General features: G+C 40.8%; 2 protein-coding genes across 6 annotated transcripts in view; one reads left to right on the top strand and one right to left on the bottom strand.

The window, feature by feature from the left end:
• Positions 1-24843, top strand: part of gtdc1 (glycosyltransferase-like domain containing 1) — a 41120-nt gene extending 16277 nt beyond the window's left edge. For 4 of the 5 annotated variants that reach the window (XM_060875717.1, XM_060875716.1, XM_060875718.1 and 1 more), the window contains exons 3-11: positions 3727-3894; positions 4580-4753; positions 13818-13916; positions 14085-14225; positions 18973-19082; positions 19820-19964; positions 22348-22418; positions 23458-23549; positions 23692-24843. In XM_060875717.1, coding sequence (XP_060731700.1) covers positions 3727-3894; positions 4580-4753; positions 13818-13916; positions 14085-14225; positions 18973-19082; positions 19820-19964; positions 22348-22418; positions 23458-23549; positions 23692-23775 — 1084 coding nt within the window. In that variant the 3' untranslated portion in view covers positions 23776-24843. The remainder of the gene's footprint in view (positions 1-3726; positions 3895-4579; positions 4754-13817; positions 13917-14084; positions 14226-18972; positions 19083-19819; positions 19965-22347; positions 22419-23457; positions 23550-23691) is intronic. The other variant, XM_060875720.1, reaches the window with a different exon arrangement.
• Positions 24844-29986: 5143 nt separating this feature from the next.
• On the bottom strand, positions 29987-69647 carry arhgap15 (Rho GTPase activating protein 15). The gene is made up of 14 exons (XM_060875715.1): positions 69506-69647; positions 63781-63940; positions 61450-61506; positions 60673-60740; positions 59277-59364; positions 58356-58445; positions 45798-45896; positions 44626-44764; positions 44113-44235; positions 42695-42793; positions 42515-42592; positions 42059-42193; positions 35534-35639; positions 29987-30191 (listed from the first exon to the last, which is right to left on the bottom strand). Exons 2-14 carry the CDS (start codon positions 63928-63930, stop codon positions 30008-30010), a joined length of 1416 nt encoding a protein of 471 aa, XP_060731698.1. The 5' UTR covers positions 63931-63940; positions 69506-69647; the 3' UTR covers positions 29987-30007.
• Positions 69648-72089: the final 2442 nt, after the last annotated feature.

Raw genomic sequence — 72089 nt, 5'->3', positions numbered from 1 at the left:
CTGAGTTTGGCTTAAATGAATTCTGCTGTGTTTCCAGTTTTTTTTTTTTTTTTTTTTTTTTTTTTTTTTAATATTTGGTCTGCTCACACACATTCTTGTATGCAATCATATTTGTTTTTTACATTTGCATTCGTTATGATGTCAGATCCTTCACTCTCATTTTCATTTAAGTTTAGCAGACGTCCTTGCGTCCATCCAGAGAGCCTTACATGCGTTACATTTATACAGCTGAGCAGTCGAGGGTTAAGGGCCTTGCTCAGGGGGCCAGAAGCAGACCTTCTGATCTGTAGTTCAACATATTAACCACTGAGCTCCCACTTCCCTAGGAAGCAGTCCTTGTTCTCAATAAAGAAATAATCGTTTGTCCGTTGCCTATTAAAAGTCCTGCATGCTTTATCGCTATGCAAAACTTGGCTAGTTCAAAACACACTTTTAGGTGGTAACATTTAGCTGACTGAGGACAAGCATGTGTGTTGTAATATGCTAAAGATTTTCGTGGATGACTGTGAGGATCGTGTCGTGTCAAGGGGTTAAGCCCATTAGAGCATCATCATGGGTCACGTAGCTCCCAATAATTGACAATTGCATTATCCTCATGCTTTTGTGTAACTGTAAAGCAGGACAAATGAAATATTGACTACATTTTGCAAAGTAAGTGGGACTACACAATACAGTACAGTGGTACATAGGCACATATTTATATATATTGCGGTCACAGAGTATGAGCAGGTCCTAGGCCATAATTTGAGTGAAAAGTTCATGATAAGTTCGCACATTGCCACCGTGATCTTTTTTTTTCGAAAAGGTCGCGGGACTAGACGAACGTGAAGACAGCAAGTGGCATGTTACGTCTCGCACATTTGCGAAGAGCTTGCACGAAGCGAATTTGATGCAGCTTGGTCCTACAGAAAACTCTACATTTTCACAAACAGCAGCATCTCTTTCTCCACCTTTCCTCTCAAACGGTGGGTGGGGAAACCCCCGGAGCAAACCTTCAAATGTGTCATTTTTTCTCTAATGCTTGTGGAGAACAAATATCTAAAAGGAAAAAAACTGTGAAATCTTTGAAATAAAGATCGCTCGTAAGACTTTACCCGATAAGATCGCTTCAGACGACGTTCTCTCGTATCGATATTTTGGCCGTTTAAAACACAGAGCGAACAAAATGTTTGCGCATAACCGAGCTTAATAAAGAGCGCCAGGCCAAAATGATTAATTCATGAGCTGAACTCCCGCGACCCGTGTTAATTATAGGAGGGGGAATTTTCTACAGCCGTATTATGCCAGGAGCAAAAGCCGAAAAAGTCTTTCCAAAACGGCACCTTTCACTCAAACACTCTTATGCAATTAGGAATATGACTAAGCAAACGCAGTAACAGAGCCACCCACCATGTCTGCTGTCCTACAGGTCCCTTTTGGACCTAAAACATCTGCTCTGGTTTCAGTTAGCAGCCGTCGCTTTGGAAACAAACGGTGGGCGACAATTATGGTCTTGTGACGAGAGAGAAAACCCTGCGTCTGCCAATAACAAATTAGCTTCTAAGGATGGCATTTTAAGGGCTCGCACTCATCGCTGGTGAAAGACTTCTCAGTAAATTGTGTACTGAAAAAAACTCGGGTTGGTGTACTGTATAAGAGAATGTGTTTTGAGTAGGAGTAAAAGGAAATACACAGTTATGAGTAAAAAGTGACGCTCGGGTTTAAAACACACCCGTATTACGTTACAGCTCTGACGCGTTTGTTGTGATTTTTTTCCATATTTGATCGACGGACCAATAGCGTGCGCTAGTTAAAAGTCTAACACACGAGAGCGCTTTCATTGTGCCGCGAAGTGATGATTGATTTATGGAACGCTACAGAATTACTGGTCGTGGCTTTTAAAGTGTTTTTCCGCTGGTGAAAGGATTCTTTCCAACAAATAACAAATCCAGTGTATGAATACAGAGTGGCGGTAAAGCAGCGTTAGCAGGGGGCCAAGCACCGTGACCCAGCAATACCGATAATTCACCAGATCGTGTGTTTACGGAACACAAGGTATTATGGGATTTTAAATTTGCTCTGACTGTATACACCCAGAAATCTCACACGACTTGCCACAGCGTGTCCTGACAACCTTGCGGCAGGCCGAGACGTGCGCTATAACGGGTTACGAACGTCCGTCCACCGGACTACAGACAGGCAGAGTCATTGCACCGGAGGCCACAGATTCCATCTAGTTGACTCTGTAGTGGAATCAGAGGAGGGGAGGATGAGGGGCATGTTCACGTCGGTCATTTTGTTTCTCTCGTGGGATTTTGGCTTCCTCTAGAGTCCGAATTCCTCAGGAGCAGTCCACTCTCTGGGCTTATGGGTGGAGCGGTATGAAAAATTTACGGAATGATAATCGCCCAACCTAATTTCAGTATGTCACGGTGTCCGCTTACAACAAGCTCTTTTTAAAAAAAGAGCGACATGAAATGGCGCATAACGCCAGAGCATCAGTGCGGCATCGGTGATAAATGATTCGGTTATGAGAAAGGAGAGAATATTTTAAAAAAAAAACAACTTCATACAGTATGTTAACACACATTATTCATCCCAGTGTGCTGCCATGCTTGCATGTTGTTACACCACTTCTATGGACCGTTATAGAACTGTTATTTTACACAAGCGCCACAAAATGACTCCCCATTGTTTGAGAGACGGAGTTTTATTCCTGTAAAGCTAACTGGAGATTGTTCATCATCTGTTTAGGGGTGTCTCAGAACCTCTGTGGACCTTTTGTTCCATGTTCAGGATTAAAAAGCTTCCAACCCAAAGATCCATCCTGTCTTAAGCAAGTCAAGTCAATGCACAATGTCTGTTTTTTATGAATTTGGCTTACGTACAGTACTAATATATTTAATGCTTAGCTGATTTGGGCGCAAATGTGCACACACACACACACACACACACGCACATGCACATGTGTGATTTGAACCAAATTGAAAAGATGCATCCAATTTCACTCATCACCTCCAGTTCAAAGGCAGCAAGAGCAAGTCCCCGTTTTTTATTAATACCGTACCCGAATGTGTTGCCTGGACCCTTTCCAGAAGGAATACAGACCAAAAATAGCGTTCCGTCATCTGCTTTGGTTCTGTATCTTCTGCTTTTTCGTTGCGGTAACCGTGTCTCGTACTGATGAGCACATGATAACATAACAAAAAACTTTTTTCCTCCAGTTTGAGAACACTCGCATGACTCGTGACGTGATGATCGAGCTCAGGGTTCTTGTAAGAGAAATCGCTCCTACAGCAGCGCTAGAACGCGAGTTAAACCCAGAACTCGTCGTGGTCTCGAGGCCACAGCCTCGCCACATCAAAGAAGCTGAGCTCGAAGCACGGCAAATAGGGGGTTGGGTTCATTTAGGGAGATGAATGACACAGCTTCAAAGCTCGCTCGCTCTCTCTCTCTATCCCAAAGCTTTTAATGCAGACAGGGACACAGCCTCGAGTAGCACCCTTCACTTCTCTTCTCTTCACTTCGCTTCTCTTCACTTCACTTCACTGCGTGACCCAGCACACTGATTACTGCCCCTCAGTAATGCACCTAACGCATATGAGACGATCCCTTTTATTTATTTAGGGCTATGACACACTACCGGATATGTCCGAAGTATCCTATCATTATTTGTTTTTGTATGTTTTTTCACGCTTGAATCGATAGCGATGTTACTTTTAATAATAGCTTTCTTTTTCTTTTCAGGGTTTTATTAACGAGCTCCGTGCTAAACCTCGCCGAATTGGTGGCCCTGCGGCCGGACCTCGCCGCTCTGAAGAAGATCCTCTACTTTCACGAAAACCAGTTGATTTATCCGGTCCGTAAAAGCCAAGAGAGAGACTTCCAATATGGCTACAACCAGATCCTGTCATGGTAATCCGTCTGGCGGAAAATGGACTTCGGCTGAATTCCGCTTCAGTCGTATCCTTTTTGTTTGTTTGTTTATTTATTTACTTTTCCGAACTGCTGCGTTTCGTGTAAACCACGACCTCGGATGTACGCGTAATAGTGAAGCAGAAGTTCCACGGAAGGCTTTAATAGTGTAGCAGGCAGATAGACCGCGATTCTTCAGGCGTACTTTGCCGTTAAAAGCGTTCGCTCTCTCACAACACTCGCTTAATTAGAGCATCTCATACTGTAATGCAGCTCTTGCTACGAATCGTGTATTGCTGAATATATTCATTAATCTCCATGCTACATTTTTTTTAAGGCTACGGTGTAATTGTTCTGCTTTATGCTTATAGTCTGCCTACTTTGCTTGTTCAGTTAACTTCTCTGTTTGTTTATAATTACAACAGCGCAGTGATATTTAAAAGGCAGCTTAGGCGCCGCTAATTCGAATGCTAATCGCGCGCCTTGGCACGAGCCATTCTTTAATTTGTACAACAATTAAAGCTCAGCTCGTTGCTCCTCGGTTTCGTGTTTTATTGGACATAATTAAATCACTATTACTAGTCCTCGTGAATGTCTAATCCATGCTTCTGTGCTGTTTCATGATTGTGTTTTCATTACCTGTTATCACATTCATCTTACATAATGCTTGTGTCTCTACACCCAGCTTGGTGGCAGACGCGGTCCTGTTTAACTCGGCGTTCAACATGGACTCGTTCCTGTCCTCCATCTCCAGCTTCCTGAAGATGATGCCCGATCACCGACCCAAGGGCTTGGAGCAGCTCATCCGGCCCAAATGCAGCGTCCTTTACTTCCCCATCCGCTTCCCTGAAGTCGCGAGGTCCGTCCCGTCATCACAGCCTTTACCTTCATCATCATGTAGTCTGCAGTTTGTCTGTTAAAAACTTTTAAAATCCACTCCTGGACAAGGTTGTGTAAGAAGGTGATTTTCAGCAGGAGTACAGGATATTAAAGTTCACCCCACACACACACACACACACACACACACACACACACACACACACACACACTATTATAAATATACCTAAAAATACAGTCTGTTTAATGTGATGCAGGTAATTCAATTGATGTCTTTAACATCGCAACCTTTTCTCTATCTTCTATTTAAGACCTCTTCAATTAGCAGGACTTTTTCTTTAAGAAACAAACTCCTCCGCTTTTACGTTGACTTAACATATAAAGCATCCTCTCGTCTTCTCACATCAGTAATTTCTTTATTTTGAAAACTATATGCGACGAATTCAAAAGGTTGCGTTCTTAAACCACGATGTAACGTCACACGATCTGAAAGGCGTCACATACAAGGAATGATGCACCTAAAAAATTAGCTGCACAGATTACAACTTTTATTTATGTTGCCATGCATCATAACCGGGGCGTTTACAATTTTACAACACACAGTTTCATAACTCGCGCACAAATTTGCAAAGTTGCAATGGAATTTTGACGTTTGAGTCATGACCCAAATTCATTACAAAATCCAGGAGGTTTGTTTGGAGATGCAGGTCTAAACTTTTCCTGTGCAGCATTAGTTGCTTAAATGTAGCTCTCTGTGTGTGTGTGTGTGTGTGTGTGTGTGTGTGTGTGTGTGTGTCACAGCTAAGAGGCACTGTAAGTGAACTGACAGTGATGACGCAAGGTTTTCGCCTACAGAGTTTCTCAGCTCATTTTCAGATGCTAATTTGCCCCATCCACAGGAAAATCACAGAGTGTAAGGAAGTGATTATACGCGCGGCCGGTCATCCGTCAACACGCCCGAGGAATCCGACCAACATTGTTTAAGGATTTTGTATTAAATATCTAAAGTAAAATACGCCCACAGACAAGAGACAAACCCACTCTGAATTTAAATTCCTTTTCATTCGCAGGTACTTTTTGTTAAGACCTTTTTTAATGACGTAATAATTAACAACCCAAATTTAATACTAGTGACGTATTATAACCTTTACATTTCTACAGTAAGGCTTTTATTCAGGAATGGAGAGAGAGGGTATTTAAGGTGTGGAGAAGCTCCAGTGTTGGGATTCTGATTCTGGTTAAACTTTTTTTTTTGTAAAAAAAACAAAAAAAAAAGTTCAAGGGAGGGCACGGTGGCTTAGTGGTTAGCACGTTCGCCTCACACCTCCAGGGTTGGGGGTTCGATTCCCGCCTCCGCCTTGTGTGTGGAGTTTGCATGTTCTCCCCGTGCCTCGGGGGTTTCCTCCGGGTACTCCGGTTTCCTCCCCCGGTCCAAAGACATGCATGGTAGGTTGATTGGCATCTCTGGAAAATTGTCCGTAGTGTGTGAGTGCGTGAGTGAATGAGAGTGTGTGTGTGTGCCCTGCGATGGGTTGGCACTCCGTCCAGGGTGTATCCTGCCTTGATGCCCGATGACGCCTGAGATAGGCACAGGCTCCCCGTGACCCGAGGTAGTTCGGATAAGCGGTAGAAAAAGAATGAATAAATGAATGAAAAACCAGTTCAAGCCCCAGCAGCTGTATAAGTGGACTAATCTATAGCACTGGACCCGGTTACGGTACATTTCCAATTGTTTTCTTCTTTATGTCGTCATTAGATTTACTCCTTAAGCTGCAAATGCTATTTCCACTTAAGTGGCATTAAATGTTTCCTGGAGTGACCGTTCCATTTGTCTCCGAGGCATAAACGGTATCGTATTGATCCTAAAGACCGCAATTTAACAACGACACGTCGTCCCATGTGACCGAAATCTCAGTACAATTAGCCTCCTCGAGAGGAAACAATATCTCGATGATCTCCTAGCAGGATTCCATTGTCTGGAAGGACAGGTTTTTATTAGCCCATTTAACTCGATGCAGATAACCGAAGCTACTTTTTTTTTTTTTTTTTTAAAGTTGAGGGGGAAAAGAGGGCTCTTTGGCTGCTTTTAAAAAGCGCTTCAAAGCCATTGATGTGTGACTCTCCGAGGAGTGGCCTGCCTCCAATGACTGACTCGTGGAATGATTGTGTTGCCGAAGCAGATGGCAGGATATCCTGCTGCAGAGATTCCTTCAACGAGGTTCAAAAGGAAACGGCTCCATATCAAAGTTTCACAATGGCAACGCTGGAAAGTTAGATCAAAGCCACTTGGACGCGGAGTAAGCCTTGTTACTCCGTTAATGAAAAAACCTTTCTTGTTTAAGACTACGTCAACGTCGCGTTTTGGGATGTAGATATCTCGCAGTTCCGTGGACATTCATTTGATTTGCGGCGATCGCAAAATATCAACAAAAACATCAAGAGCCGCCATGATTTTGCCGATGGCTCAGAAGGCCGGACGAAGACGTCCTTATTTAAACGTAGAGCTGACCGTATCGTGGCCCGATAGAGGTCAAGAATACTTATCAACTTGGCCCTGGAACTCCAAATCCTTATACACCACATCACTCATCCTTACAGCAGTTATTTTTTTTCTCTCCCCCGATTGCTCTGAAGCGGTAATGCGGTCAGAGTGAGGAGATGAAGAGTCCGGGGCTTTCTTAATCAAACCGTCAAGCGTTTAATCTTGTCGGTGGAACATCTGGCAGGCACCTTTTCTCATTTGTTTCATTCAAGTTAGATTGTACCTTCGTGTTCTTATAGGATCGGTCTTAAAAAAAAATAAATAAAAAAATCTCTCGGCTCAGAGTCACTACGACTCCTCAGCATGTCCCCTGTGAAAATAATCCAACGGTAAAACCCAAAGGTACAGCATGCCTCTGATCTACAGATTGCATGTGCCAGGACCGAGCCACAATCGAGTCCATATGGTGCTTTGAAGTGCTCAGAGCAAACCGTGATAAATAGGAATGCAGCGAGGACGAGGATGGGGAAAAAAAAATAATACAACATGGGATATTTGTCCTAAGTATTTGGTGACTAGCTATGAAAAAAAAACCAACAACCTACAATAGATGATTTGTTTGTTTTTTGTTTGTTTGTTTTTAGCCTTGATGAGTTACTCAGTGGGGGGGGCACGGTGGCTTAGTGGTTAGCACGTTGGCATCACACCTCCAGGGTTGGGGGTTCGATTCGCGCCTCCGCCTTGTGTGTGTGGAGTTTGCATGTTCTCCCCGTGCCTCGGGGGTTTCCTCCGGGTACTCCGGTTTCCTCCCTCGGTCCAAAGACATGCATGGTAGGTTGATTGGCATCTCTGGAAAATTGTCCTTAGTGTGTGATTGCGTGAGTGAATGAGTGTGTGTGTGTGTGCCCTGTGATGGGTTGGCACTCCGTCCAGGGTGTATCCTGCCTTGATGCCCGATGACGCCTGAGATAGGCACAGGCTCCCCGTGACCCGAGGTAGTTCGGATAAGCGGTAGAAAATGAATGAATGAATGAGTTACTCAGTATTCAGTAGTAATGCGGAATACCGAAAACCGCTGAAAGGCTTTTCTCTGGGATTTTCCACATGTGCTGGATCAGAACCCGTTGATTGAGCTTGTGTTGTGGATAACATCGCACTTCTAAAGCCAACACGATGGCTCTAGAAAGTCATTCTCAAGCACCTGTGACTTCTACGAGCTAAAAATGTCCTGTGCTTGTTTATGTTCTGCATTCCAAGTACACCGGAAACCCCCTGAGGAGTCTGCAAACTATCTGTCCATAGCGCAAAAGATCGTTTCGTCGCTATATTACGTCGTGAAAACGCATGAACACATCAGACACTTTTATTTCCCATATAACGTTCGGACTTCCACAAACACAGCGCTTTAATCACATCAGGCTGCCAAGTGCTCCGTGTGGCCGCTGCACTTTTTAGCAATATTAACAGCTGGTTAAATAATTAGTTCCCACTTGGTGAAAGTAAGAGTTGATGAAGATGCCGAGATGCCACATAGTCAGTCAGGCCATATATTCTGTTGGTTAAGTGACTGGAAATAGTCATAATTAGTACATAATATATTACACATGTTTGTGTTTAATTACAAGTGGATATTTGGGTCAGTTTTAAATTCACTCCAAGCTTTCTGACGTCCTCTCTCTCTATCTCTCTCTCTCTCTCTCTCTCTCTCTCTCTCTCTCTCTCTCTCTCTCTCTCTCTCTCTCTCTCTCTCTCTCTCTCACACTCTCTCTCACACACACACACTCTCTCTCTCTCTCTCTCTCTCTCTCTCTCTCTCTCTCTCTCTCTCTCTCTCACACACACACACACACATACACACTCTCTCTCTCACACTCTCTCTCTCACTCTCGCACTCTCTCTCACACTCTCTCACACTACTCTCTATCTCTCACACTCTCTCTCACACACACACACTCTCTCTCTCTCTCTCTCACTCTCTCTCTCTCTCTCTCTCTCTCTCACTCTCTCTCACACTCTCTCACACTCTCTTTCTCTCTCTCACACACTCTCTCTCTCTCTCTCACACTCTCTCTCTCTCACACTCTCTCTCTCTCTCTCACACTCTCTCACACACACACACTCTCTCTCTCTCTCTCTCTCTCTCTCTCACACACACACACATACACACTCTCTCTCTCACACTCTCTCTCTCACTCTCACACTCCCTCTCACACTCTCTCACACTACTCTCTCTCTCTCTCTCTCTCTCTCTCTCTCTCTCTCTCTCTCTCTCTCTGCCATGGCAATGCCATGTGTAAGTAAACACATGATGTTCTACAGTTGCACCGAGGACCGAACAAGCATCACTATTTTAATTATTTGTCCAGCTCTAGTTCGGTTTCATGTTCGTGTCGTGTAAAGTTTTCTAGCCTTGTTCCAAAAACCTAGTGCTCCTTTAATAAAAAGTTGAAGCAGACCTGTCCAGACACTATTACTGACACACTCCATTTCCCCTCAGTGACCTGCCCTCTTCTCCCATCAATCTGTGTCAGTAACTTTGTGGTGAAGTACTCTCTCTTCAGGCTTTAGAGGTAGAGTTTTGTACTCGCATGTCTTTTTAACAAGCTGCACTTAAAGGCTACGAGCCAGATCCGGGGCGGGAGTCCTGCCGCCCCTGTGAGGTCAGTTCACATTGATGAATGTGGATATTAATGTGTAATAATGACCTTCTCGGACCACATTTCCGAAGCTCTCTTCAGGTCTCCCGTGCCCGTAACATTCAACCTCTGTCAGGCCACCGTACAGGACGCCAGTTATGATGAGATTAATGATGCCAGCGGTACAGTCCCAGCTCTGCCCTTGCCCATGTTCAACCTCTGCACGATCAGTCTCTTTTGTTTAATGCACATTGAGCGTTAAGTCATCCTGAGAGTTTTACTCAAGCCTACTTTAGCAGCGCTGCCCAAAAGACCAAGTCTGACTCGCTTCCAGCTCTTTCCGTTTCTGAGCTATTGCGTCGGCCAACCTCAAGATCAATGGCATTTTTCATTAGCCCGGGAAAGCGGAACCGCTTGTGATTATTGCCAATAAAGGAAATTAGATCAAATGATTTTTGACTTTGATTTTTTTCCCCCCACTCTCTCTTTTGCCCTGCCATCCTTTCACATTTAATCAAACGTGAGGTAAAGTCATCACTGAAATTGCCGTTGATTTATAAATAAGCTAATTGGCGCCATTCTCTTTAAGTACCTCTCTCTCCGGTGGACACGGCCCTGTTTTTATTGCCCAGTCAAAACCCGCTTCGTGTAATTTTCAAAATGGTTCTCGAAATGAAATTTTCTTCTGAGCTCTCGAAGCACCTCCATCGCTCACAGCTCGACTTCTTTCCTCCTGCTCTGGCACGGTGTTTCACAGGCCAGCGCTCTGTGCTTGTATGTTTGCAATCTCAATCAGTCCAAAACTTCAGTCCAAGTTAGTAGTAGCCTCTGTTGATGTTTAGTCTTTTGAGGTTTTGGTAGAAAATATAAGGTTTATCATTTACTTATGAGCACTGCACTAATTTGGAGAGCAGCGCAGTCTAAGAACGTCCTGTCTAAAATTAGCAGAGAAAAATTCTATACTTTTAAAAATCGTCTCTGCCAGTTTTCGGGAATTTGGATCGGAGCCTTCGGTTCTCCAGGTTATTTTTGAGAGGAACATTTCTCGGAACATAAAGTTTAATCTCGCAGCTTACCAGATGATGAGAGAGAACTGGCTTTATGAGATACGGTTTATACTGTAAGATAGGGACTAGTCTGAGCGCTTTTTTTAATTAAAATGGACAAAAAATGACCAAGAACACATTTTAAAGAAGAGAAGGACATAGAAATTGTTAACAACGTCATCTAGGCTTGTTTAACGTAAGGGTTTAATCCTCTCTCTACAATTTTACACTTCCACGATGTCTAGTGATGTCATCGATTAGAACTTGCAGAGCAAAACAAATTGACACTCAAAAATACCTGGAAACTCAAAATTCTCAGCCAAAAACAAAAAATTAAAGGTGTGGTCTCTGATGTTTGAAAGCCAATGTCGATATTTGATATACGCAACCCAGGCAACTAATGGAAAGAAATGTGTCTTTATCATAGCTGAAGTGAAGAACAATACGATTGTAGATAAACAAACAAGCAAAACTGACACACAAGTATAATCATGTAAAGGACAAAGGCATATATTAGTTCTGTGTAACAAAGCAAAACCAACGTTACTCACCTATCGAGAAGGAAAAAAGCGCCTCGGCGTCTTAAGTAATGTTGGTCACATATTCACAGATTGGAGTTTCCCGAGTCAATAACTCCTGAGCTAAACTCTGTTACTACACAAAACACGGTTGTAGCTGCGTCTCTACATTACTACGATAGAAAAGAGGTGTTATTTGTGTAGTAACAGCGTTTAGCTCAGGAGTTATTGACTCAGGAAACTCCAATCTGTGAATATGTGACCAACTTCCTGCTCCTTCAGTTCTCTCCGGCGCTGGAAAGCTGATCCTATATTAACACGTCCTACTTCTTACCTTATCGTAAGTCTTTCTTCACTTTCTTTCTTTGTTTTTATCCTCCATGTCAATGTTAAAAATTAGTTTCTGCTAATGTCACACATGCGCACTGAACACTCTCTCCGCCCATATTGACAAGACACGCCCCTTTCTTCTCATTTGTTTGTTTTGTATTTGTTTTGTATTTGTTTTGTTTGTCGGCCCGACTCGGTTTTCTGAAGCATTTCTCAAACAACGGAGACCCCACCTTTAATGAAAGTGCCTGATCTAAAACTTATCTAAAACAAATACTGTTAATTCTGGTGATTTTAAATAGTTTTTTTTGTTTCCTGCATCAGTCAGCAAAGTAAAGATAACAAACATTTTATATTATATATTTCTTATACATTTTTATAGTGTATATATTATTTATTTTATATATTTGTTTGTACAGTTTAGATCTCAGTACTGTGGAATACTAAGAATTTCCTGACCCCACAACCGATGATGTTAATTCTCAAAATAGCAGAAATACTTCACTTTTTCTTTGTCTTGGTGATTTAATAGTTTATCATATTTTTTTTTTTAATCTGTGAATTACAAGCATGTAAAAATCTTTATTGCCCAAGCGTAGCGTCACTCACTATATACTACTACAACCATTCTATTTGCATTCATGTAAATCTGCTGTAAACTATCTATTATGTGGATGTTATTGTTATTTTCATCATTATTTCCTGAGTTTGTCTGGGAAATTCTGTACCAAGCAGTAAGAACATGGTGAGGACGGAGCTCCAACGTCCTGCTGTTGTAAAAACACTTCTGTACTCGCCGTGAATTTCTTCGCCGTCTCAATGTTGCTTTATGAAGGCGATGCGTGAAGGACTCAAGATTATCACATAGTAAGTGACTTATAGGCTGCGACTCTGACGGTCCACGAGCTAACCAGGAACGCGTAAAGCAAAAAAAAGGGCTTCGACGCCACAAAAGCCAGCCGTTTGTGTGTGTACCTCAAAGAGAAGCTGGGTTTTTACACTCCTGACTTTATAGCACATTTCGTTTTGAAGTAGATGAGATCTCCAGCAATTGGAACGCTCCTCCGTGTATTGCAAACATATTGCGGGCCACTGTGCTAAATCGGTTAGTAGTTAGTCATCCCGCGCCGTCGCCCTCCACCACAAAGTTTTTGGCGCAACGAAGGCACTACTTAGAGGATCCATTTCAGTCAGGCCAAAATAATGAACTTTCTTCCTTTGGGAAATGACTGCTGAAGGCATGGCACTGTCTACTAGAGATTATCTGAGAAACTAGGTCTGTGTTTTGCTTGCCATGGTCCAAGGTTTCTGTGGTATTCATTTGTAGCTGGTGGGCAAGAGAGGAATTAAAGGCTCTGAAAGTAACAAGTTGCGCCAGAAGCTCATCTGCTTGAATGGGAGCACGCGAGCCAACAGAATAAAAAGAATATGTGTAATGCCATTGTTTATTATGATTTGTTTTGTGTGATGAGCGCGCCACTATCGACGTCTTTCTTTGCGCTCACTTCAAGCCGTCGATGGCCCATTCTTCAGCGCCGAGTCTCCGGCTTATGGCTGCTCCCTCGGTTCTGCTCCGCTGCAAAACATAATAACGCGTCAGGACGTGACGGGAGGGAATCTTTGCTCTCGAATAGCTAATTGGCTGAAGTCCATTGCACAACCTGCAATTAGGCCTCCCAGTGCGATGTAGCAGAGTATAGGCAGTCTGAGGGAAGTCGGGAATGTCTCTTCTGTGTTTTATAGACGGCTTTTGGCACACAATAACACAAAAATCCGACTTGTTTTGAACCGACGTGTAATAATCGCATACGGCGCACGTCACTTATACTCCTACCTGCTTTTATTTTAGCTCATGGGAAAGGGCACCGGGACAGATTCGCTTGTGGAGGGCACAAGATGACGTGCACAAATGTACATTTGTAAAGAAATCAACATTTTTACGTTCTCCTCGATTCCGGCGTTCCTTTTGTCAGAACAAACGGATTCACTGTGAGGACTGAGAGAGGTGAAGAAAAGTTGTACTGTATATAGACTTTGTCATGCCTGGTTTTCTTTCTTTTTTTTTTTTTTTTAGATTTCTGCCTGAACACAAGCTCCTGCTAAGAAAAACCCAGTCTGAGCACAGTATCAGCTTGCAAGATTCCCAAAAGCATCCTGAGGCAGCAGCGGCTCGGTAAAAATGGCCTAACACTGACGTATCACCGCGTAGCGTAAAAACGTTAACCGTGTTAGATAATCTTCTATTCTTTAAATTCGCTCTATATGCGTTATATTTACGCTGATAGTGGAAACTTAAAATAATGCTTTTAATATAATTTATGCACCATATTTATCTCACTAGCACCACAACATCTGAAAATGAGAAGGAACAAAGATACGAGTGCGACGCAGAAGAGCCGGAGCCAGGACTAGCGTCCAAGCGGTATCCTTATCCAGAAAGAGGAGCGCCGCGGCCCCTGCACATCGTCTGGCCTCACCGTTGGTAGGTGTTTTGATATCCTCGTCCAGCTCGGCGTTCCCGGTTCACTTCAGTTCACAGTCGGCCGGACCTGCAAAACGAAATGCCTTAAACAATAATACTGTATATCAACCGTCTTTTCAACTGTAACAAGCGATGTTTTGCATACGATGTGAAGCATTATTTCACACTGGACTCTGTTTAACCTCCAGAGGAAATGTGCAAAGGTACAAAGTGCAGATGGCAAACAGTTCTCGTGGTAGATTCGAACAAAAGGGTGAAACAGTTTGGCATCTCAGTATGTTCTCTGTGTTTCCAAACAGAAATCGTTCAGGCTGTTGGACCAGTGTGTTTTGTTTGACAGCGAGGCGGGGGCATGGAACACGGACAACCCACATGTTTTCGGTACAACATGAAGAAATCATTTTGGTGCAACAAAGAAGGACCATTGAGTCTATTCTAGGCGTATAATCTTGAATCCGTTCTGCTCAGATCTTTTATTGCGCAGCAGTTTCACTTCCCTTTTCCCTCCAGGGAGAAGACAAAAAAATAAAATGTGACCGGTGTGGGTGAGAAACATCAATCGTTTTATTATCGTTTGACGGCAGTCGTAAGGGCCGAAGCCCACCGCGATGCCACGTCCTCCCCATGACAACGTGGAAACGCACTGTCGTTGAGCTGTGTACGCAGAAAAGAGCAGGGGAGGGATGAGAAAATATTTCACTGCCCGCAGGACCGTTTTGTGGCTTCTGCTGAAGTTTAAATGTCTTCCACTCCCCATATTTTAGAGCTTCTCCTGGCATTAATGGAAACCGAGCAGCGTTGTATCTCTGCTTCATCTGCTCAGCCTACAGAGTGGGGAGAGAAAAAGGTTTTTCGAGCTGCATTTTTCTCCCATGACTCTGCTCTCATCTCTTGGCGGGGACAGCATGTTTCCTGACTGAAAAAACGCTCGTAAATCAGGTTCACGGGTGAAAAAAAAAAAAAAAGACCACCGGTGCAGAAGTTTCTACGCTGGCACTGGGATTTAACCGTGTTTGTTTGCGTTGGGTCTCCGCATCTCAACTACTCTTGTATCGGTAATGAAAACGGGCCGTTTTATAATCTCCTGAAAAACTGAGCAAAACACAGATGGATTAAGGACTCGCAACATGCGCGTTTTATAAACGCTGGAGCCGGGCCGAGTCAAATTAGGGTTTACACAGGGCCAGGGCAACTGTTTTGTAAAAGAGGCTTGGATTATCTGTATGATTTTAAGCTTTGACACAGTGTGTACTCTGTGTCTCACCCCTCTCTTTTCCGCTAAGCTTGTTTTTTTTTTTTTTTTTTTTTTTTCCTCTCTCATCACTTGCTTACAGATTGTTAATCTGTTTGTGGCCTGGTTAGGCGTTCATCCTGGGCCGGATTACAGCGCTGTCTAATTGCAGGCGCCGCCTGGGACCAATCAGATCAGAGATCTGCGTGTGCAGGTGTCGATGAAACGACCGCCGAATCAAATCAAGGGTTAGTGAGGGATGAGCGATCACGACGCCAGGCTTAACTTTCAGAATCTGTTTGGGATAAATAGAGACATAGTTAATGTTTCGTCAGCTTGATACTCGATTGTGTAAAAGCTGCTTTAGAACCTTTTACTTATGCCTACGAATGACACGTTACAGTTTTTGTCATGTTTATAGTTTCTAATGAATATAAACGATTAAGCGGATCTGTGTTCTGTCGGAGTTTGGGGAGAAGAACAAAAAAAAACTCCCTCACACACAGCTCTAAGAAATGTGGCACAGGGCTATAAACAAACCCGCACTAATATTGTGAAGGACTGAAACTCATTTCTGAAGCTGTATTGAAGCTCTCACTATTTGTGATAAAACTGGACAGTTTGTGCTTCTGTAACATATCCAGCACAGCGGAGTTTTCCAGCTCACGCCTGGATGTTTAATAATCTCCTGCTTTCTGACCACTGCTTTTGCTTATTTAGCAAAATTAATCAAATTTCCAAAAAAAAAAAAAAAATCCACCAAACAAAACAGTAAAAGTAATGAGGAATCAATATTATTATTAAAATGTAAAATTATTATTATTATTATAATTATTATTATTATTATTGTATTATTATTATTATTATTATTATTATTATTATTATTATTATTCATTTAAATTGTTTACAAATTGTTTTTATTTTATTTACTTCCTTTATTTTAAGTCTTGAAAAGAGCCATTAACAAGACTTGAGGCTTCCTGCTTGTGAAAATGCTTTTAAACCTTTTTTTTTTCAGGTTAAACAATAATTAACACTGATAAAAGCAGCTCTATATTTTTTTGTGTTCAGCAATTCTCTGATATTTTAGATAATTATAAGCAGAAAAGAAAAAAAAAAACTCCTGGACCTGTGCTGTGTTCTTCCTTCTGGGAATCCAGACATATTTGTGCATCACTCAGTTTTTCCTTTTTATTTATTTATTTATTTATTTATTTATTTCCCCCCTCCCAGTCTGCTCTCTAGGCGCTAATCAGCGAGTGTAAGAGACGCGGGCACTGACGCATCACCACACCACGCTGGCGCTGCCCCTGAACGCTCCTCTGGCACCACCGTCTCCCCCGAGCTCGCAGCCAAAACTCTGCCATTTCGGAGTGACTGTGCATTGAAGAGCATGACGCACACCAGACTAGCAGCTTCAACAGCACTTTCCCAAAAACCCAAATTAGAAAACGTTTTCCTTTCAGCTTTCTGAAATATGTAACATATTAGACAACGGTCTGAGTCCAGTGTTCAGGGATGTGAAACAGATAAGAAAAGAGTTACCGTTCGACGCTCGATTGGAAACAGCTTTATCTGGATCAAGTAGCCGAGGTAAAATCGGAAAAATCTCATTTTCCAAACAATACGTTGTTTACGTTTTCCTCCTATTCATTAGATATGCAGCGTATCTTCTGTATGGAATTATAACGCATACAGAAATACTCTCACTTTGAGGACCATTCTCTCCTTTCCCTCCCAATCCCCTGATATCCTGCGCCTGGGCTTTCAAACATCAAACATTAATTTAGCACTTTTCACTTTCTCCTGATTGCAATCCTTTTAACGTTCGCTGTAAATATAGTTTGAGATTTTTATTTTTTTTTTTGCACCTCTTGGGTGCGACTTAAAGGGGAATATTTAATCATAGCTGTCTGAATGCGAGGTTGATCGTGTTTTAAGTGCTAAAGGACGCTGCTAATGAGGGTCCCCGCTGAACAAGCTCTTCTCGATTTGTTTTATTTGCGTCGTGTGTCGTAGCGCGGTTCGGCCGATCGTTTACAATAACGGTGGAAAGAGAAACGAAACCAAAACAACGGTCTGCAGAAATCTCTGCCTTATATAATGTTCCTGATGTTCCTAAGTAACCGAGCAGCAGATATTTTGGTCTGCGTTCAGACTTAATGCTGCAAATGAAACTTGGTATAAAACCCTGATCTGCAGGACTGGCAGTAACATTCTGCTATGTTCTTTCGTCTGACTCCCAAAGTGCCAGCAACACATCGAAGCCTCCAGCAATCCCGGAGCAGCGTAGCTGACATATTAATTAACCCTGGGCTTCGGTGTCAGTAGGGAATAAGGCTTCACGTCGTGTACAGATTACATTTTTATTTACTCCGCTGACAGGACGGGTAATAGGCGCCATGTCACCTCACCACGGGTCAACCGTGCTTAGACCGGAGGAGGTTTACATTCACATGTTCAATTCAAAGAAGATGTGAAATTAATGAGGGAATCAGCGCCGAGCCACAGGGGGACGTGGCAGCATAAAAGAAGCGGAAATGAGGATAAATAAGCTTTGTGCTAATACCTCATCTAAAGAGCTTCTGCCCAGGCGGGGTGGCATCTTTTGTCAAGCGCTTCAGTAATCTGCCTTCGACCTTCAACAAACGTCACTTTTGGAAAGGAAGGCCCGTTTTTGTTTAAAAAACGAGCTCAAAGAAGGAAATGAGCTGCAAAATGAAAAGGCTTTGGCAGCACTCTTCGAGTGTGGAGCGTACCCCGTGTGCCAGGCCTTTGGCTCACTTCTGGACTGTGTTACAGGCAGAGATGGAAGGACCATTTGATATTTATTTCCAGCTCATGCGTTTCGATTGAAATTTTTGGGCGTGTGGCCTTAGCAGGAGATGGTTTGAGTTATTACTTTAAAGGACAGAGAGAGAGAGAGAGAGAGAGAGAGAGAGAGAGAGAGAGACAGACAGAGAGAGACAGACACAGAGAGAGAGAGTGTGAGAGAGAGAGAGACAGAGAGAGACAGACACAGAGAGAGTGTGAGAGACAGAGAGAGCGAGAGAGAGGCAGAGAGAGAGACAGACACAGAGAGAGTGTGAGAGACAGAGAGAGCGAGAGAGAGGCAGAGAGAGAGACAGACACAGAGAGAGTGTGAGAGAGAGAGAGAGAGAGACAGACAGAGAGAGAGAGTGTGAGAGAGAGAGACAGAGAGAGACAGACACAGAGAGAGAGTGTGAGAGAGAGACAGAGAGAGACAGACACAGAGAGAGCGAGAGAGAGTGTGAGACAGAGAGAGAGAGAGAGAGAGAGACAGACAGAGAGAGAGAGACACGTACTTATCTGCTTTCAGAACTCTGAGCGTTTGTTGCTATTAATATTCATGGGTTTCTGAAATCTACAGCAAAAGCAGATTTTATTTAGGTTCTCTTCCTGGCACGAGTTTAACCACGTCTTGTTTTAATTTTGCTCTCCTTTCATATTGTAGCACCAATGAGACATACTCATATTCGTTTTCTTCCTTTGAAGGGAACACGACAAAGACCCCGAGCTGTTTTTCCAGACGTTGCTAAAGCTGGCGGAGCGAGAGCTGAGCTTCGAAGTGTCCGTCCTCGGGGAAACGTTTACGGACGTACCAGGTACAGTGCACTGACCCCATAAAGATATGTAAAGGGGACCTAGGAAACAGGAGGAACTCGGTTTATTTTTAACGTTAGATCGAGAACGTTGCTTTCAAACTGCACGTGCAAAAGGAAATCGAATCAGGAAGTAATACTGAATACTAAGTCGACTCTTTTTTTGTTTGTGCGCCTCTGTGCATCGCCCTTCAGGCTTCATCCAAGCCGTCGCTAAACAGTGACTAATTTGTTAAACCGACAAAAACGTACGAAGGTCATAGATCATCCATTAGTCGTGTATGACTTGTACTCGAACCATTTTTATTAGCAAAACATGCTTCCATTAGCAGATGATTATGCTTTAATGTCTTTTGGACAGACTTGGATATTTATAGTATTTCCTTAAGTTAATTTATACACACGTAGCAGCTTAAAGGAATCGCAGTCTCTTCTGTTGCGTTGGAAACTTTTATAATAGCATAAAGAGCTAACGGGGGGAGGACAAGGCACCGTAAACGTTACTCATATTTTGAAATAACGTTTACGGTTACTCGGAAGGCAATCACGCTAAAAACTCTTTTAATCCATTTTGATTTCACTAATAGGATCACTATCGATTGTTTTTGCCCTTTCCCGTTTTATGTTTTTACGTCCGAACGTTACGACTGCCCCTCGCGTCTTTTTCCTTCTCGAGTCACAAACTTGCCTCTCTCTGTTAATTAACCTCGTGTTTGACGCTGAGCTCTCGAACTTTTCAGACGTCTTCGCAGAGGCTAAAGAACGCTTGGCTCGCCACATCCGCCACTGGGGTTTCATGCCCAGTAAGGAGGACTACCTCAGAACGCTGTGCCAAGCAGATGTTGTCGTTTCCACGGCCAAGCACGAGTTCTTCGGCGTGGCCATGTAAGTCTGCTAATGAAGGGCGTTTTCTCTCTTACAAACGGAGTGGCCCTACTGTGAAAATTCAGGAAACATCCAGAACGGCACGACTCACCGAAACCGAATAACGTTAATGGATTTTTTTTTTTTGTGTCTTGTTTTTGGTCCTTTAACGAAGGGCGTTTACTCAACATTTAATAGTTTATTAACATTTACAGAATGCAGGGCCACAGTGTATTGGGAAAAAGATGTGCCAGTATCAATTCTAAACTGGGTAAGCTTCTTTAGACATGCACAGAGAATAAGCTCGAGTGGTTTGTGGTTACATCAGGGAAGGCGGAGATGGAATGGGACATGTCTGGTTAGGGTGAAGTATAGTTTGAATCCAGAAAGTCCATGAGCCTGTTGGAGACTGGATTGTTAGGAATATACTCTGAGGTATTTTTTGAGTGAGCCATACCTTTTTTTTGGTGCGTTACAGATCCATGGTTCAATCCTGAGCTTGAGTTTGTCACAGTGTCCATTTCCTCTGGATCCTCTGGTTTCCCAGCTCCTTCTTATTCATGGCAAAAGTAGACTGGTCATTTTAAATTGTGAATGTGTGTGAATGTGTGTGCACGCTGCCTTAACCATCCGAGGTGTATCCCTGCTTCTTCCGCGGTGACCCTGACCGATAAAACGCTTTCAGGAGATCGATGAAGTTCACGCTCGATGATCGCTCTGTTCGCGAGTGCAGCTCTACATCACTGCCGCATCATAATCACGGTCTGTTGTGTAAGGAACAGTAATTAAATTAAATGATTATTTTCGAGCTTCATGCAATTAAGCACCTGCAGATTTTATAGGCTTGAGACCCCGAGCTCCTGCTTTTACTGTGTCGATCTGAACAACATACTTTATAAGCTAAAGAACCGCAGCTTGGGTTACGCGTAACTTTTTCTCAGCACCGCGCCCACACGTAGGGACTTTCTCTACCGCACTCTGTCTTCGTTATTGTGGAAATTAACCTAATCTAATTAATTGGCGGCAGACACCCATCCATGCCCGGCAGAAAAACAGCGAGGCCGCCAAGCAGAATGATCTGCTAATTATATTTCAGATGAAATGCCTGATAAGCATTTGTGCACTCGCACATTAACTGCATCGAAATGGAGCTGATCTTAATCAGTTGTCATGAGACCGGGGCCAAGCGCCTACAAGTTTCCACGCTCGCGCGGCGGTAGATCAGCGAGGGAAACGTCGTCGGTTGCACTTGGCGGTTATATGTAGTTTATAGTTCTGGTTTGCCGTCTAGCCTTCGATGGAAAACAGATCGGGCGCCTTGAGTAAGACTACGGTTGGACTCGTAGGGTGAAACCATCTTAGGTGTTTTCTTCCTATTCCTATGAGACTCATGGGGCGATTTGTTCCAGAATCGATATATTTTCTTTTGCGTGCTGTGAGACGGCACATAAGTTGCTTCGGCTTTCACGTGTCGCTCCAAACCCCCTACAAGGATCGACATTAAAACCGACGCTAAAAAAAAAGTTTTCAGAGAAAGGCCGGTCCCGTCGCTCAGTCAAATCTACAAATTCCGAGCTGAACGTCAGCCGGCTAATCGGATATTAAAATATGCATGGCTTTAGCATGGGGAATGAGATGGTGATCTGATGGCGAGGCGAGTGATGCATGGACTCCTGAAATATTAACGCTCATTCTACAAAATATTTAAACAGCCAGTCATTTTCCGCTGGCAGCTAACAGGGCGGGTTCGGATCAGGCGAGTCTGTCGGGAGCTAAGTTTGCCCCAGATTTAACTCTTCACTGAGGATTTTGTAGTTTTGACTTGAAGACTGAATTCCATCCGTGTCTGAGTGCGGCCAAAACTTTGACCGAGCAGATCCAGGCTGAGGAGGAGTCCTCCGTTCTGGTATTGGCTCCTTGTTAAGATCTGTTCCTCACGGCTGTTTACCGATTTTTTTTTTTTTCCTCCTCCCTTCGCCGCAGTCACACTCGTCATGCTCGTTAGGAGCCGGATTATGGAATTCCGTGAAGGCGCTTTGTTACAGTGACCACCATGAAACAGATAGACTGTCAGATAAATTCAGAAAATACACATTTACAGTGTAAAAATATATACATCCTTTGTTCCAACATGAGTAAATCTTACTCAATATGTGTATATATGTGTGTATATATATGTGTGTATATGTGTGTATATATATATGTGTATGTGTGTGTGTATATATATATGTGTGTGTATGTGTATATATACTGTATATGTGTGTGTGTGTGTGTGTGTGTATATATATATATATATATATATATATATATATATATATATATATATATATATATATATTTAGTAGTTTAAATATTTTCAGTATGTCACAGAATGAATGTCTCTTATCATGACCTGGTGTTACAGGTTAGAAGCAGTGCATTGTGGTTGCTACCCTCTGTGTCCAAAGGCTCTTGTCTACCCAGAAATATTCCCTGGTAGGATCTCTCTCTCTCTCTCTCTCTCTCTCTCTCTCATTCTCAGTCTCTCTCTCTCTCTCTCTCTCTCTCTCTCTCTCTCTCATTCTCAGTCTCTCTCTCTCTCCCTCTCTCGTGCGCTCTTTCTCTCTCTCTCTCTCTCTCTCTCTCTCTCTCTCTCTCTCTCTCTTTCTCTTTCTCACTCGCACTCTCTCTCTTTCTCAGTCTCTCTCTCTCTCTCTCTCTCTCTCTCTCTCTCTCTCGCTGTCTCTCTCTCTCTCTCTCTCGCTCTCTCTCACTTGCTCACTCTCTCTCTCTCATTCTCAGTCTCTCTCTCTCTCTCTCTCTCTCTCTCTCTCTCTCTCTGTCTCTCTCTCTCTCTCACTCTCTCTCTCGCTCTCTCCCGTGCCCCCCCTCTCTCTCTCTCCCTCTCTCGTGCGCTCTTTCTCTCTCTCTCCCTTGCTCTCTCTCTCTCTCTCTCTCTCTCTCTTTCTCTTTCTCACTCGCTCTCTCTCTCTTTCTCAGTCTCTCTCTCTCTCTCGCTGTCTCTCTCTCTCTCTCGCTGTCTCTCTCTCGCTGTCTCTCTCTCTTTCTCTCTTTCTCTCTTTCTCTCTTTCTCTCTGTCTGTCACTCTCTCGCTCTCTCGCGCTCTCTCTCGTGCCCCCCCCCTCTCTCCTTTCCCTTTTTGAAGAATTTGACATTAAAGATGACACGCTGACAAAATTACGTAGTCTTTCATACACTGTAAAATACTAATTGTCTCAGACTAAAGCTATGAATGATGTCAGAGTAATAAGTAATTCCTCTTAAAGCCTAAAGCATTGGGCAGAAGACATTTCGGTGTTCTTTATATAAATAAAAAAAAAACTCCAAGCCCAGTTGAATAATGTAAAACACACCACAGAATGGAGTCGGGTCTTGTCTCTGCTCCACGCTCCAGGATTTAAGACTTATTATTATTATTATTATTATTATTATTATTATTATTATTATTATTTATTTATTTATTTTTTTTTTTTCTTTGTTGAAATCAAAAATATATTCCTTTTTTTTAATGTAGGTTCATATCTGTACTCAACACCTGAGCAACTGTTTAAGAGACTTCAGGGTTTCTGTAAGCATCCACATTTAGTGAGACAACATGTCATTCAGGTAGGACTTGTACCTTATATCTACAGATAAGATAATGTTCCTATCATAATGACTCGTCAATTTCCAACCTTCTTCAGTTAGAATTTTAAGCCGCGATTGGATCGTTCTGCGTCCCGATCATATCGTTATCTCTCTGTTTTAGGTGAACGTGGGACGGTTTTCCTGGGACACTTTGGGACACGAGTACAGATCTCTGCTGGCGACGAGTTCCAGGAACACGTCGTGACGCTTATTCACAGTACAACACGAACCTCACTCGGGATCGACACACTTCAATTAAATGAAGTATCGTGAAAGGACAATTTTAGCATCCCGTATTTCCGAATTTTAGCAAGTTTTTTATAAACACTTAAAGCCGATTTCACTCAGTTCTATTATTAAACTTGAATCCCGGGTAACCCTTAACAGGTAAGTAGCAAATTATAATAACGGCAAATAAATAAAGTACAAAAGGAGGACAAGAATAACCAGGAATACAAGAAATCCCCCGAACGTGTCCTACAGTCAACTAAAATAAAGTGTTACTCATGACTCTCATAACAGACACAGCCACAAACCTACCTCGGCCTCACCACCTCTCCACTAAAACAACATCCACAGCACAAGGGCCTCAACGCTGAGCACTTTTACATGCATAGTTTTAAGGCAGAGGAGAAAAAAAACAAGAAGTAAAAAATAAACAACCTAGAAACCTGCGACCGCCGTCCGTGTTTTCCGCTAAGGCGGTGCCACCTCACATTTCGGTTCGGCTCCATTTTTATCCTTTTTGTGCCGGAGCTGAGCTGCACGGCTGGAATCTTCGCTTCCCACTCGGGCTGAGTGGCGGCCAAAGTTGTGGCTTGAAGCTCTTGTGGGCTCCACCTGGGGGTTGCCAGGTTGTGACAGAGTCCCCCGAGGCTCAGAAAAGGTTAATAGGAGGCCTTCACTGCACTGTGGTGGAGTCTAAATATATTCATAGTGTTTGCGTTCGGAAATGAACCACCGTGTAATTAGGGGGCCCAGGAACTATGTATTTATAAGTAGGTCAAGAAATGTAAAGGGGAAGATGAAAACCCTGATTTCCCTACAAGTATGTTTGCATGTCAACCCTACGTGAGTGCTTGGACCCTTTGATCGCTTCTCCCTTTTAATCTGTCATGCTGAAATCATTTAAGTCGCTCAATAGTAAAAAATGACTGCAATATATCCATTTCTATTCTGCTACCTCGCCTCGGTGACCCGTTGTTAATACAAATGTATTGCTAATTCAGGTGCAGCAGATGTGAGATTGGAATTAAAGAAAGAAATGAAATCATTTTGTTATATAGCTCCTTATTTCCTGAGAGCAAAACGAGGCCCATCGTTCTTGCTTTTGGCACAGGACCTGACCCACCTCTGTTTGAAAAATGGCTCCTAATATCTCCTATCAGCATTCCTCATGTGCGGCTACGATTTCCCTTCCTCCAGAAGACGCAGAGACGTTAGCAGCTTGATATGTGTGTTATTTCAGGGACGTTCCCACTCACGGATTCATGTCCGATGGTTACAGTATCATAACCGAGCATGTGCAGGATACTAAGCTTTAAGCGAGATAGTGTCATTTATCGCATTTCAGTTTGGCGAAAACCAACACCGTGTCTTGCCATGGTACGTTAAGCCCGAAGACGGATTGCTTTGACCCCCCGAGTCCTGTGACCGGTCTGCTGTCGTTTAAGGATCCTCTCCTGCAGAGTCAGACGAGTCTGGCCGACCAGAGGTCAGGACCTTATGACGCCGTAAAGCTTATACCGCTGCCGTTTCACCACTTACAAAATGTCACCCCACAAATAAAAACTTAATAGCAACCTCTATAAAGCGCAGTAGGCATTAAGCCCTTTTTCGCTGGCCTTTTTAATTGATGTTCCTGCTTCTTACTGACAGTGTCGGAGGAACCCGAAGTGACACAAGCAGACCTAATCTCAAAGCCTGGTTGTGTGAAATAAACTTTTTTTTTTTTTTATTTTAAATTTAAATTTAAAGTAAATTTTTTTAAAAGTTAAGGAAACCTTACTAGTCTGCAGATTTACTGCAGATTGTGTACAGTGATTCATAAGAACTCTAGTTATGCGGTTTCTTGATAGGTCCCTGAACCTCTAGCTGTCAATCCAGCACTCTGTTTGATGTGGCAGTTAAGAGCAAATGGGTAGTAACACTAAAACTGTGGACACGACAAAAATAACTCACAAAAAAGGCAGAAACAAGGACTTGTCAAGTCCAGCGATAACTGCCTTTCCTCCCACTACGTCGAACGTCTGCCAGTTTAATCCCTCATCCGTTCTCAGTCTTAACAGAAGATTTGCAGCTTTCGGTTAAAAATGTGTTTATCTCCGACGTACCGGTTCACCTTTCGCAGGACACCGGATAAAGGCTTTTAATTTAAACTTTTTCAACAGCTGTGGTTTTTTTCCGGTCTCTAATAAAGTCGACTACTGTATAAAAAATACAACAGCCGCAACCCCGAGTTACACAGAAAGGTGTCGAGTGAGAGCGCGAGGAGGTCCGGGGGGTGTTTTTAAATTGGTTTATCAACGAGAAACAGTGGCATTAATTTCACAGCCCAGCAGTGATCCTTCCTGCCTCTGTTTTGGCTGTTGTTCTAAACCTGAAAGAGAAAATGCGAGAATGAAATTCTCTAAGCAATGAATACCTCGTGTGTGTGTGTCTGTGTGTGTGTGGTGACGAAGTAACGTTCCTCTGAAATAAAGGAGTTCTGAGGCTAGATTGTACATTTAATAGGAATTATGATTAGCAGTGATTTTCATTCATTCATTCATTCATTCATTCATTCATTTTCTACCGCTTATCCGAACTACCTCGGGTCACGGGGAGCCTGTGCCTATCTCAGGCGTCATTGGGCATCAAGGCAGGATACACCCTGGATGGAGTGCCAACCCATTGCAGGGCACACACACACACTCTCATTCACTCACACATTCACACACTACGGACAATTTTCCAGAGATGCCAATCAACCTACCATGCATGTCTTTGGACCGGGGGAGGAAACCGGAGTACCCAGAGGAAACCCCCGAGGCACGGGGAGAACATGCAAACTCCACACACGCACAGGTGGGAATCGATCCCCGACCCTGGAGGTGTGAGGCGAACGTGCAAACCACTAACCACTAGTGCTAACCACTTCGCATATTAGTTCCTACCTACTAGAAATTCCAGGCACTTTATTAGGAACATCATGCTAATACTATGCTAGGACCTTATGTCAGATTCGTCAGTCACACGTTCATAGTGAGAACCTCCAGTTCCAACACATCCCAAAGGTTCCGTATAGGAGATCTGGTGATTGGGTCATTGAAGTATATTGACCTCAGGCAAGCTGGGTCTGTGGAGTCATGCTGTGTGCACCAAATTTCCGACTTTACAGAATTGACCCATCACACCAAGCCATTGTGATCTCTTCATCTGTTCGGATGAGTCTGTGCCTGCTGTAGACACCAATTAACGTGCTCGGTGGACAGGAGCGGATCCCGATCTGATCTTCTGCCGTTGTTGCTATCACGCCTCACGGTTTGATACGTTGTACATGCTCTTTAGTCGAGTGTGTCGTGTAGCCATTAAAAATAACTCGTGGTTTTCACCCTAAAAATTCTGCTATGGAAAAATAGAGATGACCAACTCGCTCAGGTGGCAAGAAAGTAGACTCTTCAATTCTAGAGATGACTGCTTTTTCCACCCACTACACTACTCCCACTTGTTTTTTGTTTTCCACACCAAATCTGTGTAATTTCTCGAACCTGTTGTGTGTGAAAATTGCAGATCATCAGTTTCTAAAATACCCACAACAGCTCATTATCATCACTAATCATACGCACGATTTTGTGCCTTGTGTTATCGGATAAATGTGTGGGTTTTTATTTATTTATTTATTTATTTATTTATTTATTTATTTATTTATTTATTTAATAAAGTTAACATGTATCTAAAACATGCAAATCCTATAATGAATATTCAGTGTACTTCTATTAAAGCCTTACAAGTAGTTAAGAGCTGAGGTTGAGCATGCCAGCGTTCCTAATGTAAAAACAAGGCCGAGACAGAGCCGCTGTCCTCGTGTGACACCGTCATATGCTATCAATATGCTGCCATGTTCTCTTGGAACATGCTCCACCTTTTAATAGGGTCTGGTGGTTAGAACATGGCAGGCGGTTCACAAGGACACAGCATTGTTATGCTTTCATTTACTTTTTTCGAGTCTTTCTTTTTTGTGAGCATTCAACTCATATTTTTTTTTTCAGCCTTACAAAGACACCCATTTCCATGAAGCTTTGCCAAGAGGGATGGGAAAACAAAAGTGTGTGTTGAGTGCGAGGTGGAGTGGCGGGGGTTCTCCGTAGCGCAGTGTTCTCCGGTTAGAACATGAAATCGTTAGACGCAGAGTGCCTCGGCCCGCCTAGGGAAATCACGAAGCCCACAGATTCCGTCTCGTCCTGCGAGTCTACACGGCGTCGGCCGGTCTTTCGTTTAGAGGACGCCGGGATGTGATCTGTGTTCTTATTGCTTTTGGGTGCATAAAATGTATTTATTTTTTTTGCTTAAATGTTGATTAGCATTTGCAGTATTGTTTTTGGCCACAAATGATCCATACATATATATATATATATATATATATATATATATATATATATATATATATATATATATATATACTGTATATATTCAACGTTACATTCCGGATGTGGAAAAGACATGCTGAAAGAAAGATTTACATATTTATTAAAGCTCCTATTGAGGTGTATTAATCCGGTATTAAGTCTGTCCAAAGAAACCTTTCCAGAAAAGAGAAACATTTAGTCAGCACTTCAAGCCAGTATAGTGTGTGTACTGTACAGTATATGCACGTGTGAGAGAAACCAGAACATCATGCCGAATGTACTGTATACGGGATCACCTTTATTTGACATTTGTTTGACATGCTCTGTAATATTTGGATAGAATCAGTTCATTTACATACTGTACAGTTTACTTGTGGTGAAGCAGTGGATGTCCCAGTGGCCCGTCTCTGCTAATTCCAGCTCTAGAGATAACCCACAGTGCCGGGAAGGTCACTCCAAGCATCCAGAACATTTCTCTCTTTTATTTCCACAACGGATTTTGTGAAACTTGCAAGCTGGCGTATCTGGTTTGTTTTGCCCTTCCCCCCCTCCTCGTTCTCCATTCCCCTTCATCGTTCCTCGACTCAATGCCAAAAAAATGAAGTGTCTGATTTAGAGCACTGGCTCTCCACGTAATTACAGACTCCGTCTTATCTCTGGGATGGAATAAAAAACACATTCATGCAGAGCGTCTCGGCGTCGGCTTGCGGAGAGCGAATAAAAAGACGCCGCTGTTGGGGAATTGGAGAGGACTTTTGGCAGTTTGATTAGAAACCGATGTGATTGTGGCCGTTGCATGTTCGCTGTGGCAGTTCTGAAGATCACTGGAAGTATTTTTCACAACAGTATACCGGCTCGAAGCTGAATAGCTGGTGGGGTTTTGACTCGGGTTGACCAATATATGATTTCTAAACTCCAGCAAAAACATGTAATCCAAAATGTAAAAAAAAAAAAAAAAAGATGCACTTGTATTCAGTACATAAAATTATTGAACCTGAAGAAATGTACAACTAACACTGCATTTAAACATAACGGTTACTTTTTATTTACAAGAGTACACAAGAAGATGTCCGTATGACACGATGACGGTTAAAAAAAATACTATTTTTTTAAGTTCAAAAGTCAAAAAAGGCACAGATCAGGAAGTCAAGTTAACCTTAATTGACTAAAACTCAGACAACATAGACTGGCCATTCTGAGATAATGATAATAATAATAATAATAATAATAATAATAATAATAATAATAATAATAATAATAAATGGAATGCTTTTTTTTTTTTTGACATACGTTAGCTTTGCAAGCCTGTACGATGGGTCAGGCGTGTGGGCTGGTAAAGTTAATGTATGTTCATTAATGTAATTCATTTATATTGATGTTTGTATATTATATTATACTATATCATATATAATATTGTATATTATTATTATAATCCTAATGGTGTAATTAAGACAAGTGTCATAGCAAAGAAATTTTAAAAATGTTTTCTGACCCTGTCAGAACTTTGGCTCAGTTTTGGTCACAGTGATACTAAATTTTCCGGACGTGAGCACGTCACATAAACATTTTGTTTACGTTGTACGATTTACTTATGCGACAGTAAACCCGAAGCAAAAAATCGCACAAATCAAACCTGGCTCAAGACCTGAATATGTGCAACAAGAGGAAATACATTTGCTCAAAGAGCAACAAGCAACATCCCACCAGTTCCTGTTAGCATTTCTTATTTTCATGTAAAACAAATGCGCATGTAGTCCTATCATAACATTTGGAGGTTTTTTTTTTTTTTTTTTTTTTTTTTTATCTCTATCTTTAAGATTTAAACACTTGTTACTTGGACTCTGGTCCAAAGATCTCCACACATTCGATGAGCATGAATTCCACAATCTGGTTCTGGTACAGCATGTTGACTGCCATGTTTCCTGCATCCAGCTCTGGCCACATGAGGGTCGGTCCAAAAACGATGCTGATGCCTTGGCTCGACATGAGGTTTTGCTGTGACTTTGTCAAAACTCTGCAAAAAGAAACAAGCATGTGAAGCACGTTAAAAGAACGTAACAATGTCTTATCGGTATATGAGTATCGAGGTGGTTCTGAGCTGTTACTGATCTCGTGAAAAATGAGCAGCTGGGCATCTACAGTAAGATGGCTAGAGGATACAGTCTAAGATAGCTGAGGTATCTGTTAAGCTTAGTATTTTGGAGGTATCTACTGAGAACTGAGGTTTGGCTGGAACACACAAAAACGCGACTAAGCTACCAGAGGGTTCTTAGGACGAATCAGGACAGAGCCTTAAAACTCGGGAATGGGACGAAGCCTGGAAAAAGAGGGTGGAACTGTGGCTGAAGGCTATACTCCAAGTTGTCAATGGGACCATGACTAAGAGCTCTGAGGTGGACTGGAGGCTTTAACATTTTGAATAAAAAAGTGTCTTGTGGCTTTTCAGTGGCAAAAATGTTTTGCACTCTACACACTTGCATGTAGTTTGGATGATACCTTGAACGCTCGGTAGTGGGAAACAAACCGTCCACAGAAGCGATGCGTATTTCCACAGATTCACTCGTTTATTTTCCGTCAATTCGGCAAACGTTCTGTGCGTTCTGCAAACAATGAGCCTAATGAGAGAGACAAGTAATGATATGGCTCTTCGTGATTGTTTTGTTGTGTGTTCCTGCACTATAGAGACCCATTTAATCGGAGCAACATAACCTAAAAGGGCAGCCAGAGCACTTCCAATAATTCCCTCTTTTAATGCGTATAATTAACCTCGGCCATTTCGTTTCCCTTGTACATCATAGCCAGACACTCGTCCTGCCACCAGCATTTTAACCTAATTAGCACAGTGTGATGTAAGGATCTTGGCTGCCATTGCTAATGGCTCGCTAATGATCTTAAAGAGGGAAAGACTTCATTTCCGAAGTGATTTTTTAAAAGGTTTAATGTGAAGGTTTTTTTTTTTGCCTCGCTTCCTAATCCTGTAGTATATTTTTCTGTAATTATTTCATTATGTTATCCCTGTACCATCGTTGTCCACTACATCATTTGAATATGCGTTCATTGTAGCCGAATTAAATGAATACACTGACCCGAGCTTTGATCGTGTGCTTAGTTCGTTGGTGTTGGACGAGCACAATAAGAATTTATTGTACTCGATGTAACAGACACCAGCAAGTAAAAACGTTGTTCACCTAAAGAATTTGAAGGGCACTGAGTCGTAGACTACAACAAGATTCTATTAAATATTAAACTTTTGCTAATGCTTTAGTAAAATTACCCATTTTCTTTTTCTGCACTGCAAAGTTGCCACCATCGGTCCCTTGAGCAAGGCCCTTAACCATTTCTGCCCCCTGGCTGACCCTGCGCTCTTCCTAACAGAGATACGTTGGGGGTGGGGATAAAGAATTTCACTGTGCTATAATGTATATGTGATGAATAACGACGTCTTCTTCTGCTACTTCTATTTATATATATTAGCTTATAGCAGATTGCCCTCATTAGACTATTTCAGTTGACTGAAGCTTGAAGAGTGCGGACCAGCTTGACCGGGGGGGTGACTGCGCCGCACTCGATCGAATCAGACCAATCAGAGATACCAGCACGAAGGGCAACAAGCGCTATTCAAGATGCCAATGGTTATTAATTAGCATCTTGTTTGTGAACATTACTTGACATGAAATGGAGGACAGCACACAATTGCCTTCCAAACCCCACCACTCCCCAACCCCCATCCGCCTAGGAAGCTCGTGCTAATTGGGTCAGCCTCGTTCGGTCCTTAAGGACGAGTCGAATAATAAATTAGGGGTGGGATGGGGGCGCAGGAGAGGAGGCATCACTCCACGCTTTAAATGATGTCATTAGTAGAATGTGGACAGAACAGTATCACTCAGTAGGCTTAGTTTATTTTGGCTTGGTTGAATGCTAAATTTGCTCGTTATCTGGAAGTTTGATTTTTAGATTATCTACGGTATAAGCTATACTGACTGGCCAGTTTATTAGGAACACAATACTAATGTTTGTGTGGTGTTGGAAAGATTCCTTTGTCAGAGTGACTGGATCACATCGGTTGGGTCCATGGATTTTGAACCCTGCCATCTTTGTGTGTACACACCACAGAAATCACGATTCATCAGACAAGGTGGCGTCGCCCAACGTCAGCAAGACGGAGCCCAACGTAGCCTCGGATTCCTGTTGTGCATTCCGACATGCTTTTCAGCACACCACAGCTGTAAAGGTGGATGTTTGAATTACCTCAGCCTTCCTGTCAGCTCCACCTAGTCTGGCCATTGTCCTCTGACCTCTCTCGTCAACAAGGCAGCTGTAGAAATGCCGTGCACTGAATTTTTTGAAGCTCAAGAGTTTCTGAAATACTTCAACCAGCCCATCTGGCAGCAACAACCATGTCATGATCAAAGTCACTGAGCTCACATTTTTTCCCCCCTCTCTAATGTTTGATGTGAACAATAACCAAAGCTCTTTCTCCGTGTCTGCATGATGTACAGGTGCTCCTAATAAAGTGACCGGTGAGTCTATATCCCATTTCTTTTTTTTTTTTTTTTCTCTTCATACTTTGTAGTCATCTTTGTCGAAACTGACTTTCTACCAATGTGAAGAAAAAAATGCATTCACTAACCTGCTGTCTCAGATCGGGGGACCTGACATATGCAACCCAATAAACTTTAGCACTTGAGCCAAAAAAATGCATGTTCCATTTGGAGATCTTGGACACAGGGGAGGCTCATCAATCTGAGATGAGTCCTCCAGCCCTCCTGTACAGGGTGGTAAATATGCAGGAGGGTAAAATGGGATGGAACACCCCTTCTGGGTGATGAAGACTAGCCATATGGTCTATTGATTTTTTTTTTTATTTTTTTTTTTTTTGTAATATTCCTTCCAACTTTTTCTCTGTTATCCTAAACGTCCGGCGCGATTCAAAACGTGCATCTTTCTGCAAAAGAACTGGCTAAATGGAGAAATCTGTTTGTTGCAAACAAGGCTGAATGATCACATGTATCCTCTAACAAACGTTGTTATTTTTTTGGGCTATTCATTTGCTGACAACATTCCTTCCCTGTTTGAGACATCAAACCCAGATGAGAGACAAACATTTTTGTGTGTGTGTGTATGTATGTATATATATATATATATATATATATATATATATATATATATATATAGATAGATTGTTTTAATTTCAGCTTTCCTGATCAGCTTGCTCTGGCCACGAAGGTCAGTCCAGGTTTCTTCGGAAGAAAAAAAATAAAAGAACCTTGAATTACCAACAAAAATGCCAAAACCTACCATCTTTTAAATCACTTGCGGCAAATGGGAAATATGAGTGGCGGTGACAAAAACACCCACAAGAAGAGACGTAAATAGCATGGCTGAGCGAATGCAAGCTTGAGAGAGCCGGTTGCCTTGACCACATCATCACAATGCGAATACACAACTGCTTTATTGAACACAGGCCCCAATGGGCCAGAGGAAAACGGGAACATTGGTTCCACACGGGCATACCACGCACCCACAACAAAGGGTCCTCGACTTCATAAGGCTCTCCGCCGCTCCGAGAACGAGCCAAGCCAAGGAGAAAATGTAGCCCACAACACAGGCATAGCTGCAAGGGATTCTGGGTCACACTTAGCTGCTGCATACCTGTTTTGCTAAAGAAATAATTTCTCAAAAGTCCAATGTGATAAACAGTGAAGGAAACTGAGATAATGGGAAGCAGTTCAGTTCTAACTTGTTCCTGTTGGCTTCAGCCTGGTACTTGAGGATTTTGGTTACGGCAGATTTGAAACTATGCCGAAATCACTATTACTTTGATTGGCGTTTGTAGATTTATAGATTGAGGAGGCTGTTTTTGTTTGTGTGTTTGCAGTTGCAGCCAAACCATTTAGCATTTAAGGTTTTACAAATGAAGGGAAATTTTGCATCTTTATTGACAGTTAGACTTGGAACGGTGACATGCCAACCGAATAAGTACAACGAAAACATGCATTGAGACTTCATTTGGTACTAAAAGTTTCCAAACAAGATTCAAATGTTACTTATTCACCCTACTGAATCATTCATTTAGCACTAATACTTCCCTAGAGCTTCATCCGAACAAACAGATTTAATATTATTGTCGTGCGCTTAACAACCATTAGATTATCTGTCCTGTCTGAGATAACAAAAAAAACAAGCGAACGTTCTACCGAACACCGTCGACCGCACATTCCTTACGCTTACTCAGCTAGGAGAGAGCTGTTCTCAGAGTGAGAGGTAGAGGAAAAGAAACAAAAGGAATGAGAAGTATAAAACCTCCAAAGTGAGAGTTATGTGGGAACCACATCAGTCGCTTTGGGTGCGGCCCCACGGCGCGGAGAGGCCCGAAGTTCCCCCACGTACAGTAACACTAACGCTACAAGAGACGGCTGGTAGCATACAGCAAAGGGCAGAGGGTAGACTTGGTGGCACTGAAGGGATTTTCAGCAAGACCACAAGTCCCACTATAACACCAAGTCAGTCAGCAAAATAAAAGTTCAACAAATTAAGGTCTGCTTTCAAAGAATTAACGGCTTGCTCGTGACTGCACCCGAACGGAATGCAAATTGTATTGTGCTAATTGTCTTTTTGGACCGTTCATTAACGCATGAATTTTGGCTGCAAATACGGTGACTAACTGGCCATGTCTTGTGCTACGATCGTGCAGATCACGGGACAAATCTATTTTCATATTAGACCGTCTCGTCCGTCTGGTGTGTTACTCCGAGGCTCAATATGCTCATTAATATGCATTTTTTTTAGTAAAGACAATAACGACAACAATAATGATAACAGTAATAATATTAATAATAACAGTCAGGTACGATTAGTTAGTTGTGGAATTCTTTTCCATACCGCCGTAGTTTCAGCCGGTTAAGATTCACCCCTCAGCTTACCTGCTCAGTCTGACATATGCAACCCAACAAACTTTATCACTAGAGCCAAAAGGGCATGTTCCATCGGGAGAGCTTGGATGCGGGAGGGGAGGGGGAGCTCATCAATCTGATCTGAGTCCTCTAGCCCTCCTGTGCAGGGTGGTAAATGTGCAGAAGGGTAAAGTGGGATGGAACACCCCTTCTGGGAGATGGAGACTAGCCATATGGCCTAGTGACTGTGCCAGCTATGTTAGCATTGACAGGGACTTGAGCGTTCCAGTTTGCATTTTTCTGTGCACAGGGTTTTCTCTGTCCTGGGGTATTTAACCACACACCAAAACGGTCTGTCTAAACACGCTCATAGCTAACGTTAACCGGTGTGTCCTGTTCGAACTTGGTGAAAGATCGTTTACAGATGAATGTACTGTAAATATAATTTTGCAGTTTGACCAACCTCTGCAGGTGATGGAACAACAGTTTCATGGTGTTTTGGTTGGGTTTAGGGAGTTGATGGACCAGCTTCTTCAGAGCCTGCACCTTCTGCTTTTGTTCCTTATTTTCTGTTCAGAAAAAAAAAAAGAAGAAAAGAAAAGAAAAGAAACAGGTACATGTTGAGTCTGGGTTTTATGATGATACGATATTGGTACTGTGAGGTATCATAAGTATCGTGATATTTTTTTCTAACTTATTAAATTGTGAATGTGTGAATGATTTCTAATCTCTTTATCTTGCCGTGTGTTCGATCGAACACAATCATGAACCTTTTTTTTTTGATCAACTTGTAAGATCTCATTCGTATGAGTATTATTCAGAGTGGAATTCTGATTGTTCTGGTCTTTCAGTCTTTCAGGTGCTCGCTCATAAATCATTTCATTGATGCTGTGGTGGTTGGTTAATGGTGTTACAGACCTGTCGTCCTTTAAAAGCCCTCGTGATGTAACACTAGCCCTAAACATTCACCTTTTGACCCTCGTACTCCTGGCATGTCAGATGGCTCGGAAGCCTCGTGAAACTCCACAGAGAAGCCAACCTGCATGTTATCTACAGCCCTGTTGACCTGAAGAGGGTTTTTTTCTCTCTTCTGTCATCCGTCAGGCTGTTATTCTGTACCTCGGGAGTGTATATTGAATGACTGGAAATCATTTTTAAAAGGTTGATGGAGGTTAGTCGGCTCTTGCACAAGGAGATACGTTGAACGTTAGGATCAATAACTGTACGTGCATGTAATAATATCTCCTATCACGCCGAGAACAAGCCATCTGATCCCTAGGCAGATGTTTGGGAACAGCTTTTGCTTGCTGAGGAACACCACCTGCGTGTGTGTGTGTGTGTGTGTGTGTACACTGACATGCTGAGCCACTTATGGGCAGGTCAGATGCCTGCATCACATTAACTATTTTCCAGCTTTTTTTTTTTTTTGCTTTTTCATCGTGGGTTTACACACACAGACTGACACCAAATAAACAGCTCCAGAGTAAGAACTTGAAGTGACACTACGCAAACTGGCCCACAGATTTTAAATATTAATGCTGCCGGCTGTAATAAAATGTGCTCGTTCTAATCCGTTATGGTTTCTATAGTAACAGCTGGTTACTGTCAGGCACATTTAATAAAATGCGTTATTTAAAAATGTTGAATGTGTAATCATTGTAATTATGAAGCTTCCTGTAAGTTAGTCTGGTTAACATTTTAAGAAAGGAGTCTCCAGTGTCAGTAAATTCCTTTGCTGGATTTCTTATTAGGGATGAATTTCGAATTGAAATAAAAAAATTCGGACTCCCCGAAAGCGACTTCGTGACAAACGAAGTCTATCTATCTGTCTGTCTGTCTATCTGTCTCTGTCTGTCTGTCTGTTTGTCTGTCTGTTTGTCTGTCTCTGTCTGTCTCTATCTATCTATCTATCTGTCTGTCTGTCTATCTGTCTCTGTCTGTCTGTCTGTCTGTTTGTGTCTGTCTGTCTGCTTGTCTATCTATCTATCTATCTATCTATCTATCTATCTATCTATCTATCTATCTATCTATCTGTCTGTCTGTCTGTCTGTCTGTCTGTCTGTCTGTCTGTCTGTCTGTCTGTCTCTGTCTGTTTGTCTGTCTCTATCTGTCTGTCTGTCTGTCTGTCTGTCTGTCTCTATCTATCTATCTGTCTGTCTGTCTATCTGTCTCTGTCTATCTGTCTATCTATCTGTCTATCTGTCTGTCTCTGTCTGTCTGTCTGTTTGTGTCTGTCTGTCTGCTTGTCTATCTATCTATCTATCTATCTATCTATCTATCTATCTATCTATCTATCTATCTATCTATCTATGTGTATACATCTCCCTATGAGTGTGTATGTATGTACTGTATGTATATATTTATGTATATAATTTTATTCTTCCCGCTTTGCAGTGTAAAAGAGCTGGCAGTAATCGTGGCCCTGGTCTACTGTACTGCCCGGGATGCCCCCTGGGCACTAATGGAGCAGATGTCTGCATGTATTCACCGTGCTGGCACGGCCCTTGCTAGCAGATGCCCCTGTCAGATGCCAGGTTTTCCAATTAAGCACAGACAGGGAACAAGTTTTAGGACTGAGAGTGGCCATGACCCAGTGCTATAAGTGCCAATAGTGCTGCATTTAGGTACAGATATAACGATGCAGCTCATAAGCAGAAAAAAATGTGATTAATAAAGTGTTGAGAGAGATGTAGGGGACTCTCTGTTTATCATCGTAAACCCCGAAAGACACGTTCTCATTCTTTTTTAAAAAAAAAAAAAAAAAAAAAGCATTTAGACCAATTTTCATCCTTTACCCAATCTGTGAAAGCCTCAACACTTATTTGGCTTTGACAACTGCATGGCAGTCGGCCTGTGAAATATTTAATCTAGTCATTATTGCTGGCATTATTGCTGTCATTAATTACTTTGCCTTTGGTGGTGAGCATATTGGAGATGGTCCCTCGTTCTGCATTGTGGACAGATGGTGCGGACAGTGTCATTAATATATAACAGAGTAAAAATGCCTGTATCTAAATCAGTGTGCACTTATACATCATGCTTTAACGCAATCGTCCCTGGCTGTCATTAAACGTATAGGATTGAGCTACGGTAACCTTTTATTTGTCATACGTACAATTTATTTGCAGTAGCGTCTCATCATGCAACATCATAATTCAGCTCCTAATACAGTATAATGTACTTATGAGGAAAGACAGCTGACAATAACGCTGTGTGATCTATAAAAGATCTATCGTAGCATCCTCGGTTTGTTTGCAGGAGCGACGGATGTGTTAATCAGACTCGCGTTCGGTTCTAAACAACTGTGAAAGTAATCCACAAACACAGACGCCTACTTTGTTCAAATAAAGCTCGCTTCGGAGTCTAAGCTCATCTCGGGGCTTTTGTCTCCTGACTTCTGTAAGCCCTGTCAAGGCAAATATTAGCACACTGCAAATAGTCCTGCAGGTTATGATTAAGATTTTAAATGTATCCCAATTGAATGCTTTGCTTTATGAATAACAAAGTCTTAGCGGATCGGCTTCTGTAATTTATTAAACATGAAAAACTCCTTGATGAAATATAGAGACTGGGAAGCATTTTATGCGTTTGAAAGTCTTTCTCTACACCAGCGTTGCATGCCAATGAGTTCACACCAGAGGAATTAGGCAGCCTTCGTAGAAGGCATCGTTTTTAAGACTAAGTGAAAATCTGAATAATTCTATAACATACAACAGCTCATATAGAGAGGTATAGATTATACGGAATTCAGTAACATAGTCAGCATCGAGTGAACGGTGCCGCGTAGGCCGTCACGTTTGAACACATCACGCTGCGATATTTTTGTAGTATCTCCGTGCTAACATGGAACAAAGGGAACTTGGGAGTGCACACACACACACACACACACACACACACACTTTAGTCAGATTCTCTGCTTGTCAACTCAAAGAACAAAACCTCAATTTGTCACTGAGCACACATTCACTGGGAACAACAAGGCACGCTTGTGCACGAGACAGGTGGTGGGACAATGTCGCTAAGACACCAGGCAAGATGAATAATAGATTTGAGCCCATCATGAGCCAAGAACTGCTCGCTTGCCAACCTTTGCACTTCATGCACAGAATGAGGGAATGGAAAATAAGGCCAAGTGTCTACCTGAGGAAAGGAAAGTCTAAATCGTGCACAGGGCATGACGAATTAATAACGACGTAAACGTGTGTGACGGGGGTGTGTTTCCAAAACGAGTGGGACGATACATCGGTAAACAATTGAGCAAAGTTGCATTTAGGTCATTGTACCAAGGGCGTTCCATAACTATATTCAGAAAGCTATGAGATGTAATGAGTAGGTCTATTATAAATAAAGTTATAGTAGTGCAAGAGCACAACCGCAGCCTGTTCTAATCACAATGTGCTTTTGGGCATGACTCCTAATTGAACCGACTATGATCCAAAGCGCTCTTCCAAAGACCTTTAGCTAATGCCACCCATTTAAAGGGCAGTCGTGAGTAGGAGTGAGCTTGTTTTAATGATGCACTCTGGCCAATGTCACTATGAGAAACATATCCTTGTTCTGTCGAACAATCTTCAGCTGCCAGGTGAAATAATTTACATTATATATATATATATACATATATATATGTATATATATATATATATATATACATATATATATATATATATATATATATATATATATATATGTATATATATATATATATATTTATTTTTTTTTTTTTTTACAGATCGAAAAAAAAGGATCTGGAAGAAAGAATGTCAGGGATCCAAACTCGGACGAGACGTGATAGTCGTACGAGAAAAGCAAACATTCCGCTTTCTCTCGTCAAAATTTGAGCTGGGATAATGAATCATGGCGCAGCTTGTGTGATTATTATTATTGTACTTATTCCCGACTGTTTATTCGTCTCTGGACTCTTTCCTTTCACTTCTGTCTTTCCCATTTCTCCCTCCAAAAGCTCCATTTATCACGAAGTGTGTTGCAGGTCGAGCTAATTATACCTCCTGCTGTGATGTGCCTTATACCGTATTAATTAGTCGTCTAAACATTATCTGTAAGCGATCAGCTTTTGCTTTACTCGTTAAGCGAAAGCAGAGCTACATGCAGCGCGAGTATATATTTATTACCCTATAACCGCGTCACCTCAGGCTCGTTCTGCAGACGAATACGGAAAACCAAGATGGGTGTTCTGTAAGTGTCAACAGGTCAGAATAGAATTAGTCATTTAAAAGCTGAAGTTTGATTAGCTCTTACAGAACGTTTAATCCTACCTACCCTGAGAGAAATAGAGATAAATATACGGTACGTATTCTCTGCATTTTTTTACCTAACAAGTTTCCAGGAAGCTTCCAGGACACATATTTACAGTTTGATTATAAACTACTATTTTCTGGTTACGCCTTTGAGATCATGATTAGAGAGAGACATCCAGGAGCAAAACCACCACCAAAATCAGATAGAAAACGTGGACTGGGGTCTTGTGAGTTGGACGTACGTTCTGCCTGAGACGGACGGCGTAATCTTTCCTTTGTCGATCACAGTTACACTAGCTGTGAGCATCTGTGAGCTCGTGTATGTAGAAGAAGGTAGATAAGACTTTTCCACCGAGTTTCTTTTTTTTTTTCTTAGGGAAGCATGTCAGCCTTCACCCTCACGAGTCGGTCGCGTTCATGTGATATGTGAGTAGGAATTGGCCAGGATGAAAATAAAGACAGAGCGAGAGAAAAAAAAAAGAAAGTATTTTTTTCTGTGTTACCAAATGTAATAAAATGTAGTATAAAAGCAGGAGATAATTTTACAATTTAAAAAAGGATGATGATGAAGAAGATGATGATGATGATAATAATAATAATAATAATAATAATAATAATAATAATAATAATAAAAAACATGGGGGCACGGTGGCTTAGTGGTTAGCACGTTCGCCTCATTATGTCATGTCATACGCCAATGAAACCATGAGATACTAAGCTGAGGTCATGACTTATGACTTATCATTTGTGTGTAGCATATAGTCGTGCTTTTCTTTTTCTTTGAAGCATCTTCTACAGAATTGTATTAAATTAAATAGCTACGTATTTACAGATCCTCATAGATAGACGCCTTTAGAAATTGTATTATAAAAGATACGTCCTGACGATGAAATAGTTCTAGAAAACATGAATGAAGGTTAGCAGCCGCCAGTTATGTCATACGTGGCGGCTAAATTTACTGTTAACTGTTGGCACTTTAGTCTGGACTGTTCTTTTAAAGTGGAAAAAAAATCCATTATAAACATTTAGCAGCCATTGAGACACGCTGAAATAAGAACATGCCACCTTATGAGGTAGAGTGCCCAAGAGGAACAGCATGGCGTCAGTTGGCCTGCTAATATGGGGCCCAGTGTTCCGCCTGTATTGGTGTTGGGGCTTCAATGTGATATTAAAGCTGATCTGGTGACAGCTTCAGTCTGCAGTTCAGGCTTTGGCTTTGCCCCCTGGCCTAAGGAATTCCCCTGCTCCCTAGAGAACTGTTTAGGAAAACCAACCTCCCTGTCAAAGAGTGCCCCCTTTTGGCTGGCAGGTGTGTCAGAACGGCCATGAAGCGTGGTCAGTTTGAAATATCCTATTTTTACATGGCTTTAGGCCAAGCGTTTAAGTGAAAAGTTTCCAGAATCAGACACTATTAGAAATGACAAAACGGTTCTCAGGTTTCAGAAACTCACAACCGCTGGTCATTGTCTTTAAGTTTACTGTTGAAAGTTTATTTTTAATGGCTACAGGCGTGGAATAAGGCGCCACTAGGAATTTATCCTAAATGTTTCAATATGTGCTTGCAGCTTCAACAAGAGAATTGAAATATATGTTTTAAAGGGAAAGGTTCCAGGGAAGTAATTACGCTCTTTAAAAACTTCCAGAATGGTGACCAGATTTCCCAGGAATTGTTATTTAACAGAACAGCACTGGTTTCCAATGAGAGAAATGTGATAGAATGCAGTGTCACTTACTTATGGCCTCGACGAACATATCGAAAAAGCGAAAGGGAAACAGAGGCTCTGGCAGTTCGCGGAAAAACAGCTTCAGCGCACCAGTGATGACATGAATGTCCTCCCATTGGCTGTCACCCAAATTCAGCTCCTCCTCTGGGGGGGCAAACAGAAGGAGGAGGCAGGAAACAATTACAACATCAGTCTTTTGATGAGCAAATTAGAGAATGCTAATCATGATGTCAGGGTTCTTTTGTTCCTGCAATAGGACGCGAACCTGTTAATTTGCCCCTTGAGAACTCAGAGACATTGTTCATTGTGTCTTTCAAACGTACTGAGAATATCTTTGAATATCATTGACGGCAAAATACAATGAAAAATGAGCCTCTGGCAGAAAGACACGATTGTAAATAGAAAAGACTGCGAATCGTGCATAGAGAAACTTTCCATTAAAAAAGCTGTTTAAGTGAAGGGTACCTTGGTCAACTAGGAAGCGTAGTTTCTGAACTGTGGCCAGGTTGGCACTCACCCTGTATATCCCATCAACCTCAAGACCTAAGAGAAACAGATTTAAAAAAAAAAATGATTTGTTTATTATGGTGAGCTATTAATAATTGCAGCATTATAATGACAGACTTTTCTCCAAAAGCTACATACCTCGTTTTTCCACTTCCTTGACACACAGCTGGACAAATCTGGGAACCGTGGTCCCTTCACGCTGGCACAAATTCAACATGTGACATCCAAAGACGCAATCTGCAAGATGACTTTTCTTTTAATCATTTTCATTGAACTTGGCATGGTGGGTTTCAAAAAAAAAGTCAAGCATTTTAATTTCTCGCACGTCACTTTTTTTTTTAGTTTGAGCACTTTTCTGAAGCCGCCGTCAGACGGAGACGACCCTCGGTCCTGTGACACAGTTCTATCAAACTGCGACTGTCAATATGGAGTTACTCACAGTCTATTAACTTCCTCATCATTCGCCGTTTGAACTAATACGCGGCCAGCCAAGCGCTCCCCGAGGCTTATGGAACATCAAAGATGGCCTGCTCTCGTTTGAGCACTCGGCAAAGGGTGGGGGTGGAAGAGGAGGAAGAGGAAGAGGTTGGGAGGCTGCGCTAAATGCAAAAAATGACTGCAAGCGAGCCACCTTTGCATGTAAATTTCTATTTGCGCCACTTAGCGGAGAAATATACGGAGGTACGGCCTTTTTATTAAATAAATTACCCTGTAATGGTGCGTTTGCCAGAGGAAGGGAACAGAAGAGTAATATAGTAAGAGATCTTCTTCTAAATAGCTTGCGTTGGAGCTCTGCCAGTGCTGTCAGTTCAAGGGCCACCTGCGCTATTTCTTACTCCAATCCCAGACTACTTTTATTTAGTCCATCAGCATTGTACACGTCGATCATTAAAAAGCATGTAGAGGAAATTACAATTTTCATTATCTTCAGCTAAGAATTCTAAATATGTGCTTATAATTCGTCCAAGGCTTAATAAAGGTTTCCTGAAGAAAGGAAAATTACATGAAGTAATAACCCTAATTCCACCTACATTATTACTAATGGCTTTAACCAGGATATTATGGTGGAAATCCTACTAAATGTTGTAAACCCCTGACACTGGAGACTCCTTCCACAGAGTTTCACCATATCATATCAACAGTTTATGATACAATATGGCCAAAAGTATGTGAACACCCAACCACACCAACACTCATAAATGTTTGTTGAACATCCCATTCCAAAGCCATGGTCTCCTTTACATTTCTGGGAAGTACCCCTGGGGTTAGGGTTAGGGTTAGGGTTAGAACCTTTGTGTACAGGATGCTCCAGATCCAGGTCTTTGTGGAGATTTATGCCCAAAGGCACTGACATTGGCATTAACACATATAGATGCGATGGTCAGGTGTCTAAATACCTTTAGCCATACAGTGTATATAATGTAAGTGTATACACATCCCTGTGAACGGGTTGTCGCACTAATATATAAACCTGTGACTCGAAATACGGCTGAAATGATGAAAATGAATAAGTATAATCTGAGTTAAAAATTCTACTAGATGTTTTTGAACTTCACCTTTAATGAGGCCTTTCTCCTGTAGTGTTTTCATGGAGGGCCTTCTGGAGATGAACTTCTTGAGGCGATTCTTCACGCCATTCTTATCTGCGCTGTCTGAGGCACTGTAGTTCAGCTTGAACACTGCCCACGTTATAGGAAACAAACCCACGTCATTAACCGTGTACGACTACGATTGTTAGTTTGTGTGTTATCTTTTTTTTTATGAAAACATCTTGGAAATTTCAATCGATGATATTTTAGAAAATATTTGGATTTGAAACTTCTCGAGAAAGGAAATTATCGCTGATCGTTTGATCAAGTGCAAATCCGAGGTTACTGAGTTTGAAGGTTCTCTAGGATTTCTTTTTTTACCTCAGGAAAATTTTCATTTTTTGCAATTCTGAGTAATGTATAAAAAAGTTGAACAACTTAAAGAAGATGGCTTGAAAACAATAATAAGTCTGAATACCAAGAGATTTTTAAAGGTTTTTTTGTTTGTTTAGTGTTCTGTCACTGACACACATTACTCACTGAGAGATCGTCTGTTCTCTGATTTCGGCTCTTTGGCTTTGGATTTTGTTGAGTCATGGGATCGTCTGGCCAGACACTCTGTGCTGCTGGACCTATGTAATGTGGCCTTTCCCCCGCCGGTCCCCGTGCTTGCACTGGACTGTTAAAAGGAGGCAAACAGAAGCAAAGTCAGAAGATATTCAGAGGGATAGTTTACTCTCTCTCTCTCTCTCTCTCTCTCTCTCTCTCTCTCTCTCTCAAAACTTCACACTACTTTTGACAAACTCTTTCTCTACACTCATTTTCCAGTTTCAGCATTTGTCAAAGGTTTCATTAAGTCAGCGGTTACAGCGGTTATATAATGTACAGTATATACTGACTGGCCACTTTAATAGGAACACTTTAATTCGCCCCTTCTAATCAGCCAATCATGTGGCATCAGCACAATACATAACATCATCCAGGTGGAACACAACAGCGAATGTTGAATGTGTGAATGTTCACTTTAAAGATGTAATATCAGAGACTTTTAGCATGGCATGGTTGTTGGTGCCAGATGGGCTGGATCAGAAGCTGCAGATCGCTTGTGATTTTTCACACACAACATTCTATAGAGTTTACGCAGAACGGTCAAAATATCCTTTCAGTGAGCGGCAGTTCTGTGGGTGGAAATGACTCGTGTCAGCCAAGTACAGGAATCCGAAACTACAGCCGGCACTGAAACTGGACAGATTTTAAATATATCTGCCTCAAGGTTTGATTTGTTGTGTGTTTCTTACTTGCTTTTCTGCTTACCACAGTCACTAAGAGTGGTTATTTGCGTAAGCTCGAATCAGGCTGGCCATGACCTCTCTCATTAACAAAACATTTTTATCTTCAGAACTTCCATTTACTGGAGGTTTTTTATTTTTCCCACCGTTCCGTGTAAATCGTCGAGCATGAAAATCAACAGTTTATGAAATATCTCACAAGTAGGAAGCGTTCGAGTTAAAAATCCGGACCAGTAAGCTCTGCCAAATTTGCATACATCTGAATTACATCTTGGGAGTAACTTAGACTCGCTCGAAAGTGTTCATTCACTTGCTCACTGAATGAATGTAGAAACGATTAATGCATAGCGCAGAGTGCCTACTAAGAGCACCTACTAAAACTCCCTAGAAATTCCTGAGCCACACTGTAATAAAATGACTCACCAATTTGTCTGCTATTTTTTTGATGGCATCATGCCATTTACTGATGGTAGGGTAGTCGTCTGATTGCAGAAGCAGCTCCTCACCTGACCTTGTGATTATCTGTGGATAACGAAGAGCAAATATTATCAATTGAAATCATTCATTCATTTGTTCATTCATTCATTTTCTACCACTTATCCAAATTTCTCGGGTCACGGGGAGCCTGTGCCTATCTCAGGCGTCATCGGGCATCAAGGCAGGATACACCCTGGACGGAGTGCCAACCCATCGCAGGGCACACACAACCAGAGTACCCAGAGGAAACCCCCGAGGCACGCGGAGAACATGCAAACTCCACACACACAAGGCGGAGGCGGGAATCGAATCCCCAACCCTGGAGGTGTGAGGCGAACGTGTTAACCACTAAACCACCGTGCCCCCACAATTGAAATCAAAACATAATAAATGTTGCCATAGCTTAATGAGCAGATATATAATATATGGCATCTCATGGAAATATTAATCAAGCACTAGAAGGTCAAGACGAATAAGACTGTATTATGGTCACATGACTATTGTCAATGTCTGGAGGTGTGAATTGGCGTCAGAGTGCCAGGGCAAGGCTGTTATGACAGGATTGTTAGTAGATGATAAGTGGGGACTTTGAGCTATACGCAAATGACCCCTTGGAGGCTTTAGTCTAGTTTAGGTGTTAATTAGTCTTTAAATGGTGGTGAATACTTATTCTCGACCCAAAGAATCAGTTCTCTTGAGTCAGATTGTAAATTTAAAGAAGAATACATTTTTGCCCACATACATAGCCAGGGAATTATTGGCATGTCTTCATTGGTGGTGTTCAGGCTTTCCACTCACTCACTCACTCATTTTCTACCGCTTATCCGAACTACCTCGGGTCACGGGGAGCCTGTGCCTATCTCAGGTGTCATCGGGCATGAAGGCAGGATACACCCTGGACGGAGTGCCAACCCATCGCAGGGCACACACACACACACTCTCATTCACTCACACACTCACACACTACGGACAATTTTCCAGAGATGCCAATCAACCTACCATGCATGTCTTTGGACCGGGGAGGAAACCGGAGTACCCGGAGGAAACCCCCGAGGCACGGGGAGAACATGCAAACTCCACACACACAAGGTGGAGGCGGGAATCGGACCCCCAACCCTGGAGGTGTGAGGCGAACGTGCTAACCACTAAGCCACCGTGCCTCCCTTCAGGCTTTCCATAATTCATAATTGCTATGAAAACCTACAAGGCCAAAAGTTTGCAGCACCTGACAAGCACACTGATAGGTGCTTACAGAACATCATTCCGTTACAGATTGGGTTTCTTTTTGCTCTTATAAATCAGCTTTGCTCTTCTGGGAGGCTTTCTACTAGATTTACGAGAATGGCTGTGGAGAATTTTGGCTTCTTAAACTAGCAAAGGGAAATGAATTATGTGTTTCCAGCTTTGGTTACGGAACACATTTGGTTGTGACGGTCAAGCATCCACAGTCTCTTGACCATATAATGTAGCATGAATAGAAAAAAATTAGTTCCTCTTTTTTGCTGGTTTTACCTTGAACCACGGGAGCTTTGATGTAAAGTCAGCTATTGATAAATAGATGACTAAATAGAAGTTTGTTGAGTTCAGATTTATCATTGCTCATATCTGCTCTGTGCCTTCATTGTAAAGGCTGAATAGGATGTAAGAAACAAACAGAATGTCCTCCTTCAGGCTCATCGCTGTTCGCATGATACCTTACTAAATGCTGTCCTTGTTTTCCCACAGAGACGTAACTGCACATGGCACCGTCACAGAGCATAAGTGCCTTTCATTGAAAATCCTAGCAAACACCCTTGCTAAGGTCAACGTTGTCACATACTCTTGGAATTTCCTGATGCTCGCTGCTTGACACTGCAAGTGTACAAAAGCGAGAATTGTTTTAGCATCTCTAGTATCTAAAAATACCAGATGGTATCACAGGGCATCTTGTTCTGTAGTTACTCTATAAAGACATGTAGACTTTGTGCCTTTTGGAATGAGGCTTTTCTGACTTTGAGAGAGAATGGCAGATGGGATCGGAGCAGTCTCCTTGGGGACACTAGGAATAAACAGGGAATGATTTGGGGCAAAATGTCAGAACGGGTTTGTTAGATCTCCATTTTTAAATGTAGATCATGTGAGTGAGTGTTTGTTCTAGATCTCAGGATGCCTATGGACATGAACATAGTTTGTGAATTGCAGTCTTCGAACTGATAAGAACAAATAAATACGCTAGTAAACCTTGCACAAAGAAACTGAAACCTTTATTTCTTTTGTTTAATGAAATTTCCAGCTGTATTCAATCTTTAGTACACATCTGAGACTAATGACCAAAGAAGTCATGAATCCAGCATAAAAAATGAACATTATGCTAGCTAACTTGTCCTGACGTGAGCGTTCGTTCATTGTTAGCATTTTGGGTAAACGATTCCTTTAACAAATTAAAGGCTAAACTTCTATTAACTTCTCTTTAATGGCCAGTCAGTTTCCTGGCAGTAACCATTCTTTAAAGAAATAGGAAAATTTCTTTAAACATCAAAGCGTCTCATTTTAGTTTATTGACCTCGGGCAGATTAGCAGAGAAATTGAAAGATGAAGCTTCTATTTCTTATAAAAGCAGTGCACATTTTTCAATCTGATTTTAATCTTCTAAATATTCATATACATATTCATATCTTATCGCTCAGCTACCGCTCATAATCCCAGTCCTTTAATTCTTTTTGAAATATCTGGTTGCAGTTTGTCTCTGGTTTGGCCCACGTTACATTACATCAGGGTGGACAAGGTGCTCTGAGGTGTAGCTGGAATTTCTGTGAATAGAATGGATGGACTTAACAAACGCTGCATAAATACATCCTGTAGAGTTGGTGCTTCCAGGCTTGTGGCAACAGAATGGAGTTTCTGGGTGTGATCGCCAGGTGTCCACAAACTTATGGATATATAAAGGCGATTTTCTAGACAAGGTTCAAAATAAGCCTTAAAGGTGCGGTGCACAATGTTTGAGAAATGCTTCAGAAAACTGAGTCGGGCCGACTAACAAAACAAACGTGTAGCCAATGAGCAGAAAGGGGTGTGTCTTGTCAATATGCGTTGGAGAGAGTGTTCAGTGAGCATGTCTGACATTAGCATAAAGCGATTGAAACACTGACATGGCGGATACCTGCCGTTACCTCTGCCTCGGGTTCTAGGTGTCGAACGTCGTCTTCCGCGTGAAACGGAGCTAAACCTTTCACTGTACAACACACAGTACTACAAAAACACATTTGTATTACCATAGTATTACTCATTGTGTTCATTTATTGATAAAAATATACCCTCGGTCAGCCGCCCCAGCAGGTTCCACCATAATAGTTGCCTGGGTTACGTATGTATGTGTGGGGCGGAGCTATCAAAACAGGGGTGACACCCATTTGGGTTAGGGGCGTGTTTGTTTTGGTGATTTCAAATTTCAACATTGGCTTTCAAACATCGTGCACCGCACCTTTAAATTAGGCCTTAATCTAGAATAATTAAACAAATATGGCTTTTTTTAAACAGCACTGACAAACATCATTAATCTGAAGTTAAACCCGCCTCCAATCTTCCTCCTAAATTCATGACTAGGCTACATCTCAGACTATTTCTGTCCATCACTGTGGAAGCCGATTCTCAGCCAGTGCCCACATTTTCTTTATGCGCTAACCAAAAAAGAAAACACTATGAGGAAAACATTCAGCTGTATGTAATATCCTACATCTGTCTCGTAAGAGTAATAAAAACATGATTTGAATGTACTTTATGGTTTTACGATGTATACCAGTCTTTAACTCAGGAAAAAAAAAATAATATTGTGGCTAACATCAGATACCATTAGCATTAAATATTACAGACATTAGCAAACCACATGCAACAAGCTTAATACACCTTCTAGAGGACCAGGAGACTGAATTTAAATTGAAGGTAATGCAGCAGAATTTAAAGGCGTGTTTGTGTGGTTGCGTTTTATATCGTTCAATTTTATACAACGACATTTTTTCGATCTTTTTAAGGAGCGGATTTTCGGAGGATTTAAAATCAAAATCATTCTCTGCTGAATTTCTCACCAATTTTGAGTTCTTTAGTAAAAATGGTTTATTAGAAATATTGGTAAAGAAAATATTTTTGTGACCAATCAGATTAGAGATCACATCTCAGATGTTATCATGTCATTTACAGAGACTCTAATATCTGTGAAACAGAGCTGAAATGACACAGTGACAGAAATGATATCATTTGTCTCTATGACATTTCTGCTCCGTATCTGAGATGTTAACATTTACATTTACATTTATTACATTTATAACATACAGATGTTAGAACATCTCTAATATGATCGGTCACCAGCGTAATCCCTACACCATATAGTCTCAGATATTTTAACATAGAGACAAAGTGCAGGTTTATAATAGACCAGATTTTAAAAACGCTCCTTTTTTTATTAAACCAATCACAGCCTTCTACAGAATGTGTCACCTAGTAACAGGTTAAGCTCCGCCTCCTCTCTAAGATAAAAGTTGTTGTATTTTCCTTGTTCAGAGTCGCTCTGAGATCGATCCTGAATCACACTGAAGATAAGATTCACAGTTAGAGATGTTAAGGTAAATCAGAAGCTCTATGAGATCATTCTTAGAGTCTTTATGAATAAGGGTCCAGCTATTTAACAGTTAATGGTAGATTGCTTACGTTGCTTATGTTCTCATGACCTTTCAATTACATTTTAAAGCTTTAGTGATCTAGCAGCTAGGACCTCGTGCTCTCATTGCTGTCACCATGTTCAATTCCTGGGCAAGGAAAGAACCCAGGCACTGGGGTTTGCTTAACTTCCTCTCACTTACCCCAAGCCTGGAAATAAATGGAAGGGGAACCTGATCAGATCAAATGTGATGATATATATATATATATATATATATATATATATATATATATATATATAGATGCAGTGCTCCTCTGAGCTGAGTACAAATAACAAGGTTACGGTGGAGGTATAAGAACTGAAAATACTGTAGGTTTCTTCAAGTGGCTTTGTGCAAATCTTCAAAACTCTTCTCCTTATTTTTGTGAGGAAATTAAAAGAGCATAACATGAATGTTTATGCCTATGTTTAATGAGGAGTAATTTTAATATCCAAGCTCACACTCGGTCTGTTAATTAATGTTTAATAAGGCAAAGCATTACAAAGAGCAGTACTGTATGTCACGTGTAACTTCACATTTGTGTTTTTCTATTAAATTATCCATTCGTTTGAGTGCTTCATAAAGACACAACTTTAAAGCACTTTAGATTGTGGGATTAATTATCCCCAGTTTTACACTGAACTAGGAATGAGTCTGATTTAGAAGGCCATCAACTTTAATAAGCCAGAAAATAAAGGATAAGTGGGGATGAGGTGCTTTTTTATTTTCTTTCCTTTCTGCATGATTAAATGATGCTTTAAGCTTGAGTTAAATATTTATCAAACAAAAACACGATGCATTGTAGTCTTTTTTTTTTTTTTTTTTTTTTTTGGGAATACTCTCATCAACATACGACTTCCTGGATGGTAGGATGTTGAAAAAAACATAACTGGCCTGCTCTTTAGATGGTACGAAAAGCCTTTGTCTCTCCGACTGATATACAGGAGGTACAGCTAGTGCTAGTCTTAGCTAGTCATTGCTTATGGTTCATATTATGAATATATACACCAGATTTCAATATGTAGTAATTTTTCCCCCTAAAAATAAACAGAAACCAGTAAATTCACCCTGTAATTCAATATAAACCACCTTTCTATTGGCTCATTCTTTACATCATTGCTTTAGTTTGTTGATGTTTGAAGGCATTTGTTTATACAGTTTGAAGATCCCACCACAGCAACATCTCAACAGGGTTGAGGTCTGGACTTTGTCTTGACAATTCCTATACCTTGAATCTTTTTCTTTAGCTCTTCAGATTGGGATTATTGTCCTGTTCCATGAGCCAGTGTCACTGCAGCTTAGGCTGGTGGACAGATGGCTGCACATTTGTCTCAAGAATATTCTGGTGTAAAGTGGAGCTCATTATTGTCTCCGTGACTGCAAAACCAGGCCAAATCGAGGTGTTTGTGGTGATGGGCTATGATTGGGTTTAATTTAGGCTTGATGCCTAAACTAAACATTCCGACATTGATCTCATCAGTCCAGAAGACATCGTTGACAATGTCTTTATCTGATTGTCTTAAACATTTAATGTGTTTACAAGGGCCTGTAGGTCACATGATGTAGTTCTCTGGGTTTTCTGAACAGTCTGAACAGAAGACTGAATGTGTTGGGACTCTCACTCTTGGCAATCTTGCACCAAATTTTACTACTTATAACCATTCCCAGACTGATGAGAAGCACCTTCTCTGATGTCATGGCTGATCTACTTTCTTCCTGTCTTGATGTAGACAGATCTGAGTGCCCCAGAAGACCAAACAGTTCTGCTTTAATATGACTGGAAGTCGAAAGTCGGTACTTATTTTCTTGGGTACTTATTAAGTATCTGTTCTTGGGAGTTTTTGAGAGTTTTAATGCAACAGTAATTTTATTATATTATAAATATATAACTATAATATAAAATATAAATATTACGTATTTGTTATGGATTTGGTTGTGTTTTTTTTTTTTTTGGTTGATTTATTGTTGTAGAATTTATAGGAGTTTTAATGCAATAGTAATTTTATAATATTATAAATATATAAATATAATATAAATTATAAAAAAATTATGTATTTGTTATTGATTTGGCTTATTTTTTTGGTTGATATTTTGATTGGTTGATTGATTTATTGATTTGGAATTGATTGGAGTTTGAATGCAATAGGAATTTTATAATATTATAAAGATATAAATATAATGTGATTTGTAAATATTATGTTATTATTTATGTTATAATATTATTGATTAGGAATTTATAGATTTTTTTTTTTTATTTATAGGGAGGAACTTTCTAAGTTACCCACTTCTACATTCTCAAACACTTAAAATAAACCAAATAAATTCCAATTGTAAATAATTCTTAAACTATTATTCTTAAAGCTTAGGGATTAAGTTAGCTAGTGCATTGAAATTATTTCACATGCTGGTAAATTTTCTGTGGCTTTATTTCAAAAATATCTGTCAGCAGTCCAGACATATAAACAGTGTTGATGGATCGGATGACAGAATATTTCGTTTTCTCTTTAGATAATCATCCTGATTAAAAACACAATTTGTGATCTTATTGTCTTGACAGTCATCAGTATGATTTATATTATAAATGACAACCTGAAAAGCATTTCATAATTACTCACGACAACACATCACGGCATTAGCTCGTATTAATAAGCTCTACGTTGGGCTAGTTAGCAGCTCCGTCAGACACAGTTGCCATCAGAGCATCTCTGTAAGTGTGAGAGTCATGTAGTTGATCCTTAGAACCTTTAGATCACTGATAGTCATCTTTGTTGGTGATGAAGTTGGGGCGTTTTTCCTCAAGTCGAATACAATGACCCAATTTATGTGTCTTAAATCAAAGCCCTGGAGTCCTTTTGGATGTCTTCAATCTTCCTAATGACTAATTACTTTCTTATACTCTTACACTGCCTGCTGTCCAGCTCTCAAATCAAATATGTCCATTAGGTTTAACACCGAATTCTTGTGTTTTTATTCATTTCATATCAACGAGTCATCACGTTCGCCTCACACCTCCAGGGTTGGGGGTTCGATTCCCGCCTCCGCCTTGTGTGTGTGGAGTTTGCATGTTCTCCTCCGGGTATTCCGGTTTCCTCCCCCGGTCCAAAGACATGCATGGTAGGTTTATTGGCATCTCTGGAAAATTGTCCGTAGTGTGTGAGTGCGTGAGTGAATGAGAGTGTGTGTGTGCCCTGCGATGGGTTGGCACTCCGTCTAGGGTGTATCCTGCCTTGATGCCCGATGACGCCTGAGATAGGCACAGGCTCCCCGTGACCCGAGGTAGTTCGGATAAGCGGTAGAAAATGAATGAATGAATGAATGAATGAGTCATCTGTTCACAACCAATCTGACATATGGAAGTTTTCTAAGACCTCAGTTCTCAAGCTGGATTTGGACGTAAGTGTATACAAAAAACTGTTCTGTAAATTTATGCATAAGATTATTTACTAAGGTAAATAATTGCTTTTTATTAATATGTTAATTATTACATTATTATGTTTACAGCATTTAGCATCCACACATATTTAGAAAGACTGATAGGAATGCTTTGGGTTTTTTTTTTATCAAAAGCATCTCCTCGTGCTACAGCATGTATGTCAGGGATAGTTGTTTTTATATTATTGACATCATTTAAATATTAAAATCTTAAACACTCCCATAAACTAAGATAGGAACGGTACTTTAAACTGTAAGCCGATGAAGATTTAACACTTGTGTATTATTAATATTATTATATATTAATACATTTTTATTAGCTTATTAGGGAGTCAAAATGATTAATAATTCTGTTTTAAAAAAAAAAAACCTGCTTGATTGTTCAAATGCTTAAAGCTGCTTGTGCTCTTGGACTTTTTTTCTTCTTTTGTTTTGCGGGTATCACAACATGCAAATGAAACACGTCCGGAACACGATTGCCGTTCATCAAAAAACGAAGAAGAAATTCCGCATTTCTGAAACGTCCATAAATTTGGTGGTTTATGTTTTTTTATGCAAATGACCTATTTTTACTAACAGATTTGGACCTTTCATTCATTCATTCAACTTCTACCGCTTATCCGAACTACCTCGGGTCACGGGGAGCCTGTGCCTATCTCAGGCGTGATCGGGCATCAAGGCAGGATACACCCTGGACGGAGTGCCAACCCATCACAGGGCACACACACACACACTCTCATTCACTCACACACTACGGAAAATTTTCCAGAGATGCCAATCAACCTACCATGCATGTCTTTGGACCGGGGAGGAAACCGGAGTACCCGGAGGAAACCCCCGAGGCACGGGGAGAACATGCAAACTCCACACACACAAGGCGGAGGCGGGAATCGAACCCCCAACCCTGGAGGTGTGAGGCGAACGTGCTAACCACTAACCCAGATTTGGACCTGTGGTCATTTATTGGTTAATTAATTTTAATGTTTAATGGTTTTGTTTGAAATTGTTTTTTTTTTTAAATAATTTACAAAACTTTTGTTTTTGCAAATAATTTCACCTAAATGTATCTAAAATATTTAGTTTTTCTTTTGCTATGAATGATTAGACTTTGAGCAAATTGTTGTTATAAAGAAACAGACATGAGTCCAATCAATTCAGTCTGTAATCTGATTGTACACAATACGCACATGAGTATTTCCCCATTGATGATTTATAAACTGTATAAATTGTTGTATACACAACCAACACTACACCACACACGTTTTACTATATATTTTTTTTTCAACAGAGGATGAGTTAGTATCCTATTCTGAGAGACAAAACCATCTCTTCATCTGTCTTCCTGAAATCCATCGGTTTCGAATTTCTAAACTGCGTTGTTTCCATGTGAACTGATATTACTTTCAGGATGCACATTTCTCACTGGATTTTTTTTTTACAGATGATCAAATTTGTCAAAATAGAATAAAAAAAACTTGGAATGGAAACAGGTTCTCAAGAGTTAAACTGTGTATATTACAACATTGAGTCATTTCCTGTTTGCCCTACAGTACTGATCCACTCTTTCCAACCGATTCGTGGTGCGATCGAAGGATTTTTCAGCATTGTATTGCAGATAAAATGTTGTCTCTTTTGAAACGATGAGTCAAACGATTCGTGTAAAGACAGGCGTTAACCTTAATACCAGCTACAGTGTTGTTTCAGTGGTAGGAAAAGCCTTCCTGTAGGAAAAGTGTGCTGTTGCCTCAACGTCTAGTGTTACTGATGTCCATGTGGGAAAACAGGTTGGGTTATTGACAAGGCTTTGAAAGTGATACCTGAATGTGGTTCCCTGCTCCACGACCTCAGATTTATCCATTAAGCCTGTATGGGTTGGATCACTGAGAGCAGTTGTGGTGAAAGTCTTCCTAGCTGAACACAGGAGGCTGCTGACTTTAACACTTGGCTTCATATTTCACCAGTCGCAAGCACATTGTAGGTTCTTGTGCTGTCCGGATTCAATATCTCGATTAGTTCGTAACATAAGTATAATTTATGGCGAGTTTTTTTTGATGCTTTCTCTTTTCAGGGTGATTTTTTTTTTTTGATGTGCTATTTGCAAAGTGACAAAATCATCAAGCCTAATATTAAAGCTTAAGTAGGAATGCTATTAGCGTAATCCTTAAAAATACCAGGAATAAAAAATCTAGTCCAGACCGTGAAACGAGAACATCTAAAAGAGTGAAAGGAGATAAAAGTCGGCCGTGAATGCTTAAAAAGCGATCGTGAAAAAGGAAACTTATCCTAAATCTGAACTGTATTTCATCTGACAGCAATCTTAATTGTCCTCTAAGTTGACCAGAAGTTTCCACTCTTCTTTCTAATCCACAGAGTTTGATTGACGGCCTTATCGGACCACAAAATAGCTTGCTAATATCGTTACAAGTTCTTGTTTCTATATATCAAGTTTAGGACTACTTAAGCTTACAGTGTAATGCCTTTTTAATCTCCCATGGAGAAAAAGATTTTTTTTGGGGGGGCACCAGTGGTGAGACGCTTGGCTATGATAAGATGAGATGAGATGAGATGAGATCGTGAATCCGGGCTTCATTTTCCTTTGGCTTCATTACATGCTCCAGCGCATCAGACCATGTATTGATAAATACTCAACTTTTTCTAAAGCGCTCATCCGAAGATTAGCTCTCTTCAGATGCTGCATGAACACTGTGTCAGTGCACACTTAACACCCTGGGTGTAATCTATGGAGCGTGCTTCGTGTAGATAATAAATATCACTTGGTTTTACACACAGAAGTCTAATATTTTTGCTTTGATTCTCTGGAGCAAAGCTGCTTGTAAATTCATTGTGATTCGCTAGGTATAACCAAATGGACAGCAACAAAGGGAACTATGTGAGGCTGCTGTTTATAAGCTGTAGGCCCACACAGGAACCACATGCTGAGCTTAAGAACCTTGGACTTCATTACCCCCCGTCTGTGACTGGGTCTTGGTCTTTCTCGCCCCTAGGTAGTGAGAGTGGATTTACCTCTAACACCATTACCCTAAACACTGGAGCCCACAAGTTTGGGTCCTGATCCCCTTGCTCCTCTCTCTCTCTATACACAAGTCCTCCTACAGCTCCACGTCTGTTGTCATGTTTGCTGACAACACAGTGGTTATGGGTCTCAATACCAATGCCAATTTGGCATCCTACCTTGATGAGGTAAAGAAACGAGTAGCATCGTACAAGGCTAACTGTCTCTTTCTGAAAATAAAAGAGAAAAGAGCTGGTTGTGGACTGTAAACTATATTCCACTAAGGACAGGCAAGACCCCTGAGGAGGCAATAGTGGTTTCCTGTAACTTGGAGCAAACAACTCAAGAAACTGACCCAAGGACCTGAGATTTGTAATCCAAGGTACCTGAAGCTGTTCACGCTTTCCACATGTCTTTCTGGAGTCATCACATCCAAGCTCAGGTGAACAAATCCACACAAGGACCTGACCTGGTGTCATCACATCCAAGCTCAGGTGAACAAATCCACACAAGGACCTGACCTGCAGTCGTCACATCCAAGCTCAGGTGAACAAATCCAGACAAAAGTTGTACCATCTGAGACCTTTGAGGAAATTCAGGGATCTCTCCAGGATCCTCAAAACATTCTAAACTGAGGCTTTAGAAAGTTGACTAACTTTTTTGCATCTCAGCACCATACATAGAGAGAACTTCAGAAAATAACAAATATCTTCACTTCACTTCAATCTCTTTGGTATGCATGTCTTCACAACACAGTGAGATGATTAGTTCATTCTGGACTTTCCACAGCTGTAATTTTATACTCTCTCTCTCTCTCTCTCTCTCTCTCTCTCTCTCTCTCTCTCTCTCTCTCTTCATAATCAGTACTGAAGGCACCAACCAGCTGGACCCTGATGCAGATCTGGTGATGTATAATAATTGCCTCTGTTTGGCCTCAAAAGAAACAAAGCCGTCTCCGTTATTCATTCATTCATTCATTCATTTTCTACCGCTTATCCGAACTACCTCGGGTCACGGGGAGCCTGTGCCTATCTCAGGCGTCATCGGGCATCAAGGCAGGATACACCCTGGACGGAGTGCCAACCCATCGCAGGGCACACACACACTCTCTCATTCACTCACACACTCACACACTACGGACAATTTTCCAGAGATGCCAATCAACCTACCATGCATGTCTTTGGACCGGGGGAGGAAACCGGAGTACCCGGAGGAAACCCCCGAGGCACGGGGAGAACATGCAAACTCCACACACACAAGGCGGAGGTGGGAATCGAACCCCAAACCCTGGAGGTGTGAGTCGAACGTGCTAACCACTAAGCCACTATGCCCCCCCCACCCGTCTCCGTTATTATTACTTTTTTACATAGTTAGCAGAATGTGTCCAACCTGAAACACGTTCTTCCGACTCGACTTCTCAGTTGTCCAGTCTACAACGGCGCCGCAGAGGTCCACTCCTTCCGGTTTAAGTCCTGGTTTCTGTGTAGAAGAAAGTGGAGAGTCCACAATTGTGAACAATGTAAATCTGAGGCTGTATCAGATCAAATCTAAAATGCAGGCTGGTGATGAAAGAAGAAATGTCCTGGCACCGAACTGCTTGTTGCTAGTTCTGCGATAGCGTAACTCGAGTTGGTTGTGTGTTAACTACATTCTGAATTAAAGAATGCATATACCATCTCTCTGCTTTATTAACAACATTTCTTCTTTCATGCTCTCTTTTTTCTATTGATTTTTATTTCTATTTTTAGGAATCATTTCCAGTACGTCATAATCGCTTAGAGAATAAGGTAAAGAAGTAGAGACTTCTCAGTACCAGAGCCAGTAAGGTAATATAAGAGAACAGTGAGTGTGGGTGAGAGATTCCATGTGGGTGAACAGAGTGGGTTCTGTTTTAAATCACCCATTTTATCCAACATCCATTGCAACCTTTCGATCTATACGAAGAGACAAGCTTTCTGGCAACAATTAAAGAGTACAGTCTGAGGACTGAAAGACGAAACACGCACATCGAACATGTGCATTAAAATTCAATTATTCAGCTTAGCTTTATCAAGGTTGAAACATTTGGTAGACTAGTGATTAAGGTATTGGTCTAAAAACGGAAGGTTGTGAGTTTGAATCCCAGGTCCACTAAGCCTCCACTGCTGGGCCCCTGATCAAGGCCCCTTAACCCTCAATTGCTCTGGATAAAAGCGTCTGCTAAATACCATAAATGTAAGTTCAGTTGTGTTTACTGAATGTAGCAGTGTTGCTTTGTGTGTTGGGGTCTATGCGCTTCTGATCAATTGCGTCATGATGCAAATACTTTACCAAACTGGCCATTGCTTCTTGCTTGCTCTCCTTGTAAAAGTGCAGCTCATTTGATGAGAGGACGACCCAAACTAAATTCCAGTTTTTCCTGCAGAGGAATGTGTTATAATCAGTGCTCACTATTAAACAAAAGGATTAATCGTTACACAGACAGCAGCTACATATTAGATAAAGGTATCTAGGTAAAGGAAGTATCTAGATTGTAGTTAGCACACAGTTAAGGTTTAATAAAGTCAATGAATGATCAATATATCGAACAAACTTCATTGTCATTGCATAGTACAGGTACAAAGCAAGGAAATGCAGTTTGGCATCTACCAGAAGTGCGAAGAGAGTTTGCAATTGTGCAAATAGACAAGTGCAGATATATATGTAACACATGTACAGCATGTAATATATATAGATATATATGTAAACATATGTACAGTGAATAAATATAAAGGCTGCAAGATACACATAAATGAAATAGTGCAGATGTATGTAAAGCACAATATGTGTAGAGGATGAGGGGTATAAAATAATTACCATGTTTTCTTTAAAGGAGAGTGCATCATATTAATGAAAACGTTGACATTTTATTTATTTGTCGAGACAAAATAGAAAATGAAATGTGTAGCAAAAAATTTACAAGCTATATAGTTTAATTTGACGCTTATAGTTAGATTTGACGCTTCGGACTTGGACTATTCATACAGAAATATATTGCTATGTAATATCATATAACAATATATTTTATTATATATATATATATATATATATATATTCCGTCTGAATTTTCTGTCCCTGATTGTTTTAGGGCTTAAAGGTAAGGTCTTGTATTCTCGGATGCTGACACAGACGTTAAGGACGCTTCTCTGCCCGACCAGCAGATGGCAACCCTGCATGCGTCAATTAGTCTTCTTTGGTTGTATGTTTCATTTTACTTTCCTCAATGTGCTCACCTCTTCTGTGTTTTGTGATTAGTCACCTTCCTGTTTTTTTTTTTTTTAACTTTGCTTCTCTTTGTAATCCGTGTGTTTTTTGGAAAAAAGCCCTGATCTAGTTTTTGAGTATTTCTGTACCTTTATATTTCTTTTTGCTTTGTTCCTCAGTTCCTGGTAGTAGTTTTTCAGCACTATAAATAAATAAAATTTGCCTCTGCCTTAAGCCCCGTGACGTGACAGATGCTTCCAATCACGACCAAGCTAGCGGCCATTGAGATGCGACCTAAATGCAGGTCATGCTAATAATCTGAATGATCTGCTCAGAATATCAACTTTCCCCATGTAAATATTGACTCAAGGCACCAGCTTTGAATATGGCTCTAAAAGTATATATAATCAGACACTGTGCATCACCTCAGAGTGAATAAACATAAACGAAATATGTTCAGGGACAAAATGACAGGTTTACGTACTTAAATTTTTTTCCTCCTTCAGCGATCTTGGTTTTGTTCAGATAAACTCCATGCAAAGAAGGCTGAAACTGTAATAAAGTTAATAACAAGTCAGTAGAAATAGACACGGAGTAGCAGCTTAGATAGATCTCTAGCTAAAAGTCCTGATGTATGTTGTGCTGCAGATAGATGGTTGTTAAAGGTGGAGTGTACAATGTTTGAAAGCCAATGTTGACATTTGAAATCACAAAACAAACACGCCCCTAACCCAAATGGGTGCCACCCCTGTTTTGATAGCTCCGCCCACACACATACATACATACATACATACATACATAACCCAGGCAACTATTATGGCGGAACCTGCTGGGGCGGCTGGCCGAGGGGATATTTTTATCAAAAAATGAACACAATGAGTAATACTATGGTAATACAAATCTGTTTGTAGTACTGTGTGTTGTACCGTGAAAGGTTTAGCTCCATTTCACGAGGAAGATGACGTTCAGTTCTCTCCAGCGCTGGAAAGCTGATCCTATATTAACACGGGTCCTACTTCTTGCCTTATCGTAAGCCTTTTTTCTCTTTTCGTTTTTATCCTCCATGTCAGTGTTTCACTCGCTTTCGGCTAATGTCACACATGCGCATTGAACACTCTCTCCGCCGCATATTGACAAGACACGCCCCTTTCTGCTCATTGGCTACACGTTTGTTTTGTTTGTCGGCTTGACTCAGTTTTCTGAAGCATTTTTCAAACAAGGTGCACCGCACCTTTAAATGTGATGAAATAAGTACACACACCTGCTGTACACCTTGACTGCTGTTGTGCTGGGACTGATTCCTGCGATGTCGGTTAAGCTGCAGAAAAATGAGGGAATTTCAATTACAGTGATTTTAGAACGTAACCCGTTTTTACCAGTACGCTGGATTTCTGTTCAGCCGACAAAACGGGATATTTTCAATCAGTAGAATCAAATGAATTATTTTATTGCTGCAAGTCTGATATAAAATAAAATAAGTCAGGACACTGTTGACTTCGGTTGAGATAAGCGTAGGCAGAATTTTAGTGGTCGAAGATAACAACTTCAGATACGTTTGGTATTTACTTTGAAATTAAATTAAAAAAATGTAAAAAGTGTTATAATTTTGAACAGGGGGGCTTAGTGGTTAGCACGTTTGCCTCACACCTCCAGGGTTGGGGGTTCGATTCCCGCCTTCGCCTTGTGTGTGTGGAGTTTCCTCCGGGTACTCCGGTTTCCTCCCCCAGTCCAAAGACATGCATGGTAGGTTGATTGGCATCTCTGGAAAATTGTCCGTAGTGTGTGATTGCGTGAGTGAATGAGAGAGTGTGTGCGCCCTGCGATGGGTTGGCACTCCGTCCAGGGTGTATCCTGCCTTGATGCCCAATGATGCCTGAGATAGGCACAGGCTCCCTGTGACCCGAGGTAGTTCGGATAAGCGGTAGAAGATGAATGAATGAATAATTTTGAACATCTGTATGAATTTATTGCCCCTGAATTTGAATTCTTAAAGCTCTGAGTGTCTAATTTCAAATGAGCCATTAAGCACCACTGTGGAGCGAGACATAACAAATACATTCGATGCTGAACATAGACACAACAAAACAACTTGCAGATTCCTTTCTTTTTCTTTGTCCTCTTGGGGGAAAAAAACGAGATAAAAAGACATCATAAGCTTTTGTTTATTTGAAAATAAGGAGCATAAGGTTTGCCACTGATTTTCTGTCATTCTGTCTTAATGACTTACTTATATTTTACTTTAATTTAGTTGCACTTGATTTGACTTTATAATAGGATCAGATCCCACAAACTACTAATTTCACCAACGGCCATTAAAATGTCTAAACAGAAAATTGTCTAATATAACACCATTAACATTATTGGTTTAACATTATTAACGTCTTGGTTTAGGTTTTCACGTAGTCTGAGCCGTAACCTGGCAGCCAGTGAGTGATGTTAATGTCTTGTGAAAGCAGCAGACAGTCTAGGTTCAGTAACACAGAGCTCGTCTGCCCTCTACTGTCTTTATCATATTGTGAAGTCTCGGCTTTATCTCTCGGCACTGAATTTCTAGTGAAGACTTGTGAGTGGATCAGCTTCAGGATCTCCTATTAATGGAAACAGTATCCGTAGGTGTTTGGTGCTACAGATATGATTAAAAGTATGACGTATTACATAACAAAAATAAAGTGTGGTGGTGTAGAGTTTCCACACAAGGAATTGGCACAGGATTAAACTAAAAAAAAGAAACACACAACCTTCAATTAATTTGGTTATTGGAAATTTTTCAGTAATGAATATTAACTTATCCATGTGAAGGTTAATATCTTTAATCAATCAATTAATTAATTACATGATTCATATATTTTGGATATATGACCTGATTGGGCAGATTATATTCCATATAAGATGATGGATGCAAGTCGACGGGAAAAAACTGAAATAAACGCTTGACTGCTGATGGCTAATATTTGAGGAATACGGTGTGAGGAGAAATCTATAGATAAAATGTGTCCCAAAAAAAAACCAAACCTATGATTTTATTACTAAAATCAATCCCCTTTGTTTGAAGTGTAAAGGTCAATCCCATGTCTACTACATCTGAAATAATTACTCCTGCTCATTAAAGCAAAATAATATTAACCTGAAGCACATCTGAAGAGCTTCCAAGCATGAAACAGTGAAAAAATGAAAGACATAAATTTGTCAAAAACGATCAAATAAAAGTCCCCTACTGAAAATGTCACTGCATCAATGGTATATAAGAATTATTATTAAATAATAATAATAATAATTCAATAATAAAATAATAAACAATATATTTAATTTTATATTTGTTTTTTAATATTTATTAGAATGTTTATAATGAATCGTTTGAATTTTTATTAATTTATAATTAAATAATTCTCAATTAATGAAGAACAAGACTTTGAATTATTTGCTGTTATAGAAATGTAACTACAGCATAATTAACGCTGATTAAGGATGAACATGTGCAGACAATGATGAGTTACAGATAGAGGGAAGGGATAACAGGGATAATGGGACAGGGTTTAATGATGCACTGTAGTATTTTATTTTGTGTATGTGTGCAAAAAGAAGGCTGGCTTACTGGTTTCTGTGCTGCGTCCAGGTCCGGTATGACCATGGATTTGGTTTGACTCAGACGCTCACCGCTACCTGTGGAGCTTTTCATCCTCATGGATACGGCTCCTTTAGGCAGCACCAGAGGAGGAGGAGGCAGCTTCGACACATTCTGCATGGCGATAGTGCTGGAAGGGTAGACAAGTGCATGTAAGGTCAGATGTTCAGTGGGTTATTTTGTGTGTGCGTGTGTCAGTGTGTGTGTGTGTCAGCCGCAGTGTAGAAGTGTGATTTCCATTGTACTCTTTACAATATTAAAGACTAATACAATAATTATTGTATACAGTAATATAATACTCATTTAATTCTGTTTTGGTGTTAAACAAGAAAAGGGTTGTAGTAGGTGTATAACAAATACTGCATTGCAAAGAAAAACTAGTCAGATTAATAACTAATCACGAGCTAGCTTTATGTCATATGAGCTTTTTTTTTATATTTCTAATCCACTCTCCTGTCACAGGAGTATATCACTAATGCTATAGCTAGTATAAAATCGATCTGGTTCCTGGATTTGTGTAAGACAGTAGCTAGTCAATGCATTACAGCGCAGTAACTTTATGCATAAACAAAAGCAAAGCCTGTTAAAATCAGTCATCTGCATCGACTTAGTATCACTGAGAAAATACACTTCCTCTACGGAAAGTGTGTGCAGTGTCAAGATTATGACATCCTTATTTATTTACTTACACTTTTTCCCCTAACGTTTCTTCCTTTTTTATGACTTTCAGTGAACTTTACATGTCAAAAACAGGACAGTTTATATGTTTATCACTTTGTTACTGTGTAAATGAAACTGGCTTTATGGTGAAAATACAGTAGACCTTTTAGTCCCTTTGCTCTCGTTGGTCTTCTAATACAAGTTCCACTTTCTTGTTTGTAACGTGATAAGGGGCATTTAAGTTAAGGGGGAAGTCGTGGGCCGGAAATACCACGACGCAAGGCACCAACCCCCTCCCAACTGCTCCCCGGGTGCCGCAGCGTAAATGGCTGCCCACTGCTCCGGGTGTGTGTTCACGGTGTGTGTGTGTTCACTGCTGTGTGTGTGTGCACTTTGGATGGGTTGAATGCAGAGAACGAATTCTGAGTACGGGTCACTGTACTTAGCCGTACGTCACGTCACTTTGTCACGTCACTTTGTCACTTGGTCATTTTGTTCAGTCATAAAAAACACTTATTATTTTTGTGACAAATTGAGATACAGCATACAGGGAACAGCACCTGAATAAAATCCAGGGAATTTACCTAAGACTATGTCAGTTACATTTGTCCTGAATAAAGGAACATCCAAAAGGAAGTGGCTCAGTCTTAATTATGAAACATCCTTATAAATTCTAAACTCAAAGAAATATCACTGATTAAAAATTTCCTACAAGTACGTCTGGAGTTATATAGCATAGTACAGCATATCCGGAGAAATAACCGTTTTTGGCTTGGTCAGCATTCTGCCGTGGATTAGTATTAGTATTGGGATTAGTATGTCTTTACTCACTTCCCAATATCATGTGTTTACGATGTCAAGTCAGCTTCCTGAAACAAAGGCTTGCATCATTGCAACATCAGGCTATGAAGACAGAGCAGATTCCTCTACTCGCTTTTCTGCTAGCATTTAGGTGACACAGAACAGCTTGGACTTTTTATATTTGTGTTTAAATTCCTACGATACTATAATTAAATCTTAGAACGAATTCACTCCTTTTTAATTCACATTGTGTGTAGCCTGAGGAGATATGACTAAACAATTTAAAAGTAATTAATGCTTTACTAGTTACTAAAGAAAAAGAAATAAACACCTGAATTAATGTATGGTTATTCTATTGATACTTGGAACTAAGTTCTGAATCAACTGCACACGTTTAGGGAGGGTTTTTAAAGGAAGTGATTTCTTAATACAGATAAATCAGGAACTTCGGCATTAATAAATTCTAAAGCAATAGTTGAGTAATCAGTATAAAAAACATACTGTTTTTTTTAATCAGTACTACTGAAGCCCAGGTATATTAATCGTCTTCCAGTCAGTGTTGGCGAAGTTAACGTCATACTACAAGCTGCTCAACTATGATTTAAACGTATCTAAGCAACAGAGAAACGTAGCTAGCTATGGTACAGTATACTAAGCAAAAGTATGCTTCCTATAATGAAGTTACTTCCTCAGAGAAAAACTGTGAAAAACAACCATGTTCTCTTGCAGATTCATATGTTGCGCAAAATATAATATAGGTGCTTTGTTCCGTTGACGTAACAGGGATTTTGCGTCTCTATTTGTAAAGCAGTCTTAGAAAGAAGCATTATCATGATTTTTCAAAAATAATTAGTAAGCTTTATTAGCAAGCTTTAAAAAAAAAATTGATACAGAGAAGACTCACTTCCATCCATCCATACTGTCCAACTGGCTCATCCCAAAACCCCATCCATACTGTCTACCTAGTTCGTCCCAAAGCCCCATCCATACTGTCCCCATAGCTCGTCCCAAAGTCCCATCCATACTGTCTACCTAGTTTATCCCAAACCCCTCATCCATTCTGTCCCCATAGCTAGTCCCAAACCCCTCATCCATTCTGTCCACCTGGCTAGTCCCAAACCCCCCATCCATACTGTCCCCACAGCTCATCCCAAACCCCCATCCATACTGTCTACCTAGTTTATCCCAAACCCCTCATCCATTCTGTCCCCATAGCTAGTCCCAAACCCCTCATCCATTCTGTCCCCATAGCTAGTCCCAAACCCTCAATCCATACTGTCCCCATAACTCGTCCCAAACCCCCTTCCATACTGTCCACCTAGCTAGTCTCAAACCCCTTATCTATACGGTCCACCTATCTAGTCTCAAACCCCTCATCCATTCTGTACCCATAGCTTGTCCCAAACCCACCATCCATACTGTCCACCTAGCTAGACCCAAACCCCCCATCCATACTGTCCCCATAGCTCGTCCCAAAGCCCCCATCCATACTGTCCACCTAGCTAGTCCCATAACCCCCATCCATCCTGTCCACCTAGCTAGTCCCAAACCCCCCATCCATACTGTCCCCATAGCTCATCCCAAACCCCCATCCATACTGTCCACCTAGCTAGTACAGTCCACCTAGCTAGTCCCAAACCCCCCATACATACTGTTTCCATAGTTTGACCCAAACCCCCATTCATACTGTCCACCAATCTAGTCATAAACCCCCCATGCATACTGTCCCCATAGCTAGTCCCAAAACTCCCATCCATACTGTCCACCTAGCTTGTTTCTGATTGGATGTCCTTGTATAGACGATCCCCTTCAAAACCTTTATCTCAGTGTCAGTCAGAAAAAATAATATGGCTAAAATCCCAGCACAGCCAGGTAATGTTCCTACGAGCAAAAAACTTGCTGTTATTTAAAAAAAATATATATAATAAAACAGTAATACCTGAATAAATGCTGGCAGCCATTGTGTAAGATTGAATGATTTATTACTGATGAAGGAGCTGAGGCACTTTTATCCACGCTCATAAATGATTACGAGACGAATTTTGCCTGCCTGATTATGATATTATAACTTGCCGTTCAAGCAGCTTGTATGTGAAGTCAAGGCCGTCTTTGCTGACACCAGCTCAGTTAGCTTGCTGAAGAAAAGCTTATTGAATTTACTCAGGCAGTTCAGTCCGATTGAATCTTTGTTGGTTTTGTACATACGACCTGAATGCAACATTTCCCCTTGTATCATTATAACACACGTTAAATGAATGAATTTAAATATAATGAATCACATTTATTATTAATCATCCTCACAGGATTTCATAAGCTTGTTGGATCATGTTAGTACTGTATTATATGAACTGATCAATATCACTTTACATGGAATTTGAAAGTTAATTAAAATAGTTTTAACGGTAATCGTAATATTTTTATATAAACTATACATAAATCTGACTTTTTCAGTGCAGCTGAACTTCATTACCTAGGATCGGTGGGCGGAGCTTTGTGGTTTTAGCCGAACCCTTGAATATACCTAGTTTACTGTCTGCAATTTTGACAAATATTGAATATTTCGCTTTTAAACATTGATAATTACACAAATTCAATTTTTTTGTGTGTAAATGTTGGTAAGAGCATGAGTTCGGATCGACATGATTTCAGATCGATGCGGAGATGGATAGCGTGATCGTTGATTAACGCAGTACTCGAATTTAGTTCACAGATGTCAGCGTTAATGATATTCACATTTTCATGTCGTATTAGAGGTTTCTAGTTGTAGTTCATGTGAAATCTAAAATTCATAGTTTGAAAACCTTTAAATTTTGAAGATAACGAGATATGTATATATGTATATTATTTAGAGTTGCTAACATTAAATAAGTTTGTAAATAAGTTTAAAAATGTGTTTTTCTACTTGCTAAAGTAATCAGTTAACTGTATTAATTACTAACTGAATTAACAGTAAACTGTAAACAGTGTGTGTTTTAAAGTTTCACATTGGGAGATATTGCACTTATTCTAAATTATGAACATCTAAATTTAGTATTTAACATTTTGTGCAATTCAGACTCATATTTCATGAGTCGTTATTCAGTTAGTCACTATTCCATTAGGTGTAGCTTTGAATTAGATCCACAGTAAATCTACCAAATTTTACTTAAATTGACAAGTTAACAGTTCTGAACTCATCATTTATCCAGTTCTAAGTAGTTATTTGCAGGTACCATGATTGGTAGTGAACATTTACACCCGGTTAACTTTCCCTGTTAGATCTACAGTAATCATAGAATCTGATGAATAATGTGATGTAAGATGAAAGACTTTTTAAAGCACGAATGTATATAATATAGTGTATCGATGCAGAACGTAATGGTTTACTTGTAATAGCTTAGCACCAGAAATATGAGGACACGCATATTGTAGATTATAGAAATATTGGTTAACAATGCTTAGTTAGGGAAAAGTTGGTCGATGAAGGTGACTAAATAAAACCATAGAGATATAAAAAAGAAAAAAAAATCTTTACACAAAATCTTTCACACATTCCTGCTGGTCTAAATACACCATAAGAGATGTTTACAACTCCGTTTATGGAAAGTTTGCAGTTTATAATGTGAGTAAACCTTAACTTTTACACCCACAAAGCACACAAGCAAACTGACCTGTCGCTGCTTAGTAACAGTTCACACTGTGAAACAACAGGAAATAAATAAATCACTTGAAGAAAAAAAAAAGGGGTAACGGAAATCAAGTGCCAGCAGAGCACAGAGTCTTGTGTCTGTTTAAGTTAATGTTTCAGAAGCAGCAAATTCAAAGATGGCATTATAATTATTATTGTAGTGTTTTTCACTTTTCAACACTTTTTATATCTTTGCATCTGATTTTAGTCAAAACCCCTAAACCGAGCCTGATCAGATGAGCATTTTTTATCAAGTTTTATCACTTTTATTACTGTCTCAACTATTGCTTTGTAGATCTCTTTAAATACCTTCATTTCCTTTAGCATGATGTAAGACTAAATAACATGTGTGTCCATTTTCTGCCCATTAAACAGCACTAAGCACTCAGGAAGGCCTGCAAGGTTAAAAAAAATATATCTAAAATCTACTTCTTTGGCCTCTTTATCACATAAGAGATTCATTCTTTATCAATTTTCCAACGTTCATCATCATCATCATCACCCGGCCGATAAGGTAATGCAAATGAAGGAATTAATAAGAAGAAATGAATTCAAATCCATTCTTACCTGCTCACCTGATGATATGGTCGCAGTGCTGTCTTTAGATAATCCCACAGTTAGAGATGGTGGGACAGTTAGAGAAGAATGTGTGTGTGAGAGAGTGAGTGTCATATAGAGGAAGTTCGATCGGCTCACGTGGTTGATGCAGACTTTTCATTCTGAGTGCAGGCATGATGCTTCACCACTTCCTGAGATCTAGACCAACTTCTCTCAAGATGGCTGCACGCACAGATGAGCACTAGCAGTGAGGTGGTTTTTATTATTAAGTGCCCTGTTTTACCCTGTTGATGATAAGTCAACGTGGGTTATTTGAATTGTTAATGGATGAATTTTTTTTTTACTCTCTCTTCTCGAGCATTTCTTTAGCTAGGAGTCAGTACTGGACTTATGGTTAGACTTATACTAGTATACTGTGTCTATTACAATAGAGAATTAGTCATGTGTATAATACTCAGTGTAGCTCATTCATCATTGAAGGACCTCCTGGTTAATCTGTACTGTACATACTGCACTAACCAGTTAATAAAGAATTAATGCTCTTTAATTGAACCTTGGACCATAAGAAAGTCTATATTAATTAAAAAAAATATATAAAGTTATAATAATTCAGAGACTATCACGCTGTGTTGCAGCTTTGTGCTCGAGTCTTCATCGGTGAACATTTGTAGACTTCGGCAGGAAGGAATTAGTGTTAAGTCTGTAATAAACGCTGACCTGTTGGTTCCTCAGGAGCTCTCGGTCACACGATTCCACTGGACTTTAAACTGCTGTAGAAAGAACATTATTTACATTTATATGTCCCTCATATGGCACGGTGTCTTAGTGGTTAGCACGTTCACCTCACACCTCCAGGGTTGGGGGTTCGATTCCCACCTCCGCCTTGTGTGTGTGGAGTTTGCATGTTCTCCCCGTGCCTCGGGGGTTTCCTCCGGGTACTCCGGTTTCCTCCTCCGGTCCAAAGACATGCATGGTAGGTTGATTGGCATCTCTGGAAAATTGTCCGTAGTGTGAGATTGTGTGAGTGAATGAGAGTGTGTGTGTGTGTGCCCTGTGATGGGTTGGCACTCCGTCCAGGGTGTATCCTGCCTTGATGCCTGATGACGCCTGAGATAGGCACAGGCTCCCCGTGACCCGAGGTAGTTCGGATAAGCGATAGAAAATTAATAAATGAATGTCCCTCATATCATCTCAGTGAGGTTTTTCCTCACCACCATCACCTCAGGCTGGATCATTAGAGATAGATGTTAGTGATAAATAATAACTAAATAAAGAAAGAGGGCAGTGGTGGCTCAACTGGTTAAGGCTCTGGGTTGTTGATCGGAGGATCAGGGTTCAAGACCCAGCACAGCCAAGCTGCCACTGCTGGGCCCTTGAGCAAGGCCCTCAACCCTCCCTGCTCCAGGGGTGCTGTATCATAGCTGCCCGTGCACTCTGACCCCAACCTCCTCAGTTGGGGTATGTGAAGAAAAGAATTCCACTGTGCTGTGATGTGTATATATATATATATATATATATATATATATATATATATATATATATATATATATATATATATATAAACAAAGAGTTAATATACTTAACAAAGAGTTAAGTTAGACTTAACTTAAAGAGTTAAGTTCTAACTTAACTCTTTGTTTATTCTAAACATCTTTGGTACAGCTTCAATTGTAGAAGGTGCGATAAAGATCGAATGATTTAAATTGAAACTCAACTTATTCAGGGATAAATAATATGACTTTTGTGGTTGTTATATATCTGTCTCAGGTCAGCATTATTCATATCACTTTCAGTGTCAAATGTGAACTGAAACCAAAATAGCACCAAGAAAATCTTCTGTATTTAATTACCCTGATCTTACTTTGTAAACTCACCATACTGTGCTTCAAGACCTTCGCTTCATTGGGTTTAAAATATCAAAAGGTGAACGTTCCACCGTCTCATCTTGTGTTGATACAGGAAACAGTGGTGGAGTTGCCATGATTAGAAATGACGTCATTTCCATTTTGAAGTGGTGGAGAGCAGAAATGTTTTCTTCCTTTCACCGTCTGAACTGGAAGCTTAGCTGAAAGTTAGTGGAAGTGTTTTGCATAGTTTGAAGTTGAGCACATGCAGATTGCTTACTCGGGCTTAAAATAGAAGACGTGTTCCTTCTGAACAGCTTTTGGATCCTCTTTTCTAGTTTTGTAATATTTACCCCAACCTACCGCCTAGTATTGTAACCAGCCCCGTCAGGGAATCGAACCCCGACCCTGGAGGTGTGAGACGAACGTGCTAACCACTAAGCCCCCAGACTAATTCAAACTCATGTCATACTCTCGCGGTGAAGCATGGCGGTGGTTGCATTATGATATGGGGCTGTTTCTATGTGGCAATCTAGTCAAATTATATTGCCACAAATCCCACAGGCTTTTGCTAAACAGATGAAGATGAAGAAAACATGACCTTGTACCTTGACACTATAACAACTGAAGCACAAATCCAACTGAACAAGAATCAGATTCAGAAGAAGGAGATCTGTGTGATCAACCTGTGGGATGATTTAAAAAGAGCTGTGCACTGGAGATCTCCTCAAAATCCGGTAGATCCCGAT

The sequence above is a fragment of the Tachysurus vachellii genome, chromosome 8 (assembly GCF_030014155.1).
Source record: "Tachysurus vachellii isolate PV-2020 chromosome 8, HZAU_Pvac_v1, whole genome shotgun sequence".
Taxonomy (NCBI): Eukaryota; Metazoa; Chordata; class Actinopteri; order Siluriformes; family Bagridae; genus Tachysurus; species Tachysurus vachellii.
This window is presented reverse-complemented; position numbering and strand designations above follow the sequence as displayed.

Bases quoted from the DNA above. Each gene is read 5' to 3' on its own strand.
- arhgap15 (XM_060875715.1), bottom strand. From the start codon at position 63,930: ATGCAGAATGTGTCGAAGCTGCCTCCTCCTCCTCTGGTGCTGCCTAAA. The intron at 42,794-44,112 runs GTGAAGTTCAAA...GTCATCTTGCAG, and splicing joins GGAGAAAGGCCTCATTAAAG to ATTGCGTCTTTGGATGTCAC. The intron at 42,593-42,694 runs GTATGTAGCTTT...TGTTTCTCTTAG, and splicing joins CAAGGAAGTGGAAAAACGAG to GTCTTGAGGTTGATGGGATA.